This window comes from Lissotriton vulgaris, chromosome 2_1 (assembly GCF_964263255.1).
Source record: "Lissotriton vulgaris chromosome 2_1, aLisVul1.2, whole genome shotgun sequence".
In the NCBI taxonomy this organism is placed as follows: domain Eukaryota; kingdom Metazoa; phylum Chordata; class Amphibia; order Caudata; family Salamandridae; genus Lissotriton; species Lissotriton vulgaris.
The window spans coordinates 1,669,043,055-1,669,115,143 of NC_141687.1; positions in this window are offsets into that span (position 1 = coordinate 1,669,043,055).

Consider the following 72,089-nt stretch of genomic DNA (forward strand, 5'->3'; position numbering starts at 1 on the left):
GGGCGGCAAAAGTCTAAGACCTGAGATGGTGCTAGATGAGAGAATAACAATGCGAACAAAATTCCGACATCATTCAAGGTAGGCCTGTCGAATGTCGCTGCTTTTTAATACCTACTTCCCTCCCCCCTCAACCCCAAACCACTAACAAACCCCTGCCGGGAAGCCTCGAGGTATAAGGATTCAGGCCAGTGCGTCCCCCCACCCAAGGATATTGGGCCGAGTCAGCCCGCCTACTTGCAGCCACCCGTGTCCTACGCGCACCGTAATCATCCTCAAGCCTCCCACGGGGCCCCCCCATCCCTGCCCTCTCCCACCCGCTCCCTGAAGTGTCGCTGGGGTGTGCTGACTGCCGGAATGTGATCCAACGTGCAGGAGTCAAGGGGACAACACTCAGGCAATCGTGCGCCCTCCAGGGATGCACTATGTACTTCAGTCTTCCCCGTCCTCTTCCTGTGACATACAGTCCTTCAACACTTGCACCAGACACTCCCATGCCCGCGCCACTTCTAGACTCCTCTCATCCGCTGTGTGCGTTGCTTGTCTAAGCCTGATCATACTCTCACACTTGGCCCATTTACTCAATTCCATCGCCCACCGCCTACTAGACGGGCCCTCTGTCGACTTCCAGCGCCATGTGAGCTCTCTCTGAGCGGGGATTAACCCCAGGTCAATAAACCTGCTGGTAACCTTAGTTTTCCTCGTGTGGGGAAACCAAAGCAGCAGGCAGGAGGCCTTATCAAAAGTCACCTGCCTTTCAGTGACCTCGTTCAGGAGCTCACCCACGTCGGTCCAATAGGATCCCAGTCTTGGGCAGTCCCAGAACATATGGCCCAATTCCGCCCCCGGGAGAAGACACCTGGGGCAAGCCGCTCCCGCCACTCGGAAATGTCTCTGAATCCTGCCCGGGGTTAGATAAGCCCTGTGGACCACAAAGAAGTGCACCTGCTGAAAACGTGCATTCCTGCAACCCTTCCCCGCCCTTTGTAAAAGTTGACTCCACGTAGTATCTGGAATAGGCTTTCCTATACTCTCTTCCCACTTCTGTTTCAGGCCACTAAGGGGTGTCAATCCTTCCCGAAGCATTCGTGATTGGAGACATGTAATCGCTTTAATCGTCCCTGCAGCCATCACTACATATTGGCACGCCAGCGTGGTCACTGGTTCACTCTGCCCTTCACCCCAATGCCTCTTGATCGCTGCTGTGACAGCCATGTGTAAGAGGAAGTTCCCCGCCGGTATTCCAAACCGATCTTGTACTGCTTGCAAGGGCAGCAATTCCCCCTCAGCGTATAAATCACCTATCACCTGGAGTCCCAATTCTTCCCACTCCAAAAGGGGGGTCCAATCCCCTCCGTGTGGCAGCGCCGTCAGCATGCCCAGAGGTATCTCTGGGGCATACGGGTGTACTACTCCTGCACGTTTCCGACTCCTATTCCAGCACAGTCGCAATGTTTTTTCCTCGAACGTCAGATCCCGCACATCCAGCTGCTGGGTCATCACAATATAAGATAGGACATGTCTCGGGATCTCCCTCCCCCTGTGCTGGTCAGGACCCCGAAATTCCTTCGCCACCTGTTGCGTGAGGATCTGCAGCTGCGCCGCTAAATAATATACTTCGAAATCCGGGGCCGCCATCCCTCCTTCTAGTTTCGGCCTACGCAACGTGTCTAGTGCCACTCGTCTCCTCCCGGCCCCCCATAGGAACCCAATGGTGAGGGTCCGCAGGTCCCTAAAGAACCTAGGTGGGACCCATATAGGCAAGGTCCCAAAATAATACAGGAGGCGTGGCAACGCCACCATTTTGAGCAGAGCCACTCTTCCTACCACCGATAGTGGGAGCGTGGCCCAAAACGCCGTGGAGCCCCGCAGGGCTCTCATGCACCGGCCTAAGTTCCCCTCCAGCAATCCCTCAGATGTGTGATAGATCCTGACCCCCAGATAGGTGAAACAGGAGTCCTTCCATACCACCTCTGCTGGTAACAATGGTCGCCGTGTCCCCTCTCTTAGCGGGAAAAGGCAAGTCTTACGCCAATTTACCTTGAGACCCGACAGGGCTCCAAACTCCGCAAGCGCGTTCATTGCCACCCTCAATGCCCCTTCCGTGTCCTCCAAAAACAGTAGCAGATCATCTGCATAAAGCGATATATGGTGTCGCTCATCTCGGCAAACGACCCCTCCGTGTACTAACCCCGATCTAGCTCGTATTGCCAGGGGTTCTATAGCTAAGGCGAACAAGAGGGGCGACAAGGAGCACCCCTGTCGCGTGCCCCTTTGGACCGGATACGCGGAGGAAATCACCGAGCCCAATCTCACCCTGGCAGTAGCCGAGGAATACAATACTCTTGTCCAACGCCTGAACCCAGACCCGAGGCCAAACCTCCTCAGCACTTCATCCAAATAGCCCCACTCTAAACTATCAAATGCTTTTTCTATATCGACGGATAGTACTGCAGGCCAATCGTCCGTATCCGTCGCGCTGCCCAACACTCGCACAAGACGGCGAATATTAGCAGAGGTATTCCGAGTGGGGATAAAGCCGGCCTGATCTTCGTGTACTAATGACGTCATGTGCGGCAGCAATCTGGTGGCCAAGATGCGGCTCAAGATTTTATAATCCACCGTCAACATAGACAGCGGCCTGTAAGAGGTCACATCCGTGCTATCTTTTCCCGGCTTCAGCAGGGGCACAACCAGTGCTTCCCTCATCGAGCCGGGCAGCTGGCCCTGTGTCAAAAAAAGGGAGGCCTGATGGCTCCTCAAATTCCGCCTTTGTAATGGGCCCAGCAGGAGTCTTAAATAAGAAAGCCCCGTCCCCGCCTGCATGTTGTTGCTTGTTGGAGATGGAAAGCAAACAATGTGCAGGTGCTGCTGCAAGTGTCCCAGTGTGTGAAATTACACCAGAACGAGTTCAGCACATTATTCAGTGGCGCCCTAATTCTTGGCAGGGTGGAAGTTGTTCACCCTGTGAAAAAATTGGTGGATGCCATCCACCCATCTGTAACCCCCCTTCCCCCCCCCCCCCCCGGCTCGTGCCCCGAGTGCAATTATGAGTGACTATTCAACAGCTTTGAGTGACACTTTCTTGAGAGCAAAATCAGCCTGATTCTACCCAGTACACTAGAACCCTATCCTCAATATGAACCAACCCGCCCCACACAGTGCATTCAAACTCCACACGCTAGCTGAGGCAAGCCCAAGTCTGCGCAAGCAGGGCTGACCACGCGCAGCCAGCTCTCTGTAAGTGGTCCTAATTATAAGCTGGCACTGAGCTTGACATCGGAGGATTTATAAATGCGTACCTATGCATTTTAGTGCAGTGATGCGGCCCACCACACTGAAATGCGTTAGTCTAACACCTGATGGGTGGTACTTGGCAGGACAGCCTACAATTTTTACTTTAATGGAGCACACAGAATAACAGAGCTCATCAGCATAGAATTACAGAAGAGGAAGTAAAAACACTGATAAAATAAAGATTTTTCAAGCCAGTATCATGCCAGGAACACAATCTGCAAAGCTTTATTAACAAACGCATAGCTACCAAGAGTTCAGATTGCTACGTGTTACATTTCCTTAATTTCAGTGTATTATGAGTGCCACTTCAATAACTAACACTTTCTCGTGAGCAAAATCAAGGTATGAGGTAGTCGGACTGGCACCACTGCGGCGAGCTAGCTCTATAATAAAATGTTAAGCACATTTTGAAGCAGTCACTGAGGCACTAGCTCCTGCACTCCGTGTTGCTCTTTCCCTTGTATGTTTTCCTGCTACATGTTGCTTTCTTCTCTGTGTTTCTCCTTCTGCAAAACACTCCTGTTCCCCATGATGCTCTCTGTCCCTCTTATGCTTTTCTCTGCAATCCCAACTGCTCCATGCTGCTTTCTCACTCCTGTGTTTCTCCTACCTTTAAACTCTCCCTCCACTGTGCTTACCTTCTTGCTTTCCTTTTGTGTGCTTTTCTTCCTCCTGTGAGAAAATAGCCCCGCACTTTCTCACTGAGAGGCTATCAGGCACTCACTGATTGCAAAGACAGTCAGTTCCCCAGGTGGTCCCGACAATGGTACTGCGCCCAGGGGGTGAGTGGAATTTTTGATGGATCCTTCCATTCTAACTCACACCAAGTGCTGGGTTGGGGAAGGCCCTAGACGCTTCACTTACTGAGCACCCCAAGCGACAGGCCCCATATCCCCACAGCAGAGGGGAACCTCCCCAGCACTGCTACCTGTCATGTATTTGCTGCATGATGCGTCCAGTGGTGCATCACTACCAGGGCACTAACTACCCTTTCAGATAGGTGCAATTGTCTTCTAGGCCCACAGCCAGGCCCTAGCAGCCCAGACGCACACAACAGAAAGAGATTAGTGTCCCAACCTTCTTACTTCTCTAGAGCAACACTTCCTTTGTTAATGTCACCCCAGTGCTTAATTTAAGCAGCATTTTCTACTATCCAACAGCCAGTATGTGCGATTCAGAAAAAAGACGGAAGTATGCTGGTGGTTAGATACAGCTACCATTTGTTTAATTGTTCCCGATTATACCAACTAGTCTAGTAGCGTCGGTAGCAGAAGAATATCCGGATGATCGAAAGAATAGTGCACAATGAGACCACAAACTGGCAGCTTGAAAAAAGCACGGTTATCTACTGCAATTGTGCACATGACGTGCACTTTGCAGCTACAGTTCCAGCTTCTCCCTCACAGCACGAAAGTGTTGTCAAGGCACTACAAATTTGTGTTAGTGTGGTTATGCAGACCACCACACTAAAATGCGTTAGTCTAAGCCTGAGGCGTGGTACTTGGCAGGGCTGCGAAAGGCCTGCAAGAAATGCAGCAGTAGATAAAGCACATATAAGGAATGTTCTGTGGTTGGCCAAGGATAGGACACCACAATGCATTTTTACAGATTCCATTGTGGAGCAACCTTGAATAACACAGACACCTCTCAGGGATGTAGCACTCACATTTGACAAAAGTGTAAAATATGCTTTTAAATACTGTATCCTTTTTTATGTTTTTGGTATGTTGCAAACCTGCCTTAAGACCCTTCATGCAGTGCTTTATGTGTAAAAATAGTCTTTTCACTTTATTAAGCAAATATTTGAGTGATATTTGCATTGATATTCGTCGCTGCAATCAATCAATCAATCAATCAGTACACTTGCAGAGCGCACTACTTACCCTTGGGGGTGCTGCTACTGCTCAAACAGCCAGGTCTTCAGGGGTCTCCTGAAGGCCAGTAGGTGCTGGGTCTGTCGTAGGCGGAGCGGGTGGGAGTTCCAGGTTTTTGCGGCAAGGTGGGAGAACGATCTGCCGCTGGCGGTTGCTCGACAGATGCGGGGGGACGGTGGCGAGGTCAGCGGAGCGAAGCTGGCAGTTTGGGGTGCAGAAAGACAGCCGTTCGTTGAGGTACACTGGTCCGGTGTTGTGGAGAGCTTTGTGAGCGTGGGTGAGGAGCTTGAAGAGGATCCTCTTGTTGACGGGGAGCCAGTGCAGATCTTTTAGGTGGGCTTTGATGTGGCTGTGGCGGGGGATGTCGAGGATGAGGCATGCAGAGGCGTTCGGAATGCGTTGGAGCAGTTTTTGGAGTTTGGCTGAGGTTCCTGCGTAGAGGGCGTTGCCGTAGTCCAGTCTGCTGCTGACAAGGGCCTGGGTGACTGTCCTTCTGGTACCAGTGGGGATCCATCTGTAGATCTTGCAGAGCATGCAGAGGGTGTTGAAGCAGGAGGAGGAGACAGAGTTCACTTGCTGGGTCATTGACAATGCGGAGTCCAAGATGACTCCCAGGTTGCGTGATTTGTTAGTGGGCGTCGGTTCAGCTCCCAGTGCGGCCGGCCACCATGAGTCGCCCCAGGCGGAGGGGGTGGATCTAATGATGAGGACCTCCGTCTTGTCTGAGTTCAGTTTCAGGAGGCTGTTCGTCATCCAGTCGGCGATGGCCTTCATTCCTTCGTGGAGGTTGGATTAGGCGGTGGTGGGGGCGTTGGTGAGGGAGAGGATCAGCTGGGTGTCGTTGGCGTATGAGACTATGTTGAGGTTGGGTGATCAGGCGATGTTGCACCCACACACACAGTTGGGTTCTTGGCACACATAGCCTTATACTGCCACAAACAGAAGAAAAAAATTCGAGGGAAAATTGCCGGTAAGTAATGATTTCGCTTTGCAGCAAGATTTTTTTCTGGATTCACAAGCTGTGCATTAATAATATAGAAGTATTTTGTACTCCGGGTAGGACTCTTTGCTCCACTTCTGCCTTCTTGTAGACTTGAATGTCCACACAATAATGCTTTGCGAAGGTGTGTATTGAACAACACATGGCTGCTTCATAGAATTTGTCTAGTGGCACGTTTCATAGGAAGGTGAGCATTGCTCTCTTCCTTGTAGAGTGCGCCTGTGGTCTTTCCTTCAGTGTTGCACTGCCTTGTGTCAGGATTTTAGCGTATGTACTATCCATATTGTGATAGTTCCTTTTAGTAACTGGAGAGCCCTTCTTTGCATGTGCGAAAGATACAAAGCACGGTTTTCCTTTCTTGATTTGTTGTTTTTTCCAGGTACTACATTACTTCTCATCGCACATACAGTGTATGAATGGCTTTCTCGGCTAGTTTCTTTGGATGCTGGAAAAAGGTAGGCATTTGGATGGCCTGATTAATATGGAATTTTGTCACCACCTTTGGTATGAACCTTGGATTAATTATTGTATCACTGTGTTGTTGTGTGTCCAGATGTACGGTTCCTGTGTGGTAAGTGTTTGGCTCTCACCAACCCTTCTCAGTAAAGTGATAGTAAATTGAAAGGCTAACTTTTGAGTTAGTAACTTGAGTTGTGCTTTTTATATATATTCACAATGTGACTTCATTATTTGAGTTAGCACCACATTGAGATTCCAAGTGGGCATGGTAGTTCTTCCTGGGAGTGCTTTTTTCAGTGTCCCATCTAGAAAACATTTTATCATTGGTGAGGTGAAAAAACATCTCCCTATTACTCCCCTTGTGTGAGCCACAATAACCGCTAAGTGCACCTTTAGTAAGGCATAGGAGAGGCAAATGTCCAGCAAGTAAGGTATGCAATCATGGTGGCATTATGGGACCAATCCTTGCAGGTCTTGTTGCACCTGCTCAAGATTCTCTTCTACTTGTTGATGTAACATCTTGTTGTAAGTAACCTTGCCTCTTCCACTGACCTTGTTGGTAGGTTGAGGAGACTTTTTTTCTTCAACGTCAAAGCATTCATTGGTGTCATGCCCATTTCGATGTTGGTGCTGAGCCGGTTTTGGTTGTCGGCATTGAACTGGTCTTTGGCATCTGGTTGAGCTGTTTTTCGGCATTCATGTCTGGTCGGTCTTCAGGTTCGGTGTCAAGATGGTCGTCCCAGATTCTGCCTTTTTCCTTTCATGCTTTTAATCCTCCTTCAAAGTCAAGGCTGGATGCAAGGTTTTGCCCCAAGCAGTGTCAATCTTGGGCTATTTCAGTCTTGTGTTGCCTTTTTGCGGTTGATGCAGTCGACATCGATTTTGCATGTTCGAGTCCAAAGTCCTTGTCTGCTTAGTGCCCCTTTGATGTTACCTTGCTTGGCAGTGTCTTATGCTTCTTCTCTGGTTAAATCTCGAATACCTCCTCAAGATCCTGATCTTCTCCCTGGGCCACCTTGTTGTCTTCGACTGGGTCCTCTTCCTTGCTCAACAGGTCCAGGTTCCTAAAGGCCCACTCTTCTCCCTGTAAGAATGCCACAGAATAGTACACCCACCTCTGCTTCAGTCTTGCTCTGATTGTCGTAGGCGAGAATTCTTCGCAGGCTGTGCAATCCTCTGAACTGTGGTCTTTCGGAAGGTAGAAGCTAGACACAGCATGATTGTTCCTTTGTGCGTACTTATGGTGACACATCGGGCAAAAATGAGGTGTGCTCTATACTCCTTTATCATTCTCCGTCCTAGGTATTGTCACTGCCGATTATGTTGGCACTTTTCCTCTTGTTACTTATGGCTTTCTTTGGGGACTTTGACTCTCTGGTATGCAGTCTTTTTCCTCTCGATTCCGGGGCTATCTCCTTGCTTTTAGACCCTCTGGCACCAACTCCCTCCGCCACCAGGTACACTGAGAGGTGGGTGGGCCATGTAAATCTACAGCTTTACATGCCAAGGACATAAGCGCTGTGGGTTAGTAGTATTTTCCTTTTGAGGCATGTGAGCTGTAGATCACATGCTGTGCAGAGACTATATTGCAGTTATCTCCCAAAACGGCGGCTAACCTGTAGCTGTTGCAGTCGTTAAAAATAGTGTACGTAAAACAGCTTGGCCCACACTAGCTTGCTGTCTTGCTAACACATCTACACAATAGTGTTTTGTGAATGTATGAGGTGTAGACCGTGTTGCAGCTTTGCAGATGTGAACTATGGGTATATTTCCTAAGAATGCCACAGAAGCCGCTAGTTTGCATGCGGATTGCGCTGTAGGGGGAATTGGCAATGTTCGTTTTGCTTTTGCATAGCATGTTTGAATGCACTTGACTATCCAAAGTGCAATACCTTATTTTGATATGGGATTGCCTTTATGTGGTGGAGCATAAGCCACAAATAGTTGTTTTGCCTTACGGAAAGGTTTTGTCCTTTCTATGTAGTAGAGTAAAGCTCTTTTCACATCTAAGGTGTGTATAGCACGTTCTGCCACAGAATCTGGTTGAGGGAAGAACACAGGCAACTAAACAGAATGGTTGATATGAAAGGCAGAAATGACCTTTAATAGAAATGTAGGGTTGGTCCTAAGAATCACTTTTTTTTTTGGTGCACTTGTAAAAATGGTTCTTCTACCGTTAGTGCTTGAAGCTCACCTACTCTCCTCAGTGATGTGATAGTTATGAGGAAAAATACCTTCTAAGTGAGAAATTGCAATTCACATCAATGCAATGCCTCAAAGGGTGGACTCATCAGTCTGGTAAGGACAATGTTGAGATTCCACACTGGAGCAGGTGGAAGTCTTGGAGGAATGATTCTTTTAAGTCCCTCCGAAAATGCTTTAAATGACAGGCACTCTAAAGCGAGACAGATGTCTGTTCTGTAGGTATGCAGCTTTTTTTTTTTAAAACAATGTTATTCAAGTTGAAAGCACAAGGTATGCAGCTATTGCAAGATGTAAGCACATGGAAGAGTACGCTAAATTGGAATGCTGCAGATGTAATAAATAGCAAATTATGTTTTGAAATGAAGTGGATCGATTTGATTGTTATTGCAGTATATTACAAATCTTTCCCACTTTGCTGCATAGTATGCTCTTGTGGTAGGACGTCTAGCCTCTGATGATGTTCATGCAGTCTGACAGTAGATTAAGGTAGCAAAATTCTACGATTTCAGGTGCCAGATGGCAGATTGAGATGACTGGGATCTGGAGGTCTTATCTCTTTGTGGGTGAGCAGATTGGGAGTGAGATGTAGTTTTTGGTGAGGAACCACTGAGAGCTCCAACAGTGTTGTGAACCAGTGTTGCTGGGCCCATGTGGGAGCAACTAGGATTAGTGTCAGGGACACCTGTCTGAGCTTTCAAACCACTAATAGAATGAGTGGGAGAGGCAGAAAGGCGTAGGCAAATATCCCTGACCAATCCATCCATAGTGCATTGCCTATGGACAATGGATGTGGATGCCTGGATGCGAAGCTTTAGCGTTTTGCGTTTAGATTTGTGGCAAACAAATCTATGCCCGGAAAGCCCCACATTTGGAAGAATGGAAAGAGAACCCGAGGGTTGAGTTCCCATTCATGAATCTGTTGTCTTTAACGACTTAGCACATCAGCAATATGATTGTTTACTCATGGAAGGTGTTCTGCAAGGAGATACATTTTGTGATGTATAGCCCATTTCCAGATGGTCTGTGCTAGTTGTGACAACTGGCGAGAGTGTGTCCCTCCTGTTTTTGTATGTAGTACATAGCTGTCATGTTGTCTGTACGGATCAGGACAGCTTTGCCTACTAGATGTAATTGAAACGCTTTGAGCGCTAGAAAAATTGCTAGCAGCTCTAGATTTATGTGAAGCTGCTTTTGCTGCAGGCTCCACATGCCCTGAATTGTATGCGTCTCAAGATGCGCTCCCCAACCAGTGAGCAATGCGTCTGCTGTTAGCACTATCTGTGGAACCGGGTCGATGAAGGGCTGCCCTTTTGAAAGGTTTTGTGTATCCAACACTGCAGAGAGCCATGGGCAAGGCCATCCACCAACACTAGATCTGATAAGAGACCCTGAGCCTGGTTCCACTGAGCACTACTGAAGGGGACGCATCTGGAGTCTTGGGTAAGGGACTATTAGGGGACTATTAGAATGTGAGATGCCATCATCTCTAGTAACTACATACTCGAGCTGGTAATGAGTGTTGAGGCTGAAACTGAGAGATTGAAGTTTGCATGTTGCTTATTCTGGCAGCATAGGGGTAGGCCAAAGCCTTTTGTGTATCTATTGTGGCTCCCAGATACGCCTGTGTGTTGAATGGTTGTAGATGGGATTTGGACAGATTTACTGTGCATCCAAGATCGTGGAGCAACTGCACTGTTTTGCGAATGTGAAGTAGACAGCTCTTTTGTGAATTAGCTTTTATGAGCCAGTCATCTAAATATGGCAAGACGTGAATGTGTTGTCTTCGTAGATGAGCTTTGACTACTGCCAGGCACTTGTTGAAATCTCTGGGTGCGGTAGTTACTCCGAATGGGAGCACTTTGAACTGATAGTGCTGGCCTGCTACTGTGAGCCCGAGGTACTTCCGGTGAGCAGGGTGTATTAGAATATGGAAATAGGTGTTCTTTAAGTCCAGAGTGGACTGAAAATCGCCTTGTTGAAGGAGCAGGAGCACTTGGAGTGTGACTGTGAAAATGGTCCGACTGAATGTATAGATTTTGTTCTCTGAGGTCTAGTATAAGCGTGAGAGAACTGTCCTTCATGGGAATTAAGAAGTACAGGGAGTGGAAGACAGGTTGTTATACGGTTACATGCCCATAATAGCGATTTCCCACGCATATAATACATTAATAAACAATGACTCCGAATGGCACGAAGCGTTGTCGTCCCAGAGAGAAGTTGCAATCTCCAACAGACTCCGCTTGGTTCAATTGATGATCCTACATAGGGTTTATGTGTCGGGGACCAGACTTGTTAGCAAGGGGAGTGTGTCTGATGGGATGTGCAGGAGGCATGGTGGTCAAGAGGGTACTTTCTTACACATACTATGGGAATGTGTCATCATCCAGCGATATTGGAAGGGAATACATGAGGGCATAAGAGAGGTGCTTGGGGTGAGACTCCAGCCTGAAGCCAAACGATGTCTGTTAAACGTCTGGGAGCCTACATATGTGAATAGTAAGTGGAAAATCTGGGTCACATTGGGTTTGACAGTAGCTAAGAGGAATATCGCCCGACTGTGGGGGAGTGGCGCCTACATTGGCCTCCTGGAAGGCGGACATGGACTGGGCCATGCTGAGGGAAAAAACAGTGTATGTAGCACGGGGTTGCCCCAAATAGCTGATGAATGGAATGTATATAGAGGGAATATTTGTATCCCACCCACCGCTCCTACCCTGGAAGGACCTTTCACACCCTGAGTCCCGACCCCTGATGGAGCTAGCTTTCATGCGTAAAGAAACTTGCTCAGATTTAGTCCTCTTGAAATAATATATAACTTATTAATCAACATGTTTTGTACTACTAATAATTGTACAACACGACATTTCTAGCATCTAAGGGAAGCTTGTCTATGTGCTTTTACTAACAGTAACTTGAGTGACTTAATATGGCCACCGAAAAACGTGGGAACTCATCTGCGCATGCGTCCGCCACATCCACGTGATGTGACGTATCTTTCTTTTAGTGGGAATTCTTTGCAGCTGTGCACTAGTGCCAAGATGGCCGCTTCAGGTCTCACACACTAATGCACCTGCTGCTGCTTGAACTAAAATGTGTTTGTTCTGCTTAACTATTAATGCTATAGTAAAAATAAAGTAATGGGGTTAGAGTAGAATTAAGTGGTATACAGTGCATTCATTTATCCTCGTTTTCTAATGTGCTTCCCTTTGACTTTTTTATTAGCTCCTATTTGGGTCTGAAGAGTGACTTGTAACGCCATATTGAATCTGAACAGCACATGTGCCAAAATACCAAGAGTCCTCGAGCAGTGGCATTGAACTAATGCTAATGACAGTCTTGCCTGCCATGCGCCTGGGAACTCGACGCCGTGAACTTCCAAGAGGAAGAGATTATATAATGTGTTATACTTTGTATATTATTTGGAAACAATATTGCTGGATGGAATAAAAATCATGGGAAAGTAAATTATGGGCGGGAACATTGATCCACGTTATTGAATGAAAATGATCTCATGCTGGTTTGGTGTGATGACCTCTCCTCGCCTTTCTGACCAATCAAATGAAGGGAATACACAAATTTGCAACACAGGGTGGTACATTGCCCTGGAAAATAGTATAACTAAGGTAGGCTTAGTCAGTTAGATTGTCCAACTTGTCACAGACCTGTCTCTGACCCAACATATGCTCAAGGAGAATAGAGAGCAGGGTGCTAGTCGAGCACTCTGTCAGAAGAATCGATAATTGCTGAGAGAGAAGAATCAATGACCCAGGGTCGGGGTCCGACTGTTAGCTGCAGAGAGGGGTGTGACGCTGGCGTTGCACTTAGCTGAGGGTACCTGTCCTGACCTTCACCTGTCCTGAGCTGCACCTGTCCTGTCTGCATCTGATCCGTGGGAAGCCCTATTTCTCTTTGTACCAGCCCGTGGACAGGGTAGGTCTTCACACCATTCTAGGTAAATATAATCTTATTGGTATGTCGTTGTGCTGTTTCCCTTTCTCACCCTTCCCAGGCATCAATGTTTAAAATAAATCTAGCAATATTCCTACAAATAATTTCTTTAATTAATATTTTCTTACTTGAAAAGGCTTTAACTTCAATTGTATGGACTCTGACATTCTAAATTCTGAATAAAGTGTTTAAAACTTTTCTCCGAGTCAGTGGTTATTTCATGAACGTAAATGTTATGCGCTACCTATTATTCTAACTCCCTTTCATCCCTTAGGACTTTAAGTACAGGTGACAAGGATTGGTAAATCAAAGTGTACAGGTATAAGTCCTAAATAAATAATATTTCTGATAGGCAGAAAGTTAAGCCAAGATTACCGGTTCAAGGTATGAATGTTTATGGGTCCAGGTGAGTATGGTAAATTTGAACTGGTAATCCACGCGCGCCATCAGTATTACTTTGGTAGCAGCATGATGGTTAGGGTTTAGTTAAGGCAGTTAGTTGAGTATTGATTATATTGATTTTGTATTGGTTTTATGTACTAACCAAAACCAGTTTGTATTGTTTCATGTTGTCTAGAAGCCCTGGGGATAATGAATAGCGGGTTGTAAATGGAAGCTACACTGCAGTGAGGTTACTTGTCTGATGAAATAAGTGCAGATAGTTAGGTAGAACTTGACGCACTGAATAGGGTTTATTTTTCTGGTGTAAAAGTGAGAATAAATGATAGCAGAGAGGTTCGCTGGTGAAACTTTAGCCTTATATTACCTAGAAAGGGTGAGTCCGAAGGAGTAACAGGTTCTTTGATGCTTGAGTGAAGAGTAAGCAGAAGAGATTTTACTCGTAGTGTGTGAAGAGTGAGCGGAAGGGTTTTACTCGCAGTGAAAGAAACTGTCTTTTCTTAGAATTTAGTCAATCAGACACAGTAGCGAATGTTTCTATGTTGTTAATTAATGAAATGTACATATAAATTGAAAAGAAATTAAGTGATTGTATTACCTTGCAAAGGAGGGAGTAAGTCGCGGGTGCTGCACTGACGTCACAAAAATGCCGCGCTGGGGTTGGTTGAGGCAGCGGGTGTGTAGCTGAGGTACAATTGTAAAGGAGGGATGAGTAAGAGAGCGTGAGAAACTCATCTCACAGAAAAGCCGCGCAACCATTGGTTAAATAAACTTGAAAAAATAAATGTTGACCAGTTGTTGAAAAATAAGAGACGCGCTGGTATTGGGGAAGCATTTAAGTGAAGTAAACAATTGATTAAAATAAGATTTCAGTGAAAATTAGAACAGCGGTAATTATATGTGGCATTTAGATCCAGCAATTATAGGAAATCGCCCTGATAGAAAATATTTAGGGTTTGCTAGAAAACAGCAAATTGGAGGAAACCCCATATCAAAAATGTCATTCTTGCAGAAAATTAAGAATTATTTCAAACAGGATAAACCCATAAAAACCAGAGAAGGTATTATTATTCCACCACCGAAAACGCCCGCATCATACATGATGATAAAAATGGGCTACAATACTTGTGAATTAGACAATTGGATAGAGTACACCAAAGATGACGGTATATTGGCATTTCCATAGTATGGTACCTTTAATGGTAGAATTTTGCACAATTTGCGAACTCGCATGAATGAATTAGACCCCAGACTAAGATTAACGCAGTACGAAGCTTTAGAAGAGTGGGAAACTGAGGCTTTTGAGCGAGACAGACCTCGGTGTGACAGAAGTTTTAGTAGATATTACCCAAGCTATCTAAAAGAAACAAGAGATAAGCAAAGAGATAAGCAAATGAAACAATGGAGACAGTCTATGTTAGTAGAAGGATTATATCCTGTATTGACCTCAGAAGAACCGACAGGAAGTAAGAGTACAGAGAAAACAAAGAATGTAATGACTAGTGGGGATTTAGAAGATGATTACCTTGAGGATTTATTAATGAAAAGTCCGCCACTTTATCAGGAAGAAACAAATAGAGTTAACCCTAGTGCTCCATTTTCGAAACCACCTTTGATTCCAGAGATTGTACATGAGACAAGTATAGAAAAGTTATTACAAGAAAAGGAGAGAGAAGCAATAAATAAACAGCGTAATGAATTAATTCAGAATAATAACAGCGTAATGAATTAATTCAGAATAATAACTCGATTGAGTACGAGTCCTGAAGCCTTAACAATACTAGTGACAATAGGTCCTGTTGTTCCTTTGTATGGAGATAAGCAACCTAGTCCCAAAATTCCCGTTCTGACCACACCTGTAGTTCAACCCAGGAAAGAAAACATAATAGTCGATGACCACGCAAGTGAATGCGAGTCAGCGATTTCCCTGATGGTTTTGCCTACAAGAGAACCAGTGACTCAATCAAGAACATTTCTGCTGGATGTTCAAGAGAGGTGCAGATTGAAACGTCCACCGGAACTAAAAATGCCAAAGTAGTAACCCCAGAAGATGGTCCCAAGACTTTGAAAAGCCAAAATCACAGCCAAAAGTATTAGAAGAAATGATAGCTGGGATTGGAAAGACTAAATACTTTCAGTGAAGAAGAATTGTTATTAATTTGTAGAAGCATCACCTGAAATACAAAAATATTTCATGAAAAATTAATGAATCTGGCCTCTGACATGGGAATTGACATAGGTAAATCTAAAGTATTGTAGAAACCTTACAAAGCTGAATTTTCCTACAAAGATTTAGAAAACATGAATGTGTCAGGACGAAAATTGCAAATAAAAGAATTATTGTAGTTGTTGCAAAAATGGGGAGACTTAGACAGACGGAAAGCTAGTTGGCCAAAGAAACAAGCATTTGCAATGCAATAGGTCTCGCATTATGAAAGTTTGAGCTATTGGTCTTGTAAATGACAAATTTTTTATTTATGTGTAGGTTTTGAAAGAAGCTAAATTAATAGCTTTGTCATTTACAATCCCAATAGTTATAACTTTCGCAAATGTGACACCTATAGCATTTGTAATGCACCATGTTTTGTATTTACGTGACTTAGATGTATTGATATACAAATAACCATGGCTTTTAATTTTTTTAAATAATTAATACTTAAATTAAAGTGATTGTAATTTATAATGGCAATAGCTTAAACTTTTGTAAATAACTTTTGTGAAGATTATGTTTAGTGTATTTTATTGTGACGGAAATCCAAGAACATAAGTGAAATATTAACATCTTTTTGTGACATTTGTAATAAAGCTTGAAACATTGAGAGAACATATTTGACCCAGTTGTTGTTGAATTGTTGCACAGATTGATGCTGTGATGGTGCAGAGTGATGTTGTGGTGCCCCGGAGTGATGCGGTGGTGGCCCGGAGTGATGCTGTGGAGTTGCTGAGTGGTGTTGTGGTGGTGCGGAGTGGTGCTGTGGTGGTGCTGAGTGGTGCTGTGTGGGGCTGAGTGATGCTGTGGTGGTGCTGAGTGATGCTGTGGTGCTGGGTGATGCTGAGTGGTGCTGTGGTGGTGCTGAGTGATGGTGTGGTGGTGCTGAGTGGTGGTGTGGTGGTGCTGAGTGGTGGTGTGGTGGTGCCGAGTGATGCTGAGTGATGCTGTGGTGTTGCTGAGTGATAATGTGGTGGTGTTGAGTGGTGCTGTGGTGGTGCTGAGTGGTGCTGTGGTGGTGCTGAGTGGTGCTGTGGTGTTGCTGAGGGATAATGTGGTGGTGCTGAGTAATAATGTGGTGGTCCTGAGTGATAATGTGGTGGTGCTGAGTGATACTGGGGTGGTGCGGAGTGATACTGGGGTGGTACTGAGTGATGAGGGGTGAGGGTGTGTGGGGTGTGAGGGTGAGTGAGGGTGTGGGGTGTGAGAGGGTGTGAGGGAGGGTGAGGGTGTGTGTGAGGGTGAGGGGTGTGAGGGGGTGGGGGAGTGTGGGGGTGTGAGGATGTGGGGATGTGAGGGTCAGGGGGTGTGAGGAAGGGTGAGGGGATGTGAGGGTGAGGGGATGTGAGGGTGAGGGGTTGTGAGGATGAGGGGGTGAGAGGGTGTGTGAGGGTAAGAGGGTGTGTGAAGGTGAGAGGGTAAATGAGGGTGAGAGGGTGAGTGGGTCAGAGGGGTGTGAGGGGGTGTGAGGGTGAAGATGAGGGGGTGAGAGGGTGTGTGAGGGTGAGAGTGTATGAGGGTGAGAGAGTGTGTGAGGGTGAGGGGGTAAGAGGGTGTGAGAGGGTAAGTGAGGGTGAGAGGGTGTGTGAGGGCTGAGAGGTTGTGTGAGGGTGAGTGGGTGTGTGAGGGGTGGGAGGTTGTGTGAGGGTGAGAGGGTGTGTGAGGGTGAGAGGTTGTGTGAGGGTGAGAGGGGGTGAGAGTGTGTGTGAGGGTGAGGGTGTGTGAGGGTTGAGGGTGGGTGAGAGGGTGTGTGAGAGTGAGAGGGTAAGAGGGAGTATGAGGGTGAGAGGGTGTGTGAGGGTGAGAGGGTAAGTGAGGGCGAGAGGGTGTGGGGTGAGAGGTTGTGTGAAGGTGAGTGGGTTTGTGAGGGGTGAGAGGTTGTGTGAGGGTGAGAGGGGGTGTGAGGGTGAGAGGGGGTGTGAGGGTGAGAGGGGGTGTGAGGGTGAGAGGGGGTGTGAGGGTAAGAGGGTGTATGAGGGTGAGAGGGTGTGTGAGGGTGAGAGGGTAAGTGAGGGTGAGAGGTTGTGTGAAGGTGAGTGGGTTTGTGAGGGGTGAGAGGTTGTGTGAGGGAGAGAGGGGGTGTGAGGGTGAGAGGGGGTGAGTGTGAGCATAAGGGTGAGGGGGTGTGAGGGTAAGAGTGAGGGGGTGTGAGGGTGAGGATAAGGGTGAGGGGGTGTGAGGGTGAGGGTTTTATGTGGGACTTCGTCAGTTACAAATGGAGGCTTTGCAGAGTGTGCACATTTTCGTGCACTAAACCATGCCAAGGTGTGGAGGCGCAGGCGTGCACAGGATAGAGTCATGAAAGCGGGCCGTGTAAACACCCACAATGTGCATGAACATTTTCAATTTCTTTCCCTTGGTTTCACATATTTTTAAATGTATGCTGGGCTGATCCAGGTGTAAAAAGTGCTGAATGGCGAAAAGCACGTGTGAAATCCCTGCGTTTTTTAGAAAGTTATGAAGTGGAAGGAAATATTGACTTTGGATGGTAATGAGGAAGGAAAAAAGCGTTGTTTTATATGTAACCTATGCGCACACCTACACATTTGGAGGATACAGTCTGGCACTCAATAAATATTGTTACTTTCCATTTTTGGAGGTGTTAGTCTATTAAATCGAGATTTAAGACTTTTTATTTGTATAGGGCCCTGTGGCCATATTTTATATCAATTTTCCTTTTCAACGCACGTTCATTCAAGCAGGCAAAACGACCACCAAGGGAGGGTAGTTCATTTATTAATTATGTATTTATTTATGGCTCTTGTGTCACAGAAGCCTTAAATCCCCAGCAACGAAACCAATGAACGGATGGGGAGGAGTTTTAACATTAATCCTCCCCTGAGCAGGTGCTCTGCACCCCAGTGGATAGAGTTTCCAATCGGTGGAAGACTTCAGTTTGCAGAACGCAACTTTTCATAATACCCAATTCATAGCGCTCGTGTAAAACACGAGCTACGAGAGGCTCCGATTAATTAGCCCTGAAACTGAATGTCCGCTACGGGCAGGGGTAAATTGTGTGTAGGTGATAGGTAGAGACGTGTTTACCAGGCAGAAGCACTGAATGATAGGGAATCTGAAAGGCCTCTAGGAACATGTAAAATAAAAAAATCGGTTGTGGTGACGAGAGGTACTCAGTTAACAGCAATGCAAACAGAATGAACTCTAAGCGCTTGTTTGAACTGGGCGCTGTGCGATATATCAGATTGTTACCAAGATAATTTGAACGTGCTTACTAGATCACACAAGGATGACAGGCTGAGGGAACACAACAGTAGCCAAGCCTGTGGCCACGGGGCCACACATGTCCCTGCACTGGGGCAGCAAGTAGTCCGGTCATCTGCCCGACCCAAAGGAATGTGCCTGTGGAGCATAGGTCTTCATCTGTGAGCTGGAGGGGTAACGAAGGGGGGTGAGGCTGTGGCAAAGAGGAGGGGCAGGTGAGTGGTAGGGTTGGGGTTTCTAATGGCACGGCTTTCGCAGTCACTTAACACCTCTCTCTAAACAAAGAAGTGAGGCAGGGGAGCCCAGGTACAAAAGCCTTCAAGGCAGCGCTGGGAGGGGGCTGGGCACGAAGGAAGGAGAAATGCGAGTCAGGGTCTGACGGCCGGGAAGTGCAATGGGCGGGGAAGCAGATCCCTTTGTTTAACAGATTTTATTGGCATTTTCATTTCGTACCACACAGCAGTATATACATACATTTAATTATCAATTGTACTTGTCATGGTAGTTCGCTACTTAGGTTACAGTAGTTCAGGTTGCTTGTATCATTCACTATTTATCGTTGGTCATTTCTAAAGATCTCATTCCAAGAAACAATGATTAGGTTAATAAGGAATGAAGCGGGGACACGCAATTTTCACACCTGCCTCTCATATTTTGCATTTTTAATGGATCACAGATAATGTTAAGAAAAGGGAAAATAATTATTTTAACTATCGAACATACATGAAGAAGATGTGGTCTCCATTCAATTTCAAATTCAACATTTATTGACTGGTTACTAAAAGCCTTGATTCTAAGTAGCAAACTTCGGAGACAATAGATCTGCTTAGGTATCCCTCTCCACCAATTGAGAAAATTGTGCGTTCTGTGGGTATCACATTATTGCACTCGAGCTGGATTTCATTGTTTGCCATAAATCCAGCACGCCGCCAAGGGGTTTGGTTTGCAGGTTGTGCTTTACGTATTTTGCTACACATTATGAAAAAAAGTCTGTAAGTATCATGCACGCCAGCATCATCTGCCACTTCACAAACTGCCATCCACGTTCATAGGGCAATATGCTTGCTTTAAGTTTCGGAGCGGAGCTCTGAAAAAGTCTAGCCATTTGTAGTAAACATTTGAACATTTGCCTTTTAACTAGATGCTAAGAATAATGTAAGCGTGCAGGGCAGGAGTGACTGACGCAAGTTCAGATCATAGGCAGCAGAGTGCAAAAGCCTGGTTGCCCCACAGCACGGCCCTGAGCCGCACTGTTTCTTTCTGCCACTAGCTGTACCAACCTCCCAGCTCTCTCTGCACATGCCAACAGGACTGCCCCTTTGCCCTCTCCTCATCGCACAGGCCTGCACTCTCACTAATGCAGCTGCACCAGATACGGAAGTGCCCAGCCAGCAACCTTGCAACCCTCCGTGCAGGATAAGGTGCTGCAAGACCTGTGGGGACGGGCTGGAAACACATCCACTCTTCTCGAATGCTACAAGTAAAAGAAATAAGCAACAACACGATGAGGGGCAAAGAAGGAAAAAAAACCTTCATCAGTACCAGTGCAAGCAGCAGAAGTACACTAATCAAAAAGAAGCAATCAGCACTGGGTGCATGCTCCAAGGAAGGGAGACACAAACAGAGACAGTGAAACGGCACGCACTGAACAATTACGACTCAGCAAATAAGAGTGGCAATGAAGTCAACTATCCCCCTTTTAGTTAACAAAATATCCCAGATGCGAAAATACGTGCTCTTTCACAGGCAACACCTAGAAGTTGGTATTGCTGATTCAGACTGAATCAGCAAAGTAAAGTGTGATGATGCAAACGTTTGAATTAGCCATCGTGCATATGCTCATATGTGTTGTGATGACATGACTGCCTCAGCGTCACCGCAGTACGTTTTGTGGAGTTGGCAGTTTTTTTTATGTATCAGTAGCATTCTAAGATGGTAGACACCTATTTTGAGAAGGTAATTAACAAATTAACAAACAATATGAAGAGGCACCAAAGCCCTTTTTTTGTGTTTGTATTTTTGAAAGGGGTGGCGAGGCACCAAAGGGCAGCAGCAAGCACAAAACAAGGAAGCCCATCCATGCGGCTGTTGAACAGAGCATCAAAAGAAGCTCTCGGCATTGCAGGGGGCGGGCAGCCGAACCCGAACCCTTTGAAGTAGCCAGGCTGAAAAAAATGCAATTAGGACGGCCTGTGGCCGTGAATATGTGACGGCGGGGGGAGGGAAGAGAGGAACAGATGGATGTGAAGGGAGAAAGGCTGCTGGCAGGGGGAAGGCTCGTGCATGAGAGCAGGTCACGTGATTGGGATTCACGTGAACTTTTGAAAATCCGCATCGTAAAAAGTCAGCTTTTGGATTGACAGCAATAGGTTTGAGTAAACTCGACCTAAAGAAGCTCACGCGAATTGATCTACATCTGAGTACTTATTGAAAGAGACAGAAAAGGTTGAAAGGTTGTGTCCGATGAGAGAAGTGCCAGGAGGAGGTTACGTACTTGTCCCATGGTCTCGACAAGATATTTTATCATTCAGAAATGACTACCCAAAACTTAGAGAGAAACCTGTAGAATGGTACAGGCAAGTCATAAGATTTGTGAAGGCTTCAAAAGTGTTGTTAAAAGATTTAGATGGCTTATTTGACATAGTTGTTCCTGCAGATTTTTTGACTGAATGTAAAATTACGGTAGATTGGCCTAATGATGAGTACCCTAGAGACCTAAAGACAGGAGCTCCATCAGATGAGGTAATGAAAAAATACCATCAGGTAATAACCTATTTGAAAGGAAAGGTACCCCCATAAGAGACAGATTGGACAAAAATAGACAGAACAACCCAAAATAAATATAACTCAGTGCATGCATATTATGAGCGCCTTTTACAAGTATTTAAACAGTACAGTGGGTTTGAAACCATTGATAATAAGGACATGCACATTTTATTTATTGTTTTGTGTCAGGTTTAAAACAAGAACCAGAAATTTCGCAAATGATTAACCCCTTCTGTGCTCATGACGGAGCCGCTCCGTCATGAGCCTCGGTTGAGCTGTGCGCATGACGGAGCGGTTCCGTCATGGCCCGCTCGGCGCGCCTGCGCGGCGCAAATTTCGCGCCTGCGCGGCGCGTTCCATTGAGCGGGCGCGTTTGTGAAGGAACCGCTCCGTCACGAGCATGCGAGCGCTGCTCGACCCCCCCGCCCCCTTAGCGCTGCGGCGGAATTCCCGCCGCAGCGAAGGGGTTAAAGACCCTAAGTATGCAAAATATTGTGGGGATGAAATTCATAATAAGTGAAAGAATTTGGAAGAAAAGGTAATGTGGGCACAAGTAAAATTAGCGGAGCAACAGGAACTTCAGTTGAGTCAGCTGAGAAATAATCAAGGAAAAGGAGATGGTCAGGGAGACTGAAGTGGGGGCAGATATAAGGGAAGAATGAACAAAGAAGAGGCAAGAAATGCGTTACTTAACTGTAACTGCAGTTATCCAGTATTAGTATCTTTCATAGATTCACATGCATGAATCATTCCCCGTCGTCGGGGTGGGAGTCCCCGGTATATAAAGAAAGTAATGTCATAAAGACATATACATAACAATAGGCCAGAGGCCTCACATTAGTAACATATCCATGTCCTTTTGTAAAAAGGACTAAACTTTGGCCAGGAGCCAATCAGATCTCACCACCCTCTAGAACCTTCCTGGAAGGAGCCCTAGTCCCTCAGATTTTCGTAAGCACAGTGCTAAAAAGTACCTACTGAGAGAACTAAGGTGAGCCCTTCCAGGGGAGGTGGGTGGGTTGCATGTGAATCTATGAAAGATACCAATACTGGATAACTGCAGTAACAGGTAAGTAACGCATTTCTTATCCAGTATTATGGGTATCTTTCATAGATTCACATGCCTGAATCAGAGTAACAAGCAATATCCAGCACATTTCGAAAGGTACAACATGTAAAAGTCAGACGATATAAGAATACCATCTGTGAAATAGAACAAGTACCTCTAAAACTATGAAATAAAGAAATGTGCAAGCATGCAGTAGGAAGGTGGGATGAAAGAGAAGGCTCACCTCTAGTGAAATAGATGACGGAGTACGGCTTGACCCACAGCTGCATCCTTCATGAGTTCAGAATCCAAGCAGTAATGCTTGGTGAACGTATGTGGTGTCTTCCACGTTGCTGCTCTGCATATGTCGACAATGGGTACTCCTGCAAAGAGCGCCATAGAAGTAGAGACAGCTCTGGTAGAATGAGCTCTCACTCTAGACTGTAGAGGATGATTTGCCTGTTGATGGCAGAAAGTTATTGCTGCTGAGATCCAACGGGAAATGCTCTGTTTTGTCAGAGGGAGGCCCTTTCTATGCCTACTGAAAGCAACGAACAGTTGGTTGGATTTCCGAAACTGTTCTGTTCGATGAATGTAGAATTTCAGACAACGCTTGAGGTCCAAAGAATGGAGAGACCTCTCCGCTGCAGAAAGTGGATTTGGGAAAAAAATCCGCAAAATTATAGGTTCATTCAAGTGAAAACTAGATGGAACCGTAGGGATGAATTTAGGGTTCGTTCGTAGGATAACTCTGTCCTGTTTGAATTGCAAGAAAGGTTCCTGAACACGTCTTGCAGATGTAAGAGCTAGCAAGAGAGCGGTTTTCCAGGACAGGTATTTGATGTCAGCTTTGTGTATTGGCTCGAATGGATGTTTCATCAGTTGAGCAAGGACGATGTTCAATTGCCAGGTGGGTGGTAAAGCTCTCACCGGAGGGAATGTCCTGAAAAGGCCTTTTAGAAACTGTTTAACTAGTCTCTCGGACCAGAGGGAAGAACCAGTCGATGAACGCCTGAAGCGAGAAATCGCAGCCAGGTGAACCTTAATAGAGGCATGCGCCAGTCCTGAGTGCGCTAAATGGAGCAGGTAAGGAAGAATCTGTGCTGAAGTGGAATAGAAGGGGTGTATCTTATTTGCTTTACACCATACACAGAATCTCTTCCACTTAAGAGAATACGTTTTGTTGGTACTCTCCGCCCGAGCCCGGGCTAGGATTGTCCTGCATTCTTGAGAAATGTCTAGGTTTTGAAACTCTCTGAACTCAGGAGCCAAGCCGACAATCTGAGAGATGCTGGATCCGGATGCTGGACTTGACCTTAGTTCATTGTTAGGAGAGTTGGGCAAGGTTTGAATAGGATTGGCGGTTCCAGTGATAGGAGATGAAGCTCTGTGAACCAATGTTGGAGCGGCCACACTGGAGCTATTAGGATCAGGGTGCAATGCTCCGCCTTCAGTTTCCGGAGAACCCTGGGAATCAGGGGAAATGGCGGAAATGCGTAAGCAAAGCTGTTGCACCATCCGATCGAAAATGCATTCCCCAGGGATCCCTGTTGGGGATGCCAGCTTGCGTAATGTTGGCATTTTGCGTTGTGGCGAGTCGCAAACAGATCCACAGGTGGCGAGCCCCATCGGGCGAATACCGAGTTGAGAAGATGACGATCTAGCTCCCACTCGTGGCACATGGTACGTTGCCTGCTCAGAGAGTCCGCCAGGACATTGTCCGTCCCTGGGACGTACTCCGCCCAAAGGGAAATGTTGTGTTGTAGAAGCCAATTCCAAATCTCTTGAGATTCTTGAGACAACGATAGAGAGCGTGTTCCCCCCTGTTTGTTTAGATAGTGCATTGTGGTGGTGTTGTCTGTTCTCACAAGCACTGGGGAATTCCTGATCCTGGGTAGAAACTCTTTTAGTGCCAGGTATACCGCTCTCAACTCGAGGAGATTTATGTGCAGTTGTTTCTCTGCCAGGGACCACTGCCCATTGATTTGGAGGTCCTGAAGGAACGCAGCCCATCCTTCTAGGTACGCATCCATAGTTATTACGTGGCGAGATTGGAAGTATGAAGGATAGGCCTCGTCGTAGATTTTGAGACTGAAGCCACCAGTCCAGAGCCTGGACTATGGCAGGAGTTATCCGGACGACGTCGTCGAAGGATCCCTTGCATTGAGTCCACTGAGCAGAAAGCGCCTCCTGAAGTGGGCGCATGTGAAGGCGGCAGTGTGGGATCAACAGGATGTTCGAGGACATCATCCCTAACATGGACTTGTAAAGGCGCACAGTGATAGATCTTTTGGACTGAATCCGGGTGGCCAAGAAACTTAGTTTCACTTGCCGTTCTAGTGAAGGGAAGGCTTTCCTTCGAGCAGTATCTAGGACAGCTCCGAGGAACGTAAGACACTGAGATGGGTGAAGGACAGATTTTTCTTCGTTGAGTGTGAGTCCCAGAGCATTGAAGAGCTGTAGACAGGCGTTGGAGGACTTGGCCACGCCTGCGTAAGTCGGTGCTTTGACTAGCCAGTCGTCTAAGTACGGAAATACCTGATGATGTTGTTGGCGAAGGTATGCTGCTACTGGAGACAGACACTTGGTGAAGATGCGTGGGGCCGATTTTAGGCCGAAGGGCAAAACTCGAAACTGGTAGTGCTTGCCCGCCACCATGAACCTGAGAAATTGTTTGTGGTTCTTGTGGATCGGAATATGAAAATAAGCGTCTTGAAGGTCGAGAGACACCATAAAGTCGTTTGCATTGAGGAGTTGCAGCACCTCCTGGATGGACACCATGCGAAATGATTATTTTTTGAGGTATTGGTCGAGGTTTCTCAAGTCCAATATAGATCTCCATTTTTCACCTTTTTTCGAATTAAGAAGAATCGGGAATAGAACCCCTTGTTTCTCTGATTTCGGGGAACTTTTTCTATCGCTCCTTTTCTGAGCATGAGGGAAATTTCCAATTGTAGTAACTTTAGATTCTTGTGTTGCATTGGGATTGGAGGCGTTTGAGGAGGAGTTTCCACAAACTCCAGAGAATGTCAGAATTGAACACGTTGGAGGACCCACTGATCTGTCGTAATTTGCTGCCAATTGTGATGGTAAGATGTAATTCTCCCGCCAACTTTGTAAGGTGGAGAGAAACTGGAGACCTGTGGCAGAGAGAAGTCATTGTCTCCTGCCTGTGTCCTTCTCCCCCCCGTCCGCGAAAGGAAGTCTTGTTGTAGGACGACTGGTTTTGCTGTTGTCTTTGCTGGGTTTTATATTGTTGGCCTGAGTTGTAAGTGGATTTGTATCCTTGATTTGTGCCTCTGAAGGACTGACCTCTGCCTCTGGAGCCTCGAAAGGAGGGGTTTTTGTATTGAAGAGTACCTAGAGCCCTTGCGGTATCTGTGTCTTTTTTGATACCTTGAAGCATGTCATCGATGTGTTGACCAAATAGAAGCTTACCGTCATTAGGCATGTCTAAAACCTTGGCTTGAACTTCAGGCCTTAAGCCAACCACGGCGTCTCAGGACTGCAGCTCCTGCCAGCTGTCGGAAACCTGTGGATGCGATATCCAGTGCCACATCAATCATCTCCGAGGCGGAGCGCTCGCCTTCGAGGAGAATCTTCCTCACCTCTTCTTTCTGCTCCTCTTGAAGAGAACCCAAGTATGGAGCTATGTCTGCCCACATTTGGTGGTTATAACGCCCCAGTAGAGCCAAAGAATTTGCTGCACGCACTTGTAAGGCTGACATGGACGAAAACTTTTTTCCTATATTGTCTAGCTTTCGGCCCTCCTTATCTGGCGGCGCAGTCAATGCAGCTGAAGGATTTTTTGACTTGCGTTGTGCCGCTTGGGTTATTACTGAGTCCGGCTTCGGATGGCCAATAAGGCAAGCTGGAGCAGAGTCCGGGGCTTTATATTTTTTATCCAGCCTGGGCAGCACTGGCATTAGAGATGCAGGGGTCTGCATTATCTTCTCCCCTTGGTCCCAGATGTGATCAATGATGGGAATAGATTGTACTGTTTTTTGGTATGGGTCTTTAAAATCGTAAAGGAAGCAATCCTGTGGTGTTGCCGTGACTTTGAGGCTGAAGCGTAACGCCGCCCTCTCTACGATGTTGTGGAAGCCCCCAATGTCTTCCGGGGGAGAATCCGACTGCGCCTGCACAGAGGATACGGGACCTGAAATTACATATTCATCCCATTCGTCCTCCTGAAGCTCCCCTTCCTCACGTTGCTGTTCCTCTTCCTCTTCCTCATCAGAGGAAGGCAGAGGACGTGAATGAGATGGCTCTTGTTGGAGATCTAAAGGAGCCGGTCGAGATTTAGGAGGCGGTGTGACCACTGTAGGTGTCACAGGTGATTGTGTCACCACTGGCTGAGGTGGAGCAGAGGCCGGGAACCTCTGTTTATAGTCCGCAATGAGAAACTGCAAGTCTGTTACAATAGAAGCTGGGAGACATACCATAGGTTGTTGTGGTAGCGGTGGAGGTTGGATTTCCTCCTGGTACTCCACGTCCTGTTCCTGTTCCTCATAGTCTGAGCTTTCGTGAAGCTTGACTTGTAGTTCAGATGGGCTTGTTGCTTGCTGAAACATAGAGCCCTCATCTGAGTCCTCAGTGTCCAGGATACGAGCCGGGGGAAAAGGTTGTACCCTGCCCGGCGAGGTTAATTCTGGCGTAAGAGTACGCGTAGTCATCCTGAAGTGTGTATAGGTACACTTCAATGGAGGTGATTCAGCCGTCGATGGAATGGTCGTCGACGGGGATTCGTCGACAGTCGACTGAGACTGAGTCGTCGACGGTGTCTTCTTCATCGACGACGACGTCGATAGCAGGATCGTCGACGATGTGTGCTTCGTGGACGACTTCGTCGACGCTGATGATGTTGCCGGCGGCTTCGTCGTCGACTGCTTCGTCGACGCTGGCGTTGTCGTCGACGGCTTCGTCGACGCTGGTGTCGACGCCGGTTTTGCCGTCGACGGGCCCGCCGACGGCCTCGTCGACGCGGACATCGACGACGATTACTTTATTGACGATGATATTGTCGTCGACGAGGGTTTCGTTGTCGTCGAAGATTTTGCTGACGACGACAGTTTAGACTTCGTCGTCGACGATGAGGTACTCGTCGACTGTGGCGTTGTCGAGGTCTTTTTAATAGTAATAATAGATGGAACAGACCTACCCGTCGACGACGAGGATGTAGTAGTCGTCGACGTTGATGAAAAAGATGACGCCACTGTCGTGGAGATCGTGGCTGTCGACAATGTCACAGGCAGGGCTGAAGATGTCACCACAGGTTTCTTGAAGGTTGGATCCTGTAGAGAAACCTTTCAGCAGTAGCCTTAGAACGATCCTCTGAAGACTTGGGCGCCTTCTTTTGAGGGGGCTGTACAGATGGTCCTGGAGATGAAGTTCTAGGCCTTTTAGGAGTAGAGTGTACACTCCCCATGGAACACTCACTCTCACCTGAAGAGACTGGTTGGTCTTTGTCCTTAAGTCTCTGGAGCCATATCAGCAGTCGGCCCTCTCTATCCTTGAGAGTTTTGGTCGAAAAAGTACGGCAGATTTTACAATCTTTTGCTGAATGGTCAGGATATAAACAGTACAGGCAGTCCTCATGCCTGTCCTCCACATGAAGCTTCTTTTTGCCACAAGAGGCACAAGGTCTGAAAAGTCCCTTCTTAGGAGTATCAGTCATGGCTAAGCAGAAGATTCCTCACAGGAATAAAGTTCTGAGTCAAAATTATGGAAATAAATCCAGAAATAGAAAGAAACTGAGCAGAGCTCAGAGGAGACTCCCTTAGCACGATGTGCGGTAGAAAATCTGAGGGACTAGGGCTCCTTCCAGGAAGGTTCTAGAGGGTGGTGAGATCTGATTGGCTCCTGGCCAAAGTTTAGTCCTTTTTACAAAAGGACATGGATATGTTACTAATGTGAGGCCTCTGGCCTATTGTTATGTATATGTCTTTATGACATTACTTTCTTTATATACCGGGGATCTCCCACCCCGACGACGGGGAATGATTCAGGCATGTGAATCTATGAAAGATACCCATAATACTGGATAAAGAAAAAGTTTCCCTGTCACGGGTGCGGAAAATTGGGGCATTGGAAGAACAAGTGTAAGACTGTACAAAGTAATAATGTCCAAAATGAAAATTTATATCCACAGACGCAGAATGAGGTGTCAAGAAAGCAACAGGTAATACAAAACCAGTTACCATCTGCCCCTAAGCCAGATTTTGGGAGTCAAGCCAAATAGTGTGAATACTAATTGGGAGGAAAAGAGTAAGAAAAATATGGTGACACCACAATTTCTTTTGCAAGACACGTTTTTTGAAGAAGATAGTTTCTGATGGTGCCGGGTGGGTGGCGGCGGGAGAGAGGAATGCATACTTGGCGCATACTTACCTGTAGACCAGTCAGGACCTTACGTGGGAAGCAAGGTTGAGGGAAATGATATCACCTTCTTTGTTGAACACTGGTGCTACCCATTCTACTGTGAGAACAGCAGACATCCCTAACCTACCCCTCTCGGGAGAAGCAATCCAAGTAGTGTACGTTTCTAATAAACAAATTAGGACCCCTGTTACGGAACCAATGGAGGTACGAATTGGTAACTTTAAAGAAATGCATATGGTCGTGGTGTTTGACTCCAGTCCTGTAAACTTGTTAGGGGGAGACATACTGTGCAAAATGAACTGCACAATCTTTCGCACCCTGAGTGGTGTTGAAATCCAGACACCAGATGAAGATGGTCGTGGACCAGTGTCAAACGGACTCGATAATTCTCGCTTCGGTGCCTACTCTAACCTGGGATCACACTCGGCAACTCTGGGCATTAAGCTTGCATTAAGCTTGCCTCATCTCTACAACGACCCCCCACAGAGGCCGGGGATGCCTGGCTTCACCTTGGAGATACCCAGAAGAGACTATCTCACAGGGAAAGCCAGGACGGGTTCCCCAGCGGTCTTCAGCGCCAGGACGCTCACGGGCAAAAGTGCGCTTTGCAAGTCCCACACATTGAATGAGTATAATTTATACTGCGCAGACAATAACCCGAAGGTATCAAGGCGCCTAACAGAAAGAGGTCAAAAGAAAGATTGCTACTTCGCTACAGGTACGCTTGCGTAAAAAGGTGAGTTATCAGGGCCCTTTTAAAAGCCTGAAGGGAAGGCAGTGATCTTATTTCCAGAGGAAGAGCATTCCACCACGTAGGGGCCAAGGTGGAAAAGGCCCTGCCACCCCATTTCGCTCTCCTGAAACGGGGGGTCGTTAGCAGAAGTCTACCGGAGGACCGTATATTCCTGGTGGGAATATAGTGGAACAGAATAGAGCCTAGACCAGAGGGGCTATTTCTGGCCAGAGCCTTTACATTTTTTACATTTACATTTACAAAATTATGTTAGCCAAGCAAGAAACTGAAATTAAAAAGATGACTCTAAATGATTTACCAGAGGAGCTGCAAAATACCGTAAACCCTGACGTGTGAGATTTTACTGGAAAAGATGTAGGATTAATGGCAAATGTCGATCCAATAAAACTGACAGTAAAAGAAGGTGCAGTTTACCCAAATACACGACAGTACAAAATGAGCCCAGAAATAAAGGCAGGTGTGGCAGCAGAAATAGAGCGATTATTTGAGCATGGCATTCTAAAATAAGTAATGGGCAGTCCATGTAATTCACCTATAATTGGCATAAAGAAACCGAGCGGAAGTGCAAGACCTCCGCAAAATTAATAAAATTGTTGTCCCATGTTGCCCAGTAGTGCCAAATCCAGCAGTGAATTTGTACAAGGTACCGTGGATTGCTGGATGTTTAACTGTAATTGATTTATGTCATGCCTTTTTCTCCATTCCATTGCATCCAGACAGTAAATTTGTATTTTCATTTAAGTTTGATGAGCATGTCTATGTTTGGAATCGTGTTCCTAAAGGGTACACTGAAAGTCCATCGATTTTCAATCAGATTTTGAAAAAATTTCTTGAATCACTGGTGCTGCCCGGACTCTCTGTTCTGGTGCAGTATATTGACGACCTATTGGTGGCATCTAAAACCCAAAATGACTGCGTTGTTGATACGCCTGCATTACTGAATCATTTGGCTGAATGTGGACAAAAAGTGTCATCTGAGAAACTGCAATTTTGTACCACATCAGTAAAATATCTGATACCAGATAGAGAGAGGAGTCAGAAGAGTAACATCAGAAAGAATCAAAATAATTAGAAACATGAATTTACCCCAGACACAAAAAGAATTTGGGATGTTTCTCGGAGTTGTAGGTTATTGCAGGCAGTGGATTGTGGGATTTGCAGTCCTAGCAAAGCCATTGATCGAAATGACACAGAAACAAGCAAAAGATCCGGTAGAATGGGATGAAGAAACCATGACTGCTTTCTTAAAATTACAAAACTGTTTATGCTCAGCTCCAGCATTAGGGATGCCTGATTATTCAAAGGAATTTGCACTATTCTGTGATGTGCGAGACAATTGTGCACTTTCAGTTCTGACCCAGACACATGGTCTAATGCAACATCCTGTGGCATATTTTTCTGCCACACTGGATCCAGTGGCATCGGCGTAGCCAGGATGTTTGAAAGCAGTAGCTACAACTCGCATGAGTCTAGAGCAAAGTGAGACCATTGTAATGGGATATCCTGTAACCGTATATGTCCCACATGCAGTTGTGATTCTATTGGCACAAACTTGCACAAAGTACCTAACTCCTAGGCGGCTGACTAAGTATGAGCGAATCATTCTAGGTGCAGAAAACGTGACAATAACCAGATGTACTCTTTTAAATCCAGCTACCTTGTTACCAAACTCACATTTTGAAGAAGGGCAGAAGTCGAAAATGATTGTGTCAAACTCACAGAATACAGTACTAAACCACGCCAAGACATACAGGAAAACCCACTAAAAGATTCTGAGTATGAGCTGTTTGTAGATGGCTCATGCATGAGACATGAAGAAGGCGGATGGAGTGCTGCTTACGCAGTGTGCACATTGGCTGGTATAGTCGAAGCATCCTATTTACCAGTAGTCAAGTCTGCGCAAGCAGCTGAATTGATTGCTTTAATAAAAGCTTGGAAAATTGGGAAAAATTGGAAAGTAACCATTTACACTGATAGTCAGTATGGTTATGGGGTTGTATATGACTTTGGCCAACTCTGGATGCAAAGGGAGTTCATGACTCCTTCAGGCACTCCTATTAAAAATGGACCATTTGTAAAAGAATTAATTGAAGCAATTAAATTGCCAAAAGAAGCGGCTGTGGTCAAATGTGCTGCTCACCAATCTGGAAATGACAAAGTGACAACAGGTAACCAATATGCTTACCAAGTGGCGCAACATTGTGCTAAATTTCGAATGGCAGTAAACAAGAAAATCGATGTATGTGGAATCAGCTGCCAACTTATGTTACTAGAAGGTGTACAAACATGGGAAGAAGTGAGGGATTTACAAAACGAGGCAGAACATAAAGAAAAAGATGAATGGGCAAGAATAGGATGTCAAAGAAGGGCTGAAGACGTGTCATTTTTAAAATTAGATGGAAGACCTGTGTTACCAGACTGTATGCTTCTTCCTATGGCTAGGATGCACCACGGTGAAACACATAGGTAGAGACGTAATGATAAGGGTGTTCAGACAAACTTGGTTTAATGCAAAGTTCAGGAATGTAGCAGAGTGTCTTTGCCAGAGATGCTTGATTTGCCAACAAATGAACCCTGGTAGGAAAACTGTAGTTTGCCCCGGGAAAATTGGAAAGGCAGAATGGCCATTTATAAGATTACAGATTGATTTCATCCAGTTACCTGCTTGTCGAGGATTGAAATATGTCCCTCTACGCCTATTTTCAAAATCGGAAGAGGCTTATCCCACCAGGAGGAATGATAGCTTAACTGTGGCCAAACTCCTATTGAGAGAGCTCATTCCTCGTTTCGGTTTTCAGTAACGATTGAATCAGACGGAGGGTCTCACTTTAATAATGAAATAATTTGTCTCATTTGTGAAGCATTCAATATTGAGCAAAAGCTGTAATGTGCGTACCGTCCAGAGGGTTCTGGAGTGGTAGATCAACTGAATGGCACAATCAAATCAAGATTGGGAAATATGTATGAATCCACCCGATTGGAGTGGCCTGATGCTTTACCTCTTGTTCTGATGGGACTCAGAAGCATTCCAGACAAAAATACAGACTTGAGTCCCCATGAGGTACTCATGGGAAGAGCAATGAGGCACCAGGACACAAGCTGATAAACATAACTGATGATTTGGTTTTGGAGTACTGCAAAGAGCTGGCTGATCAAGTGTGTTCTATCTCTCACCAGGTTGGGGAAGACTCTGTGGCCAGACAATCACAGATTTGAATCCAGGTGATTGGGTAGTGAGAAAGGAAGACACCGAGAATCGTGCCTAGCACAAAGGTAGGAAAAAAACCAACTCAAGTCATATTGGTTACCACCGCAGCTGTAAAGTGCAAAGGAATTCCGAATTGGATTCATGCCAATCATACTAAAAGGATCACTGAACCTGATGAAGTAGGGGTTGAAGGTTGTACAGCTAAAGGGTCCCTAGAAGTCGATCCTGAAGTAGCTGATGAGGAACAACCGAGCACCAGTCAGGATGAGTGGATTTCAGTAGTTCATATACCTGAACAGATTGTGAGAAACAGAAGTCAAACCTATCTAGATAGACAGAGTGACAGTGAGGATGAGTCAGGAATAGAAGAACGCATTCAGATTACAGAAATCAAAGCTAATAGTAAATCTGAGGAGGACCAGATAAGGAAAGAACAGTACAGTCAGACAGAAGAAAACAACAACAACATTTCTGAGTCTGAGGAGGGACAGACAGGTACTAGAATAAACACTCGGGCAGAAGAAAATCAAGAGATTATAAGACCTGAGCAGTACCAGACAGGTATAGAAAAACTTCCCCGTCGAGCGTGGTGTTCGCCAGGGATGTGCAATGGTACCCTTGCTCTTTTCGTTATTTATTAACGGTATTGTGGCTAGGATGTTGGATGCCTGTGTCGATGCACCCTCGTTGGCGGGCATCAGGGTCCCGATCCTGATGTTCGCCGACGACACATTGATTTTGTCCAAAACACCGGGTGGTCTGCAGCGCGCCCTACATATTTTTGACCATTTTTGTGGGGAACACGGTTTGGAAGTGAATGTGGGCAAGACTAAGTTGATGACTTTCGCGCCTAAGCGGAGAGTCCGCCCAAAAATACTTTTGAATAATTGCGAGTTAGAGATGGTTAGTGTATTTACTTATCTCGGGGTCCAGATCACTAACACTCTAAAGTGGTCCTATCACATAGAAAAGGCGGTCCTGAAACACCAACAGATCGCGGGAGCATTAAGGGTTGAACACAAAAAATCGAAATCTAAACCTATCAAACCAGTCCTGGCAGTTTATGACGCAAAGGCCATTGGGTCTGCCCTGTACGGGGCGGAACTATGGGGCTTTGACAAGGTTCTTCTCTTGCAGACATCAGAGAATAGGTTGGGTATAACGGGACTTCCCCAGAGTACCCCACTAATCCCACTTGGTCTTGATCTTGGGAGAAGATCAGTCAGTGACCGAGTAAGATTGCGCCCAATTCTCTATTGGCGACGCCTTTGGACCACCCCAGAGATACGGCATTATGCCGATGGATTCCTTGCAATAATTAAAGCAGATGTTTTCCACAAAATAACTTGGCTTAAACACCTCAGGGCTGCTTTAGGAGAACTCGGCCTTTCCAATCTTTGGAACAATCCCTCTGGGGAAGTTTTTCCTAGCAAAAGTACCATCAAAAGTTTATATTGGGATAAGGTTGATGGCAGACTCTGGAGCAGACCGAGATCTGACACGATGGGGGGGCGCTTCTTGGAAATTAAACAGTGTCCATTGTTAGAATTATACTGGGACAGTATCACCGTCCCAGGAGACAGGAAGCTAATGTTCCAGCTAAGATCTGGTTCTCTCCCCCTGAGATCTTTGACGGGTAGGTGGAGGAGTACGACCAACTTGTGCTGCCCGGTGTGTGGTGCAGCCAAGGAAAGCATAGGCCACTTCTGATTTCTTTGTAAGGCATACGCAACTCCTCGAAGAGTATGGCTAGTTCCCGTTTGTAGGAACTTAGGGATAACTAGTGGTGTTGAGGCGCTAAGAATTATTTGCACTTCCACTGATTTGTTTTGGGAACAGCTAAATACTTGGGGTGGGCATGGTCTATCAGACGGAGGACTATCTCTTTTAATGAACATTGATTCTCGAGTAAATGTGTTATTAATTGTTTTTATCTTTCTCTTGTTAAAGCTTGCACAACGGTTTTTATCATTGAATGTATAAAATGGCTAATTTCTCGTTTTGTATCTTTTAAATGTATGTTGTGCTTTTATGAGTATATTGCTCGAATAAAGCTTTGAAACCCGTATAGAAAAACGTGTTCAGGAAGAAGAAGGTGAAAAAAAGCAAAAGTCAAAGCCAAATCCAGCACAGGGTGAGATTAGTATAGAAGAACCCATCCTGGCAGAAACGACAAAGGTAATAAGCCCTGGACAAGGTCAGATAGAAAGGAATTCAGAAGAAGACAAAGAACATAATGTGCCACAACTGAATGAAAATAAAAGAGCATCTGAAGAAAATCAAAACACAGTGCCAGCTAAGAGACTCAGAAAGGGTGATACGTGGCCAGGGTTCAAAAGATTACAATTTTGCCTTAAAACAATAAAGAAGAACCTGAACAAGTGAACAAAGTAGCAAGTCAGTATGGACCTTCCACAAATAAACCAAGAAGGAGAAGTTCACGCTTGAAAAGACTGAATAATAAGTTCAAGGGTCCCGAATGGACTTATGTGATACTTGAGGACTTTGAAAACCTGGATATCAGTGACAAAAGTGATGAAGAACTGATTACTGATCCAGTCGACGAAGAAGTGAGACCAACTTAAAATTTTTGTCACAGATCATTCTGTGTAAAAGTTACAAAGAGGGGCTGAATCTCCTTATTCAAAATGGCTGATAATAGAGTTACTGGAAACTCAAAAAGAAATTGTATAAAAACATGATGTAGAATATGCACATGCAGTATATTGATAGTACTCATAGCATGGTTAGGACTGACAGTAGCCATACCTTATTTAATGAGTAAGAACAGACAAAATGACACTAGTACACATGGAAAGATAGACAGCATTAAACAAAATAGAGTAGAATTAGAAGCACCAGGTGAGGAAGAATTACATTATAGTAAAGCTAAAAACAAAAGATTTAAATGTATTTGCTAACCTGTTAGTACACTATGTAGAAACTATGGAAGTTTGCAATTGTTACGTGTGCATGAAACTGTCAGTAGCAGAAGGGGTCACCTATCACCATTTACCCCTCACATGTGGTATCTCAAGTAGTATTTTAGCTAGTCTATTTTACAAAACTGGAAAGTTACAGTATTATTACTCTAATTTCGATGTTGTTTTTCCCGAAGCTCCTTTACGTAGAAAAATGAACCTGTAGAAGAGATTCAAGAGATTCATCACAGTTTATGGGTGAATACTTTCTAACTATGAAAGAAATAGGATAATTTAACATGCAAGTTAAATATGATCAATAACTAAACAAGACAATAAACTTTGTTTGCCTTAAAATCTACTCATCGCAAATTATGGATAGAATAGTACTATACCAACACCGTTCCAAGATGGCGCCTCCAGTGTCTGGAGTCACGCCCCACAGACGCGGCCAGGCTCCCCAGGTGAGATCAATGGGCCTTGAGCAAGCCGGTATAAAAGAGGCGGCCACGAGCAGCACTTCTGAGAGTGTTGGAACAAGGCAAAGACGTGGCTCCGGCAAATACGAGGTAAGAGAAAACTAACAAGCCGGGGAATGGAGGCAGAGCTAGCGAGAAACCGGGAGGGATAGACCTAGAGTAACGCGTAGAGGGGTCTCTGTAAATATAATGAACAACAAGGGAAAGGGTCCATTTGAGGCGGTGAGTCTATCCTTAAATAACAACTGTCATGTCCCCCGCTAAGAGTTGTAGGTTAAATGAGGATAAGGGTAGATTTCACACATAACTATGTATGTTTATCATACTTTATCACATTAGAGTACACTTAGAGAATGTATACACGCTCTTTTCTTTTTTTTAAAAAGGACAGAAGGAGAAGCGATGTCGGAATTAACGTAGTTAATTCCATAACATAGGATCAGACGAGAATTACATTTATACTTCTCCGTAAAATCATGATAAAGTAACATACAATAAAATAAGAGATAAGACGTGCATAATACCCAGAGATACACACAAAGAAGGGGGAATACAAACACGTTAAGATTGCATAAAACTAAAATAGAGTAGACAACGAGGTATTTTAACCTGGCAATCATTAAAACACATTCCAATATTTGTTTGCCCCAACAGAACATATCCAGTTCTTTGAAGGAGATCCCCAATCCTATGCCCGTTCTAAGAGAGTTTTATAAAATTTTAAGGTAAGATGTCTAAAAGGGAAGTCCGTTAAAATCCAAGAACAGCCCCTATCTTAAAAGAGGGTAGGTATAAAGTAAATATACTGTTTTCTGCCTATATAGATATTCAGCCAAGCAGCTTAAAAGATCGGAATAACAAGAAAAGATAACCCAATGCAAGGAGCGCTTCTTGAAAAAGAGAGGTAAACAGTTTGATCAGTTACGATCTATCAGCATAGACCTAACCAACAGATCAGTATTACTAATATATATTAATATCTCCTGACATACCCCATTAGGACTGTGAGGTGTAATACTGAAGAAATTTACTGAACACCATAGATGCATCAGCTTGGATTTTCTCCCTCATATTGAAGGGGTAAGAATGTGCACCGAATGTACCGATTTGAATGTGAGTGTTTTTAGATAAATTCCCCAACCTGCCCGTAGCAATTTCCACAACGAAATGGACTCGGAGGGAATAGAGATGTCTACATATATAAATGTAACGAGAAGCCTAAAGCATAGAGCGAATTGAATATAATGCATGTATATATAAAACTAGATAGAATTTGCTAATAGGCTGATATTTACTTACCTGAACAACTGTATCATAAAGAGTCAACATGTAAGAGACAGACTATAACAAGATATCATTGTACAGTATGCAAATAGAAAAGCTTTAGATCATGAGAGGTTGACAACCTTTATACAAAGGAAGTGACACCCTACTTTTCTCTCCATATATCTGCAGAGAGGGTGCAAGTCACCACTCATTGAAGCGAGAAACCCCAATCAAAGAAGTCCTGAAGAAGGTGCCACAGTATCACTTGTTCTGCACCGAAACGCGTCGACGCATTTTGTACATACAGAGAATCCAATCAGGGCCCAGTAAACAACCGATGTACATGTACTACTGTTACTGTTGTTTATATAGACAAAAGAATTACAGGCCTTTGGCTCCAGAGATAAACAGTGGCAAAGAGATCAAGAAGCCACAGTCAAACTAGAGGTTTGTTTACTAATAGGTCCTTGTTTACCGCTTTCGTGTATGAGTTGTTGAGATGTCATATATGTGTTTTCCTTTGCTTTTAATTCTAAATTTTGAGTTGTAAATTGTGATGAAATATTGTGATTAATTGTTTTTACTTTTCGCCTTCAAAGAATATTTCTTTGAAATTTTAAATTGTGATGTCCAAGCGCTTATGTTCTTTTGTATATGGTTTTATTAAAAATAGATTGTGAACGATTCAATTTGGTTGTGGAAATTAATATGTATTCCCTGTAGTATAGCAAACTAGCTTTCCCTGTTTAAGTCTGCATGTGTATCCACAGTGGTACGAAAGTATAACGAGTGCTCCCCAGGGATTTCCTTTTGACTTACTGTCTCTGTACCTAGATACGTTTTTCCTGAAGCTCCTTTACGTAGAAAAATGAACCCTGTAGAAGAGATTCAAGAGATTCAACACAGTTTATGGGTGAATACTTTCTAACTATGAAAGAAATAAGATAATTTAACATGCAAGTTACATTAAGAAGAGAAGGTATTTTTTAATTTAGTTGAGAAAAGGAGACAGGATTTCCATAGAAAAGCTACTGGACCGAAGCACCACATTCCTAAATGGGCTGAAAGTAATGAATTTACTGCAACTGGCAAGACTCATGCTGCTATGTTACTAGATTTTAAAAAGAAAGGGAAAAATTGTCTCCATAGAAAGAAAACAGATTATTATATTTTTATTGGTTCCAGTGAATGTGAACACAATTTCCTGGTAATTGGGGGTTGGGGTTTTAAAGATGGAACTGAACTAGTGTTTCCTGGAATTTATTATATTTGCGGGAACAAGGCATATTTTAAATTGCCTGATCATTGGTATGGGAGCTGCTATTTTGGAATAGTATTACCGAAGGTATACCATGTAAAAAGAATCATTGGAAGCAATGAAGTAAAATAATGGACTAACAAGAATTAAAAGATCTATTTTTTCAGAAATTGCAGGAGATATATTTAGTGCATTGATACCTTCAGTGGGAGTGGTTCTGAATACTCAAAGAATTTGCAAATTGTCAACAGTAGTGGATTGTCTATCGACAGACACTGCTGGAGGGTTTCTGATGATTAATACCAAATTAGTTGTGGTGAGATCAATGGTTTTAAAAAATAGACTCGCTCTTGATATATTGTTGGCAAAAGTGGGCAGAGTCTGTAGAATGCTGAAGGCGCAACATTGTTGCACCTACATACCTGACAAAAGTATCGAAATTGCAAAGTATGCTAAAAATATTACACATTTGGAAGAAGAATTGAAACCACTGGAGGTTGATAATGCATAGAAGAGACTAACTAATGGTCTCTCCTCTGTAGGTAGTTGGTTTTCTAACGTAGGAAAAAATATTGTAGGTAGAATACTGATGCCAATACTGGGGATAGCCCTCCTGATTTTAGGGATAACGATTTGGTGCAAATGCTGCAGAAATAGAAAGATGTATGCAGTAAACGGGAAAGGAAAGAAAAAGAATCTTGATGAAATTGAGTTCGAAGAAATAAAAGGGAGTTTATATGACAAAATTAAAAGTTTCCAAAAGAATAATGAAAGACATTCTAGGGTAATTGAAGATGTAGAATTGGGAAAATGTTAAAGTTGGCATCTGGTTCTGTAATTAGTGATGGTATAGAATACCATCAAAGAGGGGATTGATGGAGCAAGGTTTCATGCGTAAAGAAACTTGCTCAGATTTAGTCCTCTCAAAATAACAAATAACTTATTAAACAACATGTTTTGTATAACTAATAATTGCACCACACGACATTTCTAGCATCTAAAGGAAGCTTGTCTCTGTGCTTTTACTAACAGTAACTTGAGTGACTTAATATGTCCGCCGAAAATGCGGTAACTCATCTGCGCATGCGTCCGCCACATCCATGTGATGTGACGTATCTTTCTTTTGGTGAGAATTCTTTGTAGCTGCCAAGATGGCCGCTTTGTGTGTCACACACTAATCCACCTGCTGCTGCTTGAACTAAAATGTGTTTGTTCTGCTTAACTATTAATGCTATAGTAAAAATAAAGTAATGGGGTTAGAGTAGACTTAAGTGGTATACAGTGCATTCATTTATTCTCGTTTTCTAATGTGTTTCTCTTTGACTTTATCATTAGCTCGTATTTGGGCCTGAAGAGTGACTGAACAGCGCATGTGCCAAAGTACCAAGAGACCTCGAGCAGTGGCATTGAACTAATGCCAATGACAGTCTTGCCTGCAATGCGCCTGGGAACTCGACCCTGTGAACTTCCAAAAGGAAGAGATTATGAGAAAGTGCCATCTTTCTTGCATAGGTATACCCACACTTTTTGCAGAATTGCTGATGTGCTTTGACTGAGTGTGCCCTGGGCTCCTGCCAACCAGGTGCCCAGGGCCTGTGTTCCTTCCCTAAAACTGTATTGAAACAAAACCCAATTAGCCTCGCTGGCCACCTGTCAGCCCCTAGTAAATGGTACCCAGGACATGGAGGCCAGAGAAGACCCCGAAGGGCTGCAGCACTTATTGTGCCACCCTTATGGGCCCTTTACCCTGACCCCCACACACTGCTGTTGCGGGCTGAGTGTCTAAGTACAGAACTAAACAGAGAGTTGACATGGCACACATCCCTGTGTTGTTACGTCTCTTTAGACTGTTTATTTCAGATAGAGATTGTCACATTAGGGTAGTGCATTATGGGAGTTGAAGTTTAGGGTGGGTTGAGGAAGTTGTTTTAACCAGGTGTGAATAGGATTCACGTAATTGGGGGTGGAGGGTTAACTTTAAATAGAAGGTTTGTGAGGGCGGGGTTATGTTTGCCCGCAGGAGGATGTGAGGAGCGTAACGATCTTCTGGCAGGTATATGTGGGGTTAAAAGGCGCATGAACATTTGCCGGCTTAAATCGGGAAGCACGAAGAAACAAGAGCATGTTAATAGTAGGGCGTATGTAGCGCGTAAATGACTGCGTGAGCACGAAAAGATAGAAGAGACAACGGATATGGAATATACAGAGTGTTTAAAATACGAGAGGAACAGCAAGATCACAAGAAAGTAGGGTTGGGTAGATGCTTGTCAGTTAGAACGTGGGTAACAACGCACGGTTCATGAAGTGACTAGGTACAGAAAGAAAAGTTTAACCATGTTTTGATGTAAAAATAATTTTTTACATGCACTAGGAATTGGCTCTTAATCTTTCAAATATAAGAAATGCGATAAGGAGAAATGCATAAATAGATTCAATTAAGCACATAGCATTAATAACGTATGTCGTTTTAATGTTTGAATTGCAGTTACCCCTGACAAAGGGCTATTACACAGCCCGAAATGCATTGGGTGTCAATAAAGAAATGCTGCCTTGGATTGAATCTTGTGTCTTGATCGTATTCTTAAAAAAGGCCTGGATGGGCACAATTTGAATATGAGAAACATTCAAAACGCAGGAGCTACATATATGTGGATTACAAACAGAAAATTTGGAATATACAGTTGTTGAACTTGGATTGAATATGTAGTAATTTTGAGTAAAATCACGCGAATTTTTGAAGTAGAATGAAACATCCTTCTAACGCAGTGCGACTGGGAGCAGAGCACCATGAGGTTCCCCACTTTTTTGACAGATCCCTGTGTGCCATGCCCACCAGCTCACTGCCCTGGCAACCATCAGTCACCCCTCTAGCTGAGTGCCCTATGCCAGTGGTGTGGGTACAGGTGCATGAGCCATGTGCCCCTAGAGTACCCAGGGCAATTCCTGGGCACTATAAGTGCAGTGCTGCCATTAAGAGTATATGGTGCTGGGAGGTTGTCATTACGAACTCCACAGCACCAGAATGGCTTCACTGAAAACTGAGAAGTTTGGTATCAAACTTCTCAGCACATTAAACCCGCACTGATGCCAGTTTGGGGTTTAATGTAAAATGCACGACAGAGGGCATCTTAGAGATGATCCCTGAAACCTAACCAATACCCAGTGTCCTGACTGTGTGGCTACCAAGGCTGCCACCACCAGATATGTTTCTGGACCCCTGGGTCGAGAGCTTGCAGCTCTCGGTGGCCTGGATCAATGCACATCCTGGGACGAGGTGCCAAGCCTCCTCCCCAAGATGGGCACGGGAAGCTTCAAAGGCCTACAGCCTTTTTGAGCTTCTCCAGGCCACTTACTGTACTCAGCAACTGGCCCCCACTGGTTCTGACCCCGATCCTGGCACAAATCCCTGAGTGAGGAAAGGGGGTTTGCCAGCCTATGCCAACCCCACCCCTCAGGTGGGAGAGGCGAGGTGAAGCACGACTCCGGCCATCTCGAAGATGGGGAGCCCTGCCCAATCACTGCTAGGCTTCTGCCCCCCTCCCACAGGAGAGGAGCACGTTAGGGGGTGTACCCACCCCAGGACAGAAAGCCATTGGTCCCTGCCCTTGCCCTACCTTTAACGCCCCTAAACTTAGTATTTAGGGGCACCCTGAACCTTCCTTACTAAGATCCCGATTGCAACAAGAAAAAGAACATCTGCAGTGCAGCTGCTAACAAAAAGACGACGCCCTCTGACTTGGCCTCAGAACCCTACAGGCCTGTTCATCCTTGAACCTGCGCCTGCGAAACTCCGGCGTCTCCTGCGGACAGCAACCTCGAAAACCCAGGAGAACCTGCCTACCTTGAACCTTCCAAAAGACTGGGACTCCCACGAGCAGTGGTTCTGCTCAAACAGCAGTACCCCTGGTGACAGCCAGCGACCGCAAATACAACCCACTCTGCCCCCGCCGAGCCCGGCCTGTGCCTGAGTGAACCAAGACCACAAGGACGTCCCCCGGCGACTGGGACCCGAAGTCCAATGCCCAAAGACCCTCCTCGACAAACCAGACGACGCCTGCAGCCTCAGAACCAGGGACCACTCCAACCGCGACCAGCTGAGGGTAAGATTTCCCGACGCCTAAAGACACCCCTGCACCTGGCGCCCCACGGCCCCCTGTGCCTTCCTTTGGGGTACCTACCTCTTCTCCAAGATCCCAACTTACCTCTCGAAGTGGTGGAAGAATCTCCGTCCCTGAGCCTGCAGCCTTTGTTCACTTTTTAACTTTCTCACTGGATAACATTGAGTGCCCGACAGATCAAAAGTACCTTGCACCCAGCCGCTCGAGTGCCGCTGGAAGTGCAACTACTACCCGAAACTACTTCCCCACTTGCCCGGAGTAAGTGACCAGGAGCTCAGCTCCCACAGCCGCGTGACCTGCTTGCTTGCAGTCACCAACCAAAGGCACCCTACCCACCATTGGATTGCATTGGGCCTACTCTCTCTGCACCCGGCTGCCCATCTGCCGCTGAGGGTGTAACTACTGTACCTTTCCGACCCTGGGAGACCCCTGAGTCTATGCCCAGAACCTTAACTCCCCCAGTTGAGTACTTACCTAAAAGCCGATAACTCATTTTCCTTCCATAGTTTAGCATTGACTGGTTTCACTTGAAATTTCTTCTAAGTGTGGAGTTTGAAACTTTAAAATATTCATCTAAAATCAGCCAAATAACGAATTCCGAATTACTCACCTGTGATCAGGAGAGAAGCCAGTACTGTACCTTTTAGCCCAGTACTGAACCGAAAAAGTAATCATAACCATACCTACCAGTAACGTGAATTTCCTTCCATAGGAAACCATTGACTGTTTTTCTGTGAATTTTCTTTTAAGTGTTGATTTTTGCAAACTACAAATATTATTTAAAAATCGTACCAACTACCAAAAGAAAACGAGTTACTTACCTGTAACTTCAGTTATCCAGTATTGGTATCTTTCATAGATTCACATGCTTAGAATCATCCCCGCCGACGAGGTGGGAGTCTCGCGGTACAATAAAACATATACATAAAAGTCATAATAACATCACACCATAGGCTAAAGTAGATAGCAAAGTCACTACACTAGCCTATCTTAGCCTTTTTGCAAAAAGAACCAAACTTGGAAACCAGCCAATCAGGCAGCAGCCCCCTCTAGAACCTTCCCCACTGAGGCAAACCCTCAGATTTTCGTAGCACAAGTGACAATAACCATGCCAAAATGATAAGGTAAGCCTCTCCGGGGAGGATGGAGGGTCGCATGTGAATCTATGAAAGATACTGGATAACTGAAGTTACATGTAAGTAACTTTGTTATCTTATCCAGTATTGGGGTATCTTTCATAGATTCACATGCTTAGAATAAGAGTAGCTAGCAGTAAACAATATATAGATGCATAGTGGATGGGGGGCACCATAAGAAGAATCCAAAATAACCCTACCAAACCAATGCAAAACATATATATATATATATATATATCTATCTCTGTACCAACATAAAGAATAAGTCATACATGTACGCAACAATAGTTATATACAATGGCAGAGACAATATACTCTTATCATAAGGCTTACCTGATCTAAAAAGGTTTCGTAGTACTGCTTGCCCAACTGCTGACTCAGCCTCTGTTGCCAGATCTAGGCAATAATGCCGAGTGAAAGTGTGCACACTTTTCCAGGTTGCAGCTCGGCAAATCTTGTCCAGAGATACACCAGCGAACAATGCCGTAGATGAGGACACTGCTCTGGTGGAATGAGCTTTAGGCTTCTTTGACAATGGATGGCCTGCCTTGCAATGGCAGAAGAATAGCGGATGCAATCCACCTTGAAATAGTAGCTTTTGATACAGCTGATCCTGGCTTGTGACCACCATACGAGAGAAATAACTGGTCAGATTTTCTGATGGACATAGTCCGAGATATGTAGAATTTTAAACATCTTTTGACATTCAATGTATGGAATGACTTTTCTGCCGTTGAAGACGGATTAGGAAAGAATGTCCGCAATATCACAGGTTTGTTGAGATGAAATGAAGTAGGAACCTTAGGTATGAGCGCGGGATTAGTTCTCAGATGGACATAATCATTGGTGAACTTCAAATATGGTTGTTTTATAGTGAACGCCTGTATCTCACTCACTTGCTGGGAAGAGGTGAGGGCTACTAAGAGAGCTGTCTTCCATGAGAGATATTTTAAGTCTGCTTTATGAATGGGTTCAAACGGATGTTTCATCAGTTGTTGTAGAACCAGATTCGGCCTTCATTCTGGACCTGGGGCTCTAATAGGCGGGAAAGTTCTAAAAAGGCCTTTCAGGAACTGCTTAATGAGACGATTGGAACAAAGTGATGCCGCCCCTGAGGATCGTCTGTATGTGGAGATTGCGGACAGATGCAATTTAACTGAAGCAAACATGAGACCAGATTTAGATAATGACAATAAATAAGGCAGAACCTTATCGGGAGAACATTCCAGTGGATGCAAATTGTTGTTGCAGCACCAGTGACAGAATCTTTTCCATTTTAAGGCATAGGTCCGTAATGTAGAAGGGGCTCTTGCTTTATTCAGAATGTCTTACATTCTTGAGGTAAGTTTATATCCGTGAAATCTGTGAATCCAGAAAACAAGCATGGAGTTGCAGTTGAGCTGGGCAAGGATGAAGAATCTGGCCTTTGCTCATTGTCAACAGATCCAGCAGTATTGGAAAGCGGAATGGTTTGCACTTGGAGAGAAGGAGAAGTTCTGTGAACCAGTGCTGACGTAGCCATTTCGGGACAATCAGAATTATGCGACATGGTTCCTTCTTTATCTTGTGTAGAAGTCTCGGGATCAGAGGAAAAGGAGGGTTTCGCATAGGCAAAAATTCCTGTCCATCTCATCAGGAAAGCGTTCCCCCAGGAGCCCTTCTCTGGTTCCCAACTCGCAAAGAAAAGGCACTTCCGATTGCTCTTGGTGGCAAAGAGATCCAGATTTGGTTTGGCCCACTTCCGAAAGACATTGTCCAGAATCATTTGATTCAGTTCCCATTCGTGGCAAGATTTTTCTGTTCTGCTGAGTGTCTGCCAAGGTGTTCTGGACTCCTGGAAGATGTTCCACCTTGATTGCAATATTGTGCAAAAGAAGCCACTTCCAGACATTTTGAGCTTCATGGGACAGAATGTGAGATCTGGTGCCCTCTTTGCTTGTTTAAATAATGCATGCAAGTGGTGTTGTTGGTTCTGATGAGAACTGTAGACCATTGGAGTCGAGGTAGAAAATACTGCAGGGCCAGGGAAATTGCTTGAAGCTCCCAAAAATTTATGGGCATTTTTGCCATTGCTGAAGACCATTTTCCTCTTATGCTGAGGTCTTGAAGATGGGCACCCCCACCTTCCAGTGAAGCATCCGTAGTGAGGATAAAATCCGGAATTGGAGGTTGAAAACTGAGCCCTATGGAGACATTCTTGGAAAACCTCCACCAAGAAAGCGTTTCTTTCATAACTGGAGTCACTCGAACAATGTTGTCGAACGAACTTGAGATTTGGAGCCACTGATTGTCCAGCTTCTCTTGAATTGGCCTCATTTTTAGCCGTGTCTGAGGCACTAGCAGAATTGCCGATGACAAAATCCCCAGAAAAGATTTGATCATTCTCATTGAAGCGAACTTTCTTTTTAGAAGATCTGATGCCAGAGAGATGAGGCGAGATATTCTGTCTGTGGACAAGAATCCTTTGTCTTGAATAGTGTCCAGTTTTACTCCCAGGAATTGAATTACTTGGGAAGGATAGAGGCTTGACTTTTAGGCGTTTAGTGAGAGGCCCAGAGAGGGAAACATTTGCAGGCATTTTGTCGTTGTGAGAGAAGCCTGACGAAAGGATGGAGCCTTTATCAGCCATTCGTCCACATATGGGAATAGTTGGATGCCTTGCAGCCTGAGGTGAGCTGCTACCGGAGCTAGAAATTTGGTGGCAGACTCTTGGAGCCGAGTGCAGGCCAGATGGAACGACTTTGAATTGGAAATGTGCACCTGTTTCAGTGAATCTCAGGAACTTTTGATGCTTGGGATGAATTGGGATGTGGAAATACGCATCTTGGGAGATGTTATGTTAAAAAACAATTGTTATGAGATCTAAAGTTGTCATAAAATCCGCATGGTCTCAAAGCTGAAGAATTTCCTGGAGTATCACCATGCGAAAGGATTTCTTCTGAAGGTACTTGTTTAGCATTCTCAAGTCCAAGATTGGTCTCCAGACCCCAGACTTTTTCTTTATCAGAAAAAAGCGAGAATAAAATCCCTTTCCTGTTTGAGAGCGAGGAACCTTTTCTATCGCCCCTTTTGACAACATAGCTTTCACCTCTTTTCTGAGTAGAGAAAGATGCAGTGGGTTTTTCTTTAAAGGTGGATGAGGAGGGGGAAATTTGGTGAACTCCAGGGTGTGACCGAATTTTATTATATCCAATACCCACTTGTCCTTGGTTATTTTCGTCCAATTTTTGAGATGTTGGGAAATCCTTGGAATTTTGAATGCTTGAGGAATATCTGGTGCAGGTGCAATAGCAGTGTCATTGTTTTCTGGCAGTCTCTCTGCCCTGAGGCTGACGTTTCCTGCCTTGTTGTTTGTAAGCAGTCGCTGGAGGATTCCTATAGGTTTGCTGTTGTTGTTGGTAATTATATCCGTATCGACCCTGGCTCCTTTGTTGTTGGTACTTCTGGTAACCTCCACGAAAGGAGTAAGAACCTCTACCCCTTGCTCCTCGAAAAGGTGTCTTCCTATACTGCAAGGTACCTAAAGATCTGGCAGTATCTTTGTCCTGCCATCAAGAGGTCGCCATCAAAAGACATGTCCAGGATTTTTGTCTGGACTTCAGGGCGAAAATTAGTGGATTTCAGCCAGCCCTGACGCCTACGGGTAGCTGCTCCGGCGAGTTGACGAAATCCCAGAGAAGCTATATCCATAGAGATATCTATGACTTCAGAAGCAGCTCTTTCACCTTCCATAAGAATTTTCTTTGCTTCCATTTTCTTGTCATCAGGCAGATATTCTATATAAGGCGAAATGTCCGACCACAGTTGTCGATCGTATCTGCACAAAATAGCTAAATACGTAGCCCGAACTGTAGCGCCTGCCATGGTGGTAAAGAATTTGCCTATGTTGTCAAGGCGCCTACCATCTTTGTCAGGAGGAGCTGTTATTGGGATGAAAGGATTCCGAGATTTTCTCTGCGCTGCTTGAGAGATAACGGAGTATGGTTTAGGGTGACCAGAAAGACAGGCAGGCGCATCATCTGGCGCTTTGTATGTAGGGAGGATCGCAGGAATGGAAAATGGAGTTTTCATGATCTTTACTCCCTCCTCCCATATATGATCAATTATAGGGATTGAACGGGTGGATTTGCTATTCAGATCTTTAAAATCATACAGAAAACACTCTGTTTTCTGTACTGGCATGGAAAGGTGAAATCTAGAGGTTGCCCTTTCCATAATTGCATGGAAACCTCCTATGTCCTCAGGATGGAGTCCACAGCTAGAGGAACCGGTGAAGCTGGTGTTGGGATCAGATATTCGTCCCATTCATTTACGGTAGTGGGTGAATTAGAATTTCTCCATCTTCTGCCACTGTGTCTCCGTCATCATCTTGCAGCAATTGTGAAGGCAACGTCACTTGGGGCTCATAAACTGGTGTTGCAGGGGTCACAGGCTGCATCTCTGTAGGTGCAGGACCTCTTTGTGGAGGTGCGACTGGAGGAAAACGGCTATTATAGTCTTTGCTGTAAGGTCATAAAGCAAAGTTGCAGGCATCTGAACCTTAGGTTCTTGATGGAACTATTCTTGGGGTACTCTTAAAAACTCACATGGTTCATAGAACTCCTTTTCATCGTCATCCTCTTGATATTTTATTCTGAGTTGAGAAGGATCATGCGCCTGTCCAAAGGGATCATCATCATCAGATTCCTCCAAATAATGGCTAGGAGGTAAAGGCGAAATGTGAGACACATCATGGTAAAATTGCCTGGTAGATGATAATTTAGAGCTCAAAACTGGCGTAATTTGTAAAGGCGCAGGTATTCTACGCTTCAATGTAGCTGAAATGTACATGGATGGCGATTCATATTCTGCTGAGATGGCTGTAACAGACGGCATCGTCGACGTTGTAATCATGGATGTCGTCGATGGAAAAGACATCGTCGACGATGTGGTCGTCGACGTCATGGTTGAAGTTGTCGTCGACGGTGGACTCGTCGTCGAGACTAAAATCATCGTCGACGACGGGCCGGTCGACGGAACTTGTAGCATCGTCGACGAAGGATGAATTGTCGTCGACGGCGGAGGCATCGTCGATGATATCGTTGACAACGAAGCAGGCGTCGTCGTGATGGGAATCGTCGACGGCGATGGGACCGTCGACTGAGATTTCGTTGACGGCGGAATTTTCTTCGACGCTGAAGATCCACTCACCTTCTGCGGAGATTTTCTCGTCGTCTTGGCAGGAAAGGTTCTACAGATCCTGCAGTCCTTGACCTTGTGAGATGGGTAGAAGCAATAGATACCTTCTTTATGTGGATCCTCAAAGTGTAATCTCTTCTTCCCACATGAAGAACAGGCCAAAAACAAACTTTTCTTGGAATCAGACATTCTTTCACAAGAAAAAAAGGTTTAAGGAAAAAACTGAGCAGAGCTCAGGTAGACTCCTTAACACACGAGGTGCGGTAGAAAATCTGAGGGTCTGCCTCTCTGTGTCGAAGGTTCTAGAGAGGGCTGCTGCCTGATTGGCTGGTTTCCAAGTTTGGTTCTTTTTGCAAAAAGACTAGGATAGGCTAGTGTAGTGACTTTGCTATCTACTTTAGCCGATAGTGTGATGTTGTTATGACTATATGTATATGTTTTATTGTACCGCGAGACTCCCACCTCGTCGGCGGGGATGATTCTAAGCATGTGAATCTATGAAAGATACCCCAATACTGGATAACGTAATTACTTACCTGTCTTAGGTAGAGGTCCCAGTACTGAACCTAGGAGTCCAGTACTGGATTACCAAATTAACGGGAACCTACTTTACCTGTAACTTGAATTTCCTTCCATATGATAACATTGCTTGGTTTTCACTGAAAAGTTTCCAAGTGTCAACATTGAAAATACATTTATATTCTTTAAATATCACAACTGTAACCAAAACACTTTTACTTAACTGTTTACAGCTTATGTCCCGGGACTGAATCCAGGATCTAGTCCTGTGGTTAGAAAAGTAATCCATAAAGTAATCTATTGCATTTATGTAGAAAAACCCATTGAGCTTAATGTTAAATTGTGTTTGAAATTGTGTTGCCTATTGCAACCACTGTAGCTATTGTACTTACAAAGTCTATTCAAAGTAATTACTCAAAGTCACTCATATTGAGAAAAGTATATTTTGATACCTGTTGGTTCTAAAAATACTATATCTTTGGATATAAAACTATTAACCTAGAGTTCAGTTCTTGAGTGTGTGAGACCATTTGCTGACTGAGTGTGTACAACAAATGCTTTACACTGTCCTCTGATACCAACTTACTGCTCGACCAAGCTACCACTTTAGAGAGTAAGGTTATATCTAACTTTAACCTCTGCCATAACTCTGGAGACTGGGGACTCTATACACACACTGTACCTTACTTTGGTCCAGTATATATAGAGCCACTTTCTTAAAGAGACTATATAATTTGTTATAATTTGTATATGATTTGGAAACAAATATTGCTGGGTGGAATAAAAGTCATGGGAAAGTAAATTATGGGTGGGAACATTGATCCACGTTATTGAATAAAAATGATCTCATACTGGTATGGTGTGATGACTTCTCCTCGCCGTTCTGACCAATCAAATGAAGGGAATACACAACTTTGCAACAATGGGGGGTAGTACATTGCCCTGGAAAATGGTATAAATAAGTTAGCTGGGTGCTAGTCGAGCACTCTGTCAGAGGAATCGATAATTGCTATGGGAGAAGAATCGATGACCCAGTCAGGGTACGACTGTTAGCCGCAGAGATGGGTGTGACGCTGGCGCTGCACTTAGCGGAGGGTACCTGTCCTGACCTGCATGTGTCCTGTCCTGATCTTCACCTGTCCTGAGCTGCAGCTGTCCTGTACTGATTGCATCTGATCTGTGGGGAGCCCTATTTCTCTTTGTATCAGCCCGTGGCCAGGGTTGGTCTTCACACCATTATAGGTAAATATAATCTGTGCGGGTATGTCCTTGTGCTGTTTCCCTTTCTCACCCTTCCCAGGTATTAATGTTTAAAAGAAATCTAGCAATATTCCAATATATTATTTATTTAATTATTTTCTTACTTGAAAAGGCTTGAACTGACATTCAAAATTCTGCATAAAGTGTTTAAAACTTTTCTCTGAGTCAGTGGTTATTGCATGAAGGTAAATGTTATTCTCTACCTATTATTCTAACTCCCTTTGATCCCTTAGGACTTTAAGTGCAGGTTACAAGGATTGGTAAGTCAAAGTGTACAGGTATAATATTTCTGATAGGCAAAAAGTTAAGCCAGGATAACCTGTTCAAGGTATGAATGTTTATGGGCCCAGGTGAGTATGGTAAATTTGAGCTGGTAATCCACACGCGCCATCACCTCCATGACCTGTAGTTTTGATTTTTCAAAGTAATGCTGTCTATTTATGTGTGACATGATATTTGTCCTGTACCAAAATGCCATTCTCTGTGTTCAATAAAAAGTTATTTAAAAAATTACAGGGAGTGTACCCCGGCCCCTTAATGGGACTGGTTCTATAGCTCCTTTCTCTAACAGGGAGAGAACTTCTTGCAATTTGGGTAAGGGTAAGATGTTCTTGTGACATTGCATATAATCGTGGAAGAATGTTTGGGGGAATGTCTGTAAATTCCAGGCAGTAACCAGATTGGATAATCTGTAGAACCCATTTGTATGAGGTGATTGTGTTCCAGACAGGGAGAAATTGGGAAAGACGTCCCCAAACAGGAGTAGAACAATCTGGGGTAGTGGAAAGAAGTCACTGCTTGTTATTTGTAGAAGTGCGTGTGGAGTCGCCTCTGCCTCTTCCATTACCATTGTTTCCTCTAAAACCTCCTCTGAAATAGCCTCTTGATGAGGTTGATTGGTTGTTGCCCTTGTAAGAGGATGAGGGGTTCTGTGTGGAAATATTCTTGGAGCCACCCTTGTGAAAATAGAGACGAAAGGAACCCCTATTTGTACGTATCTGCCAGGCCCCCCATGGACTTTGCAACCTCGGTATCTTTTTCATTTTTTCCAGTGAGGTGTCAACTGCTGGACCAAAGAGGTGTTCTTTATCCAATGGTTGGTCGAGAATAGTGGCTTGCACCGCAGGTTTGATCCCTGAAATCCACAACCAAGCATGCCTGCGCAGGGCTCGAAAGTTCCACTCAACCATTTACATAGTCGAGCTAAATTTAACTAGGTCGAGCTGTTTTTAGGTCCTCCTCGCCCTTTCTGGCGAGTAGGAAAGCAAACCAACTTTTGTACTCTGTGAAAACGGAGCAAATGTGACAAGATAAGATTTAAAGGCATTTTTATTGCTCACAAAGTTAATGAGCAATAAAGATGCCTTTAAATGCCTTTAAATCTTGTTATCTTGTCACATTTGCTCCGCATTCAGAGATGGAGGTCAAGTAGGTTGCAGTTAGGTCGAGGACTAGTACAATTTTTTGGATTTGTAGAGCCCTGCTGCGTAGCAGTACGCTGGTGTTTACTGAGGAGGTATTGGTGATTAGTTTGCCCTCCTGAATATGTTCTTTAGCCTTAGATTTATGTTCATCAGGCAGAAATTACACGAGTTTTTCTAACTCATCATAATGAGCCCTATCATATCTGGCTAACAAATGAGCATTAGCGATGCGCCAATGATTAGCCAGAGGCATCAATTAATTTCAACTCCATATCAGGAGAAGCGGCCTCACACGTGGTCTGTGAATTAGCTCTCTTGCAAGCATTGGAAACCACAAGAGAGTGTAAGGGCAGCTGATCTTTGATGTACGCAATGTCAGTAGGTGCAGGTTTATATTTTTCTCAACCCTAGGCGTGATGATTCTTGCCCTTACAAGGTCTTTAAAAACCTCATCTGCATGTTTAAGCATCCCCTTAAGCATAAGCAGTGTATGTGTAGTTGTTTGAGAGGAACTTAGGGTCTCAAAAAAGAAAGCCTCCTCTAAATCCTCTTTATGTAGCTCCACCGCATGGAGCAGCCCTGTTAAGTAGCTCAATGTAACCTATATTGTCATTTGGTGGTGAGAGTCTGGACAGATATAAGTCAGGGTCATTATCCGTATTTGGGTCAGTGTTGTAGTCCTCCCATGGGCCAGTATCCTGGGGCCTATCCTGATCCCCATCCCCTTCATCCTGTGGGTCAGGTAATAGTAGTGGTGGTGGTAAATTTGTGGGTGTGATGAGTAAGCTAGGATCAATGGGCAAAGGAGGTTAAAGAGGTGGAATATAAGGTGGTGAAGGTTTAGTACCCAAATGTTTTCTCTTCAAAGAATGTAGTAGTACTCCTCTTGTTGGGCCATGTTACTTTTTTAGGCAATTTGGCATGGATATGTCCAATGTCTGAGATTATAACCAGCTGTTTCGGATCCGAAGGAAGAACGTTGGGCCGAGGCTCCTTTGGTGGAGTCTTTTTGTCTTTGCTTGTAGTTTTCGGCATCGAAGGTTTCGGCTCTGAACCTTTCGGTTCCGGAGATTCCGTCTTTGATAAAGGTGGGATGTGGACCACAACGCGTTTTGATTTTAACGCAGAGGATTTAGGTTCGTCGCCGGCATGGGGCCTACTCGAGCCCGAGACGGAAGGCTTGTCTTTGTGTTTCGGCGCCGAGCCCCGGGGTGGGAAGCTCAAAACTTTTTCTCAGTGCCGACCTTGGCCCGCAGGCAGAGGAAGGACTTCTGTACTCACCGTACGCTGACCCAGTGTAACTTGCTCCTCTTCTTCTATGTCGGAGTAGGCCTCAGACATGGAGACGTATTCTGCTTCTTCGGCTCCTTGAGCTTGTACTTCTCGATCGGAATCTTCGCCGAAGATGTCCAATACAGAGCCGCCTTGGTGTTGCATTTCGTGACGTCGAGCCAGACAGTCACAAAGCATCTTTTTCGATCAAAATAATCGGCAAGCGTTGCAGTCTTTCTCGTCGTGTTCTAGGGATAGACAGAGGTTGCACACTTCGTGCAGGTCGGTGCACAGAAACTTGGTGCAACACCGGTGACAGAGTTTGAATGGAGTCCGTTCCATCGACTGATAGCGAGCCTGGCGTGGTTAGGCCCAACGGCCCTCCGCGGGTTTTCTGATCGAAGGTCTTTGAGTCTAAACATTATGCAGAGAATGGGAAACGCCATTGAGAAACAATACCGTCGAGGGTAGTAGATTCCGTGTCGAAGAGAAGAAAACAAGTTACTTACCTGTAACTTCAGTTGTCCAGTATTGGTATCTTTCATAGATTCACATGCTTAGAATCATCCCCGCCGACAAGGTGGGAGTCTCGAGGTATAACAAAACGTATACATTATAGTCATAATAACATTATACAATAGGCTACTATGGACAGCAAAGTCACTACATTAGGCTTAGTTCTTTTGCAAAAAGAATCAAACTTGGAACACAGCCAATCAGGCTGCAGCACCCTCTTAGAACCTTCCACAGAGAGGCAAACCCTCAGATTTTCGTAGCACAAGTGACAGTTAAGTATACCATAATGATAAAGTAAGCCCTCCGGGTAGGAGGGTCAGTCGCATGTGTATCTATGAGATACCAATACTGGATAACTGAAGTTACAGGTAAGTAACTCGTTTTCTTATCCAGTATTGGGTTATCTTTCATACATTCACATGCTTAGAATCAGAATAGCTAGCAGTAAACAATACTTAGTTGCATAGTGGATGGTGGGTATCATAAGAAAACACAATAGATACCTCGTAAACCCAATACAATAATGCAGTATACATTTTACCCCTAATAGAAAGGGCAATTCATAAACATATGCATCAAATAAATATATATGCAATAATGACATGCCAACTTGTAAATCTATAATCATCTCCTTACAGAGGCTTACCTTATTTAAAAAGGTTTAACAACACTGCTTGACCCACTTCTGATTCAGCTTCTGTTGCCAGATCCAGGCAGTAATGCTGTGTAAAAGTGTGCACATTTTTCCAGGTTGCAGCACGGCAAATGTTCTGCAAAGGTACTCCAACAAAAAGAGCAGTAGACGAGGATACTGCCCTAGTAGAGTCAGCCTTAGGTTTGTTTGACAAAGGATGCCCAGCTTTGAAATGGCAGAATTGGATAGTAGATGCAATCCACCCTGCAATAGTGGACTTTGTCACAGATGATCTTGGCTTTTGGATTTTCTGATGGATACAGTACGTGAAATGTAGAACTTTAAACATGACATCCAAGGTATGTAAAGATTTCTCAGCAGAGGAAGACGGATTCGAAAAGAAAGAGCGCAATATAACCGGCTCGTTAAGATGGAATGAAGATGGAACTTTAGGATTCGTTCTTAGAAGGACATAGTCATTGGTAAATTTTAAATAAGGTTGCTTGATAGTAAAATCCTGTATTTCACTGACTCTTCGAGCAGAGCTGAGTGCCACTAGGAGCACTGTTTTCCATGAGAGAGACTTTAAATCGGCTTTGTGAATAGGCTCAAATGGATGCTTCATTAGCTGTTGCAGCACAAAATTAAGCCTCTATTCTGGAGGAGGAGCCCGAATAGGTGGAAAAGTTTTGAAAAGCCCTTTTAGAAACTGTTTAATCAGACGATTAGAAGAAAGGGATTCCACTCCTGTAGAGCGCCTGTAGGTAGAAATGGCCGCTAGATGCAGTTTAACCAAAGCAAACATGAGACCAGATTTAGATAACGATAAAAGATAAGGCAGAATCCTATCTGGAGAACAAGGATGTATATTTTTGTTGCTACACCAGGAAGGAGCTCTTGCTCTAGCAAGAATGTCTCTGCAGTCTTGAGGTCAATTTATTTCCTTAAACTCAGTGAATCCAGAAACCATGCATGAAGTTGTAACTGGACTGGACAAGGATGAAGAATCCGGCCCCTGCTCATTGACAATAGGTTCGGGATTGCTGGAAGACGGTACGGCCTGCGTTTGGATAGTAGGAGGAGCTCTGTGAACCAATGTTGACGCTGCCATTTCGGTGCAAAGATAATCATGCAGCCTGGTTTCATCTTGAGCTTGCGCAGAAGTCTTGGGATCAACGGGAAAGGGGGAAATGCGTAAGCAAAAATCCCCGTCCATCTCATCATGCAGGCGTTCCCCCAAGAGCCTTTCTTCGTCTCCCAACTTGTAAAGGATGGGCACTTTCGATTGTTGCTGGAGGCAAGGAAATCCAGATTTGGCCTGCCCCACTTCTGAAATATATTCTCCACAGTTCTTTGATCCAGCTCCCATTCGAGACAGGACTTTGAGGTCCTGCTCAGAGTGTCTGCTAAAGTGTTGTGGATCCCTGGTAGATGTTCCACCTTGATTTTGATATCGTGAGAGAGGAGCAATTCCCAAATGCTTTGAGCTTCTTGCGATAGGATATGGGACCGGGTACCTCCTTGCTTGTTTAGGCAATGCATGCAAGTGGTGTTGTCAGTTATGATCAGAACAGTTGACCCTTAAAGTTTTGGGAGAAAAGACTGCAACGCCAGAAAGATGGCTCGAAGCTCCAGAAAATTGATCTTGGCCATTGTAGAGGACCATTTCCCTCTTATGCAGAGATCCTGAAGAACAAGTTACTTACCTTTGGTAAGAAACATTAGTTAGTGTTAGATTCCTTACCTTAGAATATCCCCAGGCGTCAGTCTGGATCCGGAAACTTTTGCGTAGCAGTACCCCTGCGCGTCGGTAGGCGTCGTCTGCAGGCGTCCCCTGCGGCTCCGCGTCCGTCGTCGGCGTCGTGCGCCGTGATGACGCCGCCTCCGCGCGCTGACGTCAGTTCTTTGTACACAGCTTTTCCGCGCCAGAAAACGCAGAGCCATGAGAGAACCAACACTGGTGCCATTTGAAACTAGGGCCCTGAAAGGGATGTCCTTAACCCTAGGTATCAGTTCGCAGAACGGGGAGGATGGGTGGGTTCGGTAAGGAATCTAACACTAACTAATGTTTCTTACAGATATATCGTTACCGAAGGTAAGTAACTTGTTCATCTGAAAGAAACACGTTAGTGTTAGATTCCTTACCTTAGAATAGATACCCCAGCAATACCAACCCCGGTGGTGGGTCTGCGAACCAATACATTCCTACACCAGAAAGTCCTGGAGGACAGAACGGCCAAAGAAGCCATCCCTCCGGACTTGACTGTCCAGGCAGTAGTGCCTCGCAAAGGTGTGCAGCGAGGCCCACGTAGCCGCCTGGCAAATGTCCTGCAAAGGGACTCCCCGGCCCAGGGCAGTAGTAGCTGCCGTGGCCCGAGTGGAATGGGCCCTCAGCCCAAGAGGGGGCTCCTTCCGAGCCAAAGAGTAGCACGCTTTGATGCACAGAACGACCCACCGAGAGATGGTACGTTTACACACCGCCCGTCCCTTCTTCGCACCCACGTAGCCAACAAACAGTTGGTCATCCACCCGGAACTGGCGCGTGCGATCCATATAAAATGAAAGCGCACGTTTTGGGTCCAGACGGTGGAGCCGCTCTTCATCCTTCGAAGGATGCGGAGGCGGGAAGAAGGAAGGGAGGGTGATGGACTGCCCGATGTGAAAAGCAGAAACTACTTTGGGCAGGAAAGAAGGTCTAGTCCTTAGAACCACCTTGTCAGGATGAATGGACAGGAAAGGAGGTTGGACAGAAAGAGCCTGGAGCTCACTCACTCTCCTGGCAGAGGTGATGGCAACCAAAAAAGCCGTCTTCAAAGTCAGGAGACGAAGAGGACAAGAATGAAGGGGCTCAAAGGGAGCACACATCAGAAAGGTAAGAACCAGGTTCAAGTCCCACTGAGGCATCACAAACGGAACAGGTGGATACATGTGTGTGATGCCCTTCAAGAATCTCGTTACAATCAGGGACTTGAACAAAGAAGGCTGATCAGGAAGCCTAAGAAAGGCTGAAAGGGCAGAAAGGTAGCCCTTGATAGTGCCCAGAGCAGAGCCCTGCTGGGCAAGAGAAAGAAGAAGCAGAAGAACCTCTGAAAGAGGGGCAGAAAGAGGATCCACAGCCTTTGCTGTGCACCATGCCACAAATCTGTTCCACCGACAGGCGTATACCGACTTAGTGGAGGGACGCCTGGCTGCCAGAATTACATCACAGACTTCAGGAGGCAAGTCAAATGGCCTCAACTGCCGCCGCTCAATCTCCAAGCATGGAGGTGGAGACTGGACAGGTTCGGGTGGAGGACCGTCCCCTGCTGCTGCAACAGAAGGTCCTCCTGAAGGGGCAGGTGGATCGGGGGACCGACTGACATGCTGAGTAGCTCGGGATACCAGTACCTTCGAGCCCAGTCCGGAGCCACAAGGATAACTTGGGCCCGGTCGCGCCTGATCTTCTTCAGCACTCTGGGCAGAAGTGGTATAGGCGGAAAGGCGTATAACAGACCGCAACTCCACTCGCGCCGAAAGGCGTCGCCGTGCGAGTGCCGTCTTGGAAACTCCAACGCGCAGAACTGATGACATTGCGCGTTCTCTTCTGTGGCGAATAGATCTAACCAAGGCTCTCCCCATTGCAGAAAGATGCCTTGCGCCACGTCCGAGTTCAGACGCCATTCGTGATCCATCGAGCACCGACGGCTGAGTTTGTCCGCCCTGGCGTTCAGAGAACCTGCCAGGTGTTGAACCGTCAGAGTCACGCCCTGACGTTCCAGCCACTGCCAGAGGCGCAGAGCCTCATGGCAAAGGGTCCACGACCCCACCCCGCCCTGTTTGTTGCAATACCACATGGCGGTGGTGTTGTCTGTGAACACCTGCACCACACTCCCGTTGACAAAGGGGAGGAATGCCTTCAGTGCTAGACGAATCGCCCGTAGCTCCAACAGGTTGATATGGAGCCGGGACTCCGCCGGAGACCAGATGCCTCTGATCTCTGCCTCTCCCAAGTGGCCACCCTAGCCCTGGAGGGACGCGTCCGTCACAACAACGTGCTCCGGTTGGGGAAGGGAGAGGGATCTGCCTCTGACCCAATCGCGGTCCGTAAGCCACCACTGCAGTTGTCTCGCAGTGCCCTCCGAGATCAAGACGTGGTCGGACAAGTTGCCCTGATGCTGGGCCCACTGAAACTTCAGGTCCCACTGCAGAGCCCGCATCCGCCACCGGGCGTGATGCACCAGAAGGATGCAGGAAGCCATCAGTCCCAGCAGCCGCAGCGTCAACCTGACCGAAACCCGGGATAGCGGCTGAAAGATGGGAATCAAAGCCTGTATATCCCGGACTCGCCGTTCCGGAGGATAAACCCGAAACTGCGCCGAGTCCAGAACCGCTCCGATGAAAAGGAGCTTTTGGGAGGGACACAGGTGTGATTTCGGCACATTGATGGAGAACCCCAGGTCGTGCAAGAGGTCTGCCGTCATCTGAAGGTGGTGGACGACTGTCTGGGGCGAGCCCGCCTTCAACAGCCAGTCGTCGAGGTAGGGGAAGACTGAAACCCCTAACCTGCGCAGATGGGCTGCGACCACCGCCATCACCTTTGTGAACACCCGTGGGGCGCTGGTAAGGCCGAAGGGGAGCACGATAAACTGAAAGTGCTCCTGGCCTACCGTGAACCGCAGGTAACGCCGGTGGGCCGGCAGGACGGGGATGTGAAAATACGCATCCTGCAAGTCCAACGCTACCATCCAGTCTTGCGGGTCTAGAGCAGCCAAGACCTGAGCCAAAGTCAACATCTTGAACTTCTCCTTCCGGAGGAAGCCGTTGACGTTCCGTAGATCCAAGATAGGACGTAGGCCCCCCTTGTCCTTCTTGGGTACCAGAAAGTAGTGGGAATAGCAACCACGCCCTACTTCTGGCCCAGGAACGCGCTCGATGGCCCCCTTGGCCAAGAGGGCCGTAACTTCCTCCTGCAGAAGTGTCAAGTGGTCCCCCGACACACGGTGGTTCTGCGGTGGCATGGCTGGAGGAGTAGTCTCGAGGGGGAGGGAGTAGCCCCTTCGGACGAGCTGCAGCACCCACCTGTCCGACGTAATTGTGCGCCAGTGAGCGTGGTGATGGCGAACCCTGCCACCCACTGGCGTCACATGGGGCCGAAAGCACGGACTAGGAGGATTTGGAGGCGGATGCTGCGGGGGGAGGTGTGGCCTGACCCCGCCGTTGACCCCTACCGCCGCCACAGCGGTTTCCACGGCCGCCACCGCGTTGAAAGGATTGTTGCGGCGCGTGGCTGGCAGCACGTGTGGGGACGCCCCTTCCTTGGCCACGAAAGGAGCGAAACGAACCCGTTTGCTGGCGCTGGGTCGAAAGACCCAAGGACTTGGCCGTGACCCTGGAGTCCTTGAAGCGTTCCAGCGCGTGGTCCGCCTTGTCACCAAAGAGGCGACAGCCATCGAGCGGCATGTCCATCAAGGCATTTTGGACGTCTGCCGAAAAGTTGGCGGATCTCAGCCAGGCGTGGCGACGAATCGCCACCGTCGTTGACATAGCTCTGCCCAGCGAGTCGGTCGTATCAAGACCACACCGTATGGAATATTTAGCTGCGTCTCGGTCCTCAGCCACGCCGAGCTTTGCCCGCACCTCCATGGGGCATTCAGGCAGCAGTTCCGCGACCGTGTCCCACACAGAGTGGGTGTAGCGGCCCAAGAGGCATGCGGTGTTGCAAGACCGCAATCCCAGACTCAGGGACGAGAAGACCTTCTTACCATACTGGTCATACCTCTTGGATTCCCGATCGGGCGGGGCCGACGGGAATGCGGTCTGGGAGGTAGAGGCCTGGATCACCAGACTCTCGGGGGTGGGATGGGTGGACAGGAACTTGGGGTCGTCCGGACAAGGACGGTGGCGCCTGGCCACGTTCCGATCAACAAGCGAACCTGAAGCGGGCCTGGACCACGTGCCCAACAGAACGTCTGACAAGGCTTCGTTAAACGGCAGCAGTGGCTCCTGTGGGCATGACTGCGGTTTGAAGACCTCAGTGAGGATGTTAGGCCTCACGGCCGCGACGGGGAGCTCCAGGTGTAAGGCCTTGGCAGCCCTCATCAGCACCACTGAATATGCAGCTCCCTCCTCCGACGCCACGGAAGGAGGAGAGACAAAGCCAGGGTTAGGAGAGTCGTCCAGACCACTGGCGTCCCCCAAATCACCTGTCCAGTCCGGGTCATACTGGCACTCACGTGACAGAGGGTCCTCAGACCCCTCCCAACCTTCCCCGTACTCTTCATCATCTCCATTCTCGGAGTCAACGATGTAGTCCGGCTCCTCGGGGTTCACAGGCCCCATCGGCGTCGAGCCCGGCGTCGATCGACGCCGGTCCGACTCCGCGTCCGGATTCGGGGAAGGAATGGGGACGGCGCCGGACCCCGGCGCCGGCCGAAGCCGGCACAGGAGAACCGGCGCCACGCGGGGCGGCGTCGGGGGTAACCCCGATGGGATTGGCGCCGGACCAGCCGGTAGGCCAGCCGGCGTCGACCCCGAAGGCCCTTGCGGCGCCGGGGTCGGAGCCGTCGGCGGCACCGGGGCCGAAGCACCCGATGGCGTCGAGCCAGGGACACCCGACCCGCCAGGGCCCCCGGACGGTAGCACTGGGCCCGAAGGCGCCGTAGGCCCCGTCGGAGAACTGAGCGCCCTCATGGCCATGAGGAACGCCTCAATCTCCTCAGGCGTCGCACCGTGCCCAGGGACCGGAGGGTATGGGGCAGGCCGCGCCGGCGACTCGCGGAGCTGGGGTCCCGAACCCCCGGCCGCGTCACGCGAGCGTCGGGGGTGTGAGAAGGTGGCCTGATATGCAGTGCTCACTATTCTAGTGAACACTATGTATCAGTCCAGCAACCCTTATTGATGATTGGTTGTAAGTCAACCTTATAGACCAGCTATCCTAGTAGCGTGGATACGAGCAGTCTAAGGCTAAAGACTCGAGAGGGCGTGTTAAGCCAGCTGTTTACCACACATATACCCCTTGAACACCCAGTGAAAGGACACCACACAAGTGTTATGAAAATAAACAGTTATTTATTAAAGATCACAACAGCCCTGTACTCTTTATGAGGACAGGGTACTAAGCACAAACCAAAACTCTTACAAAAAATACTTAAGTTAGCACAGTATATACAAATGCCCGAGGGGCACGGAAAACCATATACTCTGAAAGTGGAATGCGAAATTACTAGCAGGTAAGTACAGTACTAATAGCTTTTGGAATCGCTAGGACTTGACTATAGAATCTTCAGATTACTTCTAGGAGACCCAGGGGACTCGGGTGCAGAGTGTGCACTCTCACGCGTGATGCGGGACAAAGTCTATGGTAGCTAGTAAAGACAAAGTTAGTGTTCTCGGGCGAACCCGACCTGGTAGGAGGAAAACGAAAGTGGATTCTGACCCTTGGATAGTGAGGCTATGCTGGGGCACCGAAATGCCGAAGTTACCTAGCCCAGGGGCTGCAGCTGCATAGGACTCAAAAGACGTCGGGAATCCTCGTAGACGGACCAGGAGCCGGAAGAAAAGATGCTGGCCGGTGACCAGTGAAGAAAGTTCAGTTGGATCCAAGCCTGGATCTCGAAGATAGATGACACCTGAAAGCAGAGGGGACCAAGTTCGAGACTACTAGCCAGTAGTCAGTGGGCACCAGGAGGGCACCGGATGGTAGCCACCTCGACTAGGTGAGTGGGTGACGCTGTACTCGAAGATCTCACGGACCAGGAGGCGTTGTCGGCGACCAGGATGGAGGATCGAGCTGTCCCCCGAAGATAGAAGCTGTCGGCGTCGCTGGACCCAGGATTGGGCAACAAAGCCTTGGCAAATTCAAGCCCACGCGGTGGACCTAAAATGGCGTCTGGAGTGGACCAGGAGGGTCCGGGGTGCCTCTCTCGAAGAAGGAAGCAAGGGCCAGCCTGGAGCAACCAGACCAGCAGCAGAGATGTCGTCGGGCGTCGTTCAGAAAGCCACAAGCCAGCCGGCTAGTAGCCAAACAACGCGGTGCACAGCAAACAGCAGAAGGGCCCCACGCAGATCGTGGAGATGCAGGGAGGCTGACCTTGGGTGCTGGAGCTGCGCAGGGTCGGGGCTTCTCGGACCCCAAAGCACTCACCAGTGGAGGACACGGTGGGCTTGCAGTAAAGATGTCGTGCAGTCTTGGCGATAGTCGGTCCCTCGAGGTCTCGTCGCACTCACGGTTCTCAGCTTTGCTGTAGAGATGAGTAGAGGTCAGAGGTGCCAGGGAAGCCGGGTCTCGTCGAGCTGGGTCGTCGGATTCTTGAAGAAGGACTTGCAGCAGACCGCAGTGTTTCTTAGGATGGTGCCCGCTTGATGCAGGGTGACTACTCCTTAGCCACAAGGGAGAATCTTGAAGAAGAAATCGTGAAGTCCTTTCGAAGAAAGTGGTATCTTGATTCCAAAGATGATCTAATTTGAACAGGGGGCCCGCTCCTATCTTTATACTAAAAAAGGGGGCTGACCCGGTGACTAGGTCCTGCCTATGGGTGGGACCAGGAGGGGGGTGGTTACACCCCTCTCCCCTGCCGGACTTCCCCAGGCCAGGGGCTGGTGTGCCCCTGGAACTGGTTCTGACTGGCCTATGCGTAGTGAGCACCGGGGTGCCACTCAGCAGTCACCTTCCTGAAAAGCCCTGCCTACCCAGGATACACAAAACCATGTCTGGGACGGTGCTAGCACCGCACCTGACAGGAAACCCTTTGTCCAGGCTCCCCTCGCTGGAAGGACTCCCAGCTGCAGGGGGTCAGACTCGTGTCTGTGGTGGCAGCATCCATTTTGTGGAGCTGAGGCTTCAGTTAACTTTAACCGGGGTTCACAGTTACATACATGTCGTGTCCCTCTAGAAGGGTGGAATGCTAACCCCGTCGCCAGAATTGGCGAGGGGTTAGTATTCCAATTCGTATGACACCTTACTCGACATGTTTTGATAAAGCAATACCAAAGATAGCATTTAACCGCGAGGATTATAATGCACTTAAGAGTATATGGTATGCGATATCATGGAACAGCTATTAGGACTTGATTCCGCAAGCTGCAGACAGGCTCAGCTCATGCCAGAGCACCATCTCACACGATCCCAAGCACTCTGCCTTCAGGATTGTCAAGGCCTGCCATAGGAGTGACTGATAGGAATCTGTGTGTCCATTTTAGGGTTAGATATAGGTATACTATATCTACAGCAAAGGGTGATTACACGACTTTGCCCCAGCTGTCATGCAGCCAGTTGTGTCAAATTTAGGAGGCCAGCCAGGGGTGGCATAATACATGCTGCAGCCCCTGGCAGCCCTGGGTACACCCATGCCCTGAGTTACAGGGTCTGATAGGGTGGCCCAGTACCAATTGGAAATGTACCCAGGGTACATGGAATCCATTTTAAAGAGAGAGCAGTAGGCCTGGGGTCCTGATTGGCAGGATCCCAGGTCGAATATGTCCAAAACCAGCTAAAACACAGGGCAAAAAAGTTGGGGGCAACCATAGTCAGGATGTACCTTCCTACAGGGGGTACGATGACGACGCCCCGACTTCTTGTGTTTCTTACCTGAGGAGCCCGACGAATGGTGACGACTTCCGGAGCGCTCGGCGCGGCTCCGCGACCGCTCCCTCGAACGCTCCCTGGACCTCCGGCCGGACCGGGACCGCTCCCGACGCGGGGCCGACACCCGGAGCTCAAGCAGCTTGCGGGACCGCTCCCGTCTAGCCTTGCCAGTGAGAGCCCGGCAGCCGACGCAGGCGTCCACGTCGTGGTCGGGGCCCAGGCACCGGAGACAGAGTCGGTGATGGTCCGTGACCGACATCGTGCGGTCACACCCGTCACAATTCTTGAAACCAGGCATCCTACCAGGCACCAAAAAGAGATAGAAGTTATAACAAAGTTGGTCAAAAGACCGGAGTACTGCTCTTCGGATCTGCGCTTACTGGCGCGGAAAAAAGAACTGACGTCAGCGCGCGGAGGCGGCGTCTATATACTCCAGCGACGTCATCACGGCGCACGACGCCGGCGACGGACGCGGAGCCGCAGGGGACGCCTGCAGACGACGCCTACCGACGCGCAGGGGTACTGCTACGCAAAAGTTTCCGGATCCAGACTGACGCCTGGGGATATTCTAAGGTAAGGAATCTAACACTAACGTGTTTCTTTCAGATGATGTGCACCCCACCCCTCTAGGGAGGCATCTGTTGTGAGGATGAATCCGGTACAGAAGGCTGAACAGTGAGCCCGACTGAGGCATTTTTGGAACGCCTTCACCAGGAAAGAGTTTCTTGCATAACAGGAGTTATTTGTACTAGGTCGGCAAACAACCCCGAGATTTGCAGCCACTGACTGTCCAGTTCTTCCTGAATTGGTCTCATTCTCAGACGGGTATGCTTTTCTAGCAGAATTGCTGATGATAGTATTCCCAGAAAGGATTTGATCAAGCAAACTTTATTTTTAGGAGGTTTGACGCCAGAGAAGCACGGGGAGATTGCCTTTCTTTGGACAAGAATGCTTTGTCTTGTATGGTATCCAACATTGCCCCTAAAAATTGAATTCTTTGGGAAGGACAGAGGACTGATTTTTGAATGTTCAGAGACAGTCCTAGAGAGTGAAAAACCTGCAGCCATGTGGATGTTGCGTGAGAAGCCTGCCGAAACGAAGGAGCCTTTATTAGCCAATCGTCCAGATAAGGGAATAATTGGATGCCATGCAGTCTGAGATGAGCTGCTACTGGAGCTAGAAATTTGATAAAAACTCTCGGAGCCGAGCGTAAACCGAATGGGAGGACTTTGAATTGGAAATGTACACCTGCCACAGTAAATCGAATGAATTTCCGGTGTTCGGAATGAATTGGGATGTGGAAGTACGCATCCTGGAGATCCAACATTGTCATGAAGTCCGCATGATCCAAAAGCTGAAGGATTTCTTGAAGTGTGACCATGCGAAAGGATTTCCTTTCAAGATATTTGTTCCCCTGACTTTTTCTTCATTAGAAAAAAGCAGGAATAAAATCATTTCCCCACCTGAGAGCGAGGCACTCTTCCGAAGGCATGTTTTTTTACCTCCTTTCGGAGAAGAGCAAGATGCTGTGGATGCTTCTTCAGAGGTGGATAGGGGGGGGCGAGGGCGGTTGGGGGAAGGGGGCAATTGATAAATTCTAGGGTGTGACCAAATTTGAGAATGTCCACTTGTCTGTGGTTATTTTCTTCCAATTTTTGAGGGGTTGGGATACATTCTGAATTTTGTATACTAGTTGTGGCACATCTGGTGCAGGTGTTAAAAGATTGTCACTGTTTTCTAGCAGAGTCTCTGCCTTTAGGTTGGCATCTTCTGTTCTGTTGTCTATAAGTGGCCGCTGGAGGATTTCTATAGGACTGCTGCTGTTGGTATCTATATCGTCCTTGACTGCCCTGATTTTGGTATATCCTCCACGAAATGAATATGAACCTCTGCCTCTCACTCCTCAAAAAGGAGTCTTTCTATATAGTTAAGTACCCAGTGCCCTGGCAGAATCAGTATCTTTTTTGATTTCTTCTAACGCCTCATCGATGTGTTTCCCAAATAATAAGTTCCCATCAATGGCATGACCAGAATCTTTGTCTGTACCTCCGGGCAAAAGTTGGTGGATTTCAACCAACCCCAACGTCTAAGGGTTGCTGCTCCGGCAAGCTGGCGAAAACCCAAAGAAGCCATATCCAGAGATATCAATAATCTCTGACACAGCCTTTCGCCTTCCAGAAGTGTTTTTCTTGCTTCCTGTGTCTTATCCTCAGGAAGATATTCAAGATAAGGGGAACTATCCGACCATAATTGACGGTGACATCAGCCTAAAATCGCCAAAGAATTTGTGGCACGAACGGAGGCACCCACCATGGTGGTAAAGCGTTTACCGATGTTATCCAGACGTCTCCCATCCTTATCTGGTGGTGCAGTTACTGGAATAGATCAATTACATGACTTCCGTTGGGCCGCTTGTGAAATAACAGTCTGGTCTTGGGTGGGTGCCCAGAGAGGCAAGCAGGAGCATCATCCGGTGCTTTATATTTTTTTATTGATTCTAGGGAGAATCGCAGGTATCGAAAGGAAAATGGTTTTTACAGTATGCATCTGTTCTTGGCATGTAGCGCTGCAGAGTTTCACACTATGCATAGATGGCCATCTAGTGTTGGGCCCGGATGATTGCAGTTTGTTTTGTTGTAGAAAAGTATTTGGAAGTCACGGGATAGGTGACTCCTCCTTTGGATGATACTGCGCATGGGCATCGGCTCCATCCCCAGATTGTTTTTCGCCATTAGGGAAGTGATGGAGTTGTACAAGAGGTAGTGATGTCCATGTGATTTGTATCTAATTAAGATAATCCTGGAACAGATAAAGGCAGCCGGGGAGGCAGGTGGGTGTGTGTAACTCTGCAGCTCTACATGCCAAGAACAGATGCATACTGGTAAGCAGCATTTTCCGTTCGAGGCATATGAGCTGCAGATTACACACTATGCATAGATTGTATAGCAGAACCCACACTTAGCGGCGACCACCAGTATCTGTTGTAGTTGTTTGAAACAGTGTTTTTAGTACAGCCTGGCACACAGTGGCTTGTTGTTTAGTTTGCACATCTACACAGTAATGCTTTGTGAATGTGTGCGGTGTAAGCCATGTAGCTGCTCTGCATATGGCATCTAATGGAATGTTACCTAAGAATGCCATTGAAGCCCCTATCTTTCTTGTTGAGTGGGCTTTTGGAGGAATTGTTAACGTGCGTTTTGCTTTTTGGTAACATATTTGTATGCCTTTGACAATCCATCTGGCGATCCTTGATTTTGATATGGGGTTGCCTTTATGTGGCGGTGAAAAAGACACAAAAAGTTGTTTAGTTTTACAAAAAGTTTGTGTCCATTCGATATAGTACAGCAGTGCTCTTTTGACATCTAAGGTGTGTAGAGCTCTTTCTGCGACTATTTGAGGCTGCGAGAAAAATACGGGCAGCTCAACTGATTGATTTAGATGGAATGGTAAAATGACTTTACGAAGGAATTTAGGATTAGTACGAAGAACCACTTTGTTATGATGCATTTGCAAGAAAGGTTCTTGAATGGTAAATGCTTGTAGTTCGCTAACCCTTGTGAGAGAAGTAATTGCTACTAGGAAAGCTACTTTCCAGGTTAGGAATTGCAATTCACATTTATGTAATGGTTCGAAGAGAGGACCCATTAACCTTGTAAGAACAATGTTCAGGTTCCACACTGGTGCAGGTGGCATTTTGGGAGGAATTATTCTTTTGAGTCCTTCCATGAAAGCTTTAATAGCTGGTACTCTAAAGAGAGATAGATGTTGTCTATTTTGTAAGTATGCTGCAATGGCAGCAAGGTGTATTCTGATAGACGTATAGGCTAAATTACACTTTTGAAGGTATAAAAGATATCCTACGATGTGTTGAATAGACACGTCTAAGGAATTTATTTGGTTGTTTTGGCAGTATATGACAAAGCGTTTCCACTTAGCAGCATAACATGTTCTAGTAGTCTAGCTTCTTTAATGATGTTCATGCATTCTGGAGGAAGGTTGAGGTAACCAAACTCTATGACCTCAGGAGCCAGATCGCTAGGTTGAGCTGAGATGGGTCCGGGTGTCTGATCTCTCCATGGTTCTGTGTTAATAGGTGTGGAGATAGGTTTAGTTTTTGGTGTGGTACTACAGACATTTGCAACAGCGTGGTGTACCACGGTTGTCTGGCCCTAGTTGGAGCGACTAGAATGAGCGTCAGGGAATGTTGTTGTAGTTTGCGTACCACTAACGGAAGTAGTGGGAGAGGAGGAAAAGCGTACACAAATAGTTTTGACCAGTTCATCCATATCACATTGCCTTTGGACAATGGGTGTGGGTATCTGGCGGCAAAGCTTGGGCATTTGCGTTTTCGTGGGTGGCAAAGAGGTCTATCTGAGGTTGTCCCCACATTTGGAAGAACGGATGAAGAACTTGCGGATGAAGTTCCCACTCGTGGTTTTGCTGTGTTTGTCGACTCAGCAGATCCGCGATAGTGTGTTGTACTCCTGGGGCGTGTTAGGCTAAGAGGAAGATCTTTAGCGATATAGCCCATCTCCATATCTGCTGTGCTGAGAGAGCTGCAGAGAGTGTGTACCCCCTGGTTTGTTTATGCAGTACATAGCTGTCATATTGTCTGTGCGGACTAAGACAGCTTTGCCTGACACTTGAGTTTGAAATGCTTTCAGAGCTAGAAACACAGCTAGCAACTCTAAGTGGTTGATGTGGAGTAGCTTTTGTTGCAGTGCCCATCTGCCTTGCATGGTGTGATTCAGTAGATGGGCTCCCCAGCCGGAGAGCGATGCATCTGATGTCAAGATGACTCTAGGAACACTGCAGAGAGCGATGAGTCGGACAGTCTACCAACACTAGGTCTGTTAATTGACCTTGAGCCTGTTTCTATTGGCGTGCTAGGCACTCTTGAAGTGGACGCATTTGCAGTCTTGCGTGAGGTACTACAAATATGCAAGATGCCATCACCCCTATGAGCTGCATGAACACTTGAGCTGGTAGCGAGTGTTGCGGTTTGAATTTTGTAGGGAGAGTTTGTACACTTGTTATCCTGGCTGGAGAGGGATAAGCTAGTGTTAATTGGGTGTTTATTGTAGCACAGAGATACTGTTGTATGTGTGAGGGTTGTAGATGTGATTTGACGTGATTTACTGTGAATCCCAAGTTGTGAAGCAGTTGAATAGTAGCGTGAGTGTTGCACACACTGGCTTCATGAGCTGGCTTTTATGAGCCAGTCGTCCAGTTATGGGAAGACATGAATATGTTGTCTTCTCAAGTGTGCTGCTACTACTGCTAGGCATTTGGTAAACACCCTTGGTGCTGTTGTGACTCCGAATGGGAGCACTTTGAACTGGTAGTGTTGCCAGTCTAGCACAAATATGAGATATTTTCTGTTCGCTGCGTGGAAGGGAATATGGAAGTAGGCTTCCTTGAGATCTAGAGTGACAAGGAAGTCGTTTAGTACCAGTAGTGGGAGGACTTGTTGGAGTGTGACCATATGAAAATGATCAGACTGTATGTAAATGTTTAGAGGTCTGAGGTCTAGGATGGGTCTTAGAGATCCGTCCTTCTTTGGTATTAGGAAATATAGGGAATATACTCCTTTGTTTTTCTGATGCTCTGGAACTATTTCTATTGCATTTTTCTGCAGCAGGGATTTTACCTCCTGTCTGAGCAATGTTAAATGTTCCTGTGACATTGGACACTGCTTGGGTGGTATGTTTGGGGGCATAGATGTTAGTTCCAGACAATAACCTGATTGAATTATTTGGAGCACCCACCTGTCTGATGTGATGTTTTCCAAGGCTGGCAGGTATTGTTGGAGTCTTCCCCCGACAGGAGTGGAATGGGACGGGGGAAGGGGAAGGGAGTCATTGGGCAGGGGTAGAGGCAGAGCGTGAGTTGTTTTTTTTGCCTCTGCTTTTGTTATTGTTACCCCTGTAACCACCCCTTTGGTAGCCTTTGCTGTATGTAGACTGTGTAGGGGCTTTATACAAGGTAGAAGCTGTGTCTGAAGTATATCCCTTGGTGGCACCTCGATAGGATGAGCGACAAAATGAACGTCTGGGAGCCTGCGACTGCAGGGCTCCCATAGATTTGGCGGTGTCTGTATCTTTTTTCATTTTCTCTAGTGATACATCTACTTCGGGTCCAAATAGGTGTTGCTCATCAAAGGGTTGATTAAGAATGGCACTTTGTACCTCAGGTTTGAACCCTGATATACGTAGCCAGGCGTGTCTGCGTAGTAAGGCACTGGTGTTAACTGCCCTAGAGGCAGTATCTGCTGCATCGAGGGCTCACCGAATAGAGGTGTTTGTGATGTTTTCCCCTCTTGGATAAGCTCGTTTGCTCTATCCTTGTACCTGTCAGGGAGGTGCCTCATTAATGACTCTAGCTCATCGTAATGTACCCTGTCAAATCTAGCTAGTAGTGCCTGTGTATTGGCTATACACCACATGTTTGCTACTTGAGACGCTGTTCTTTTCCCTGATGCGTCAAGTAGCTTAGACTCCTTATCTGGTGGTGCAGCCTCACCTGATCTTTGTGAGTTTGCTCTCTTGCGTGCATTGGAAACTACAAGTGAGTCTAGTGGTACTGGGCCTTTAATATATGCTGGGTTTGAGGGGGCAGCTTTATATTTGTTCTCTATACGAGGGTTAATGACCCGAGTTCTGACTGGGTCCTTGAAGACTTCAGGGGCATGCTTGGTCACTTCTTTACCTATTTTAAACAACAAGGGGACCCCAATAAGTATCAGCGAGGGACCTCGGGGAGCTTAGTCATATGTACACAACAGTGGTCCCTAGCAGGGAGAGGAATAAAATGAGAAGGAATATAGACTCAGTCAGTTCTATATTAGTGAAGACGTGCCCAGCCGGGCAGAGGTCCTCAAAATTTATATTTAAATATAGATTTACAAAACACAATAACACCTTCAACAATTCATGGGTACCATTACATAATTTTGTCTAGACAAAATTATGTAATGGTACCCATGAGTAATTCTCTGCTAACAATTTGGAAACTTACAGAGACTGCTGATTTTGCCTTATAAGCCCTTTTGTGTATGTTTTTGTCTTTGTATTGTCGTGGGTTGGTACAGGCTTGTGCCCCACGCACGTGAATTGTTGGTGTTATTGTGTTTTGTAAATCTATATTTAAATATAAATTTTGAGGACCTCTGCCCGGCTGGGCACGTCTTCACTGATATAGAACTGACTGAGTCTATATTCATTCTCATTTTATTCCTCTCCCTGCTGGGGACCACTGTTGTGTACATATGGTCACTTCTTTAAGCATTGGTAAAATGGATGAGGACATTTTTGCATTATCAAATGTATCCATTAGGAAGTCTTCCTCAACAGGGTCTCTATGTATGTCTACCCCATGATACTGTGCAGCCCTGTGAATTAATTCATTAAACCCTATAGTGTCTTCTGGTGGGGAAGGCCTTGAGGGGTAAAAGTCATCCTGAGGGACATTTGGGACGTCCGGGGTAGTGTAATCATCCCACGGGTCTGGGGATCCTTTGGGCGTGGCTGGATCAGGTATGTTACTTCCCATATCATCAGAGCTATCATCCCTGTCTGGTATGATAGAGGCTGCTGGAGAATGCTGAGGTATGGGAGGATGTGGTGATGGTTCAGGTGAAAGAGAAGGGGAAGTCAGTCTTAAGGGAGAGGCAGCCATGTCCTTCTTCTTTGAATGCGGAGCTGGAGCTGGTGTGTCCAGTGGTTGCTTTTTTTAAGCCAAAATTAAGTGTCCAGTGATTGGACCTTAGTTAGAGTCTTT